This window comes from Populus alba, chromosome 7 (assembly GCF_005239225.2).
Source record: "Populus alba chromosome 7, ASM523922v2, whole genome shotgun sequence".
NCBI lineage: Eukaryota > Viridiplantae > Streptophyta > Magnoliopsida > Malpighiales > Salicaceae > Populus > Populus alba.
The window spans coordinates 9,904,861-9,974,681 of NC_133290.1; the positions used below are offsets into that span (position 1 = coordinate 9,904,861).

Consider the following 69,821-nt stretch of genomic DNA (forward strand, 5'->3'; position numbering starts at 1 on the left):
AGTGAATTGATTAATCAATGAATTGCCCAAGCCTCCGATCCTAGCTCTTGAAACACCATAAGACTCAGAGGGAACATATTCTTTTTTTCATCGTAACATTCATTATAATTCTATTCAGGTTTTTTATTAATATGTTCAAATCATTAACTTCATAAAAAGTAATCAATTTAATTACAAACAAACTCATGATTATTTCAACTCTTATCAATTTTACACAATTTCATACATTTTACAATCTCTCTAAGATTCTACGTCTAAAAATGTGGGGATTTTTAGCAGAAAGCATGCAGTGATGGGGCATGATTCAGAAACGCATGAGATGTGTTATACATTTTTGCAAGTCCTAGGAGTGGTTATGTCCAATAATTCAAAAGGATGCAAGATTAGAGCCCCAGTGAGAAAATAAAATATACATATCTTGTGAAAGTAGATTGGTGAAGGTCATCATTTCCATGGAACATAGCTTTTTTTGGCTTCCATTGTTAAAGACAACGTCAAATTATTGTTGGGAAAATGTGCCTTTAACATCAAATTGATATATTCAAATAAATTTAGTAAATTTCTTTCTAATCTAAATAATTAAAAGCTGTCCCGTGAGATCATCCAGGTGTTTCTGTTTCTTCACTCTGGATCTTCTTGCAGATTCTCTATTAGACAGCATCCTTTTACGCTTCCTTAGGTCCATGAACAGTGAGGCAAAACAGAGGGGAGATTTCTGTGAACAGTGAGGCAAAAGAGGGGGGGAGATTGACGCTGATCTTGAAGGCTGCTTATCAAGGTGCGGATGCAGAGAGGTTTGCCACTGCTGCTGGAATGGTTGAAGATGAGATAAAGGCTGACAGTGTTGCTGCTGAAGCTGCTGGTCTGGTTGATTCCCCTGCCGCTGTTCACAATGTTGTTGTTGTGACCGGAGTCTCTCGATTGGAACAAGAAAAACGAAGCTGCTGTGAACAAAGAAGGAAAGGGAGTAGACGTTGCTTGGATGTTGGACATGACTGATGCTAAAAAACCTCTGCTGCTTCTCACGGCTGGCAGAGGAGAAGCTGGCATTACTAAGAAGACTTCTACTTACGATCTAGAAGACTGGCAGTTGTGAAGGAAAGAAGGCTTCTTGTTTTTATTGGAGAAAGGAAAGTCTTGTTTCTGTGATGGGTGATTTATGAGAGAAAGGGGTAATTGGGTGTGGCTTTTTTTGGGTTGGAACCAACACTGCTACAGGCCTACTTGCTAAAATAGTTTGACTATGTTTAAAATTTGGGTTCAGACTATGTTTGTTATTTAACGAGTATATTTACTTGTTTAATTTGGTCTAGCATGTTTATGTTTGTAATTTAAACTAATATGTATGTATATGACATCGAAACTTAATATTTATGCATGATTATGTTTGATGTTAGATATTTATATTTATATCTTGATGTTTATTTGATATATATTAAAGGATATTAAAGAGATAATTGCCTTTACCCGTACAAAAAAATATTTATCCAAAAAACCAATAAAAATATTTTTGTATGTATTTATCTTTTAAAAAATTCTTCATACCAAAAAAAAAAAAACCCCAAATATATAACTCTTACCGTAAACTAATTTGGCTTTCTTATATGAAAAAAAAAAAAAAAACTTATTTTAAGCTTTTAAAATTGAAAAAAATATATTAATAGGTTTTACGTAAAAAATATTTCACAAGCTTATTTCTCTATAATATGATATGACATATATAGTTATATTTTATAAAATAAGCTATGTATGAATATAGGATATAATAAAAAAAATCATCATTATACTTTTTAGATTTCATTTTTTTTATTGTAAGTGATTAAATATTTTATATATATTAGATAAACTTGAAAAAAAAATTAATTCATTAATAAATTATTTTCCAGTTCATTTTCCATAACACAACCAAATACTGGAAAGTATTTTCCAATTCATTTTTCATAACACTACCAAACATCGAAAAATACTTTTCCGGAATTCACTTTCCAAAAAAAAAACAACTTTCCTGCAAACAAACGGAGCCCTAGCTTCCTCAAAGTATTCAATGGAAGTGATGAGAATAGTAAGAAATAAATTAAATTGAATATTTTTTTTAAAACATGTAAATTAATTTATTTATCAATTAAATTAAAATTAAATACTATAATTGAATTTAATTATAATAGAAAATTGATTTTAAACATATTGGTAATTCTTTTATAATATAAAAAACGGGCCAACTCCAAGCATTATAGCATAATGACGTGTTCTCCTGATATAAAAAGTAAAAACAAAAATGAGAGAACGTAAGCATACAATGGCCCAGTAAATATTTTATCCATAGAATGAGAAACAAATATCAAAAATATTATAATATAATATAATTATAACTAGTATATTGATCTGTACTCCAAGCTGATAATATCAAATAAAAAATATAAAAAATATTTAAAAAACCTTCAATCTAACGGCGAAACCACGTTCTTTCTCAATTGCAGAAGATCTAAATTCTTGATCCCAGCCGCTTATCAAAACGAAGCAAAAGTCTAAAAATATGGATCACCACGGATTACCATGAACCGAGTTTGCAAGAAATTCCCATAACTTCTAATGCTATTTTCATCCGAGCACAAACAAAATTAAAAACAGTATCACCACCCTTTTCTTCAAGCATAAACCACCAAAGAATCATAACGATTTTTCAAACAAGAACGCAAGCAAGCAAATGTCACATCTTGACCATCATAGACAACTCAGTTTTGGTATCACAAAGACCGACTAATGCTAAGCTAAACCCTTCACCACAGATGCAAAGACACTGCTGAAATAATCCCCTGACAATCAGACTGCTGCTACACTCCTGCCACACATCCTGGACATCAAGTGTCGCTTTGCTGCTGTTGCGGTTGAGTCTGCAGCCATGGCATGAGTGCCACTGGAGGTTGTGGCTGCTGGGCTTCATAGGCAGCTGCTTGATCAACTGGCTTTCCCATGATCATCCCTGGAGGTCCCACAGGATGCTGAGGAACATAATAGTAAGGAAGATCAGCCGGAGGGCCAACAGGAATAGTTGCCTTAGTGACCCCAAGGCCCTCCTCTTTCAACTCATCTCTTGGAATAATATCAACTAAGAAATCAAAAACATCGGTCCTGGAAATTGCAGCTGCAATATCATTCTTCTGTAGCGTCCTTCTTTTGTTCTCTTCAGTATGGATCCAAGAGCGCAAAGTGAGCTCCAAGATGAACATTTCACACGCTTTAGCAAAAATAACAGGAGCCTCTGCTGAAATCATCCGAACATCCTCATCAGCTTTCATTATCTTCTTAATCCGAGCAAGTGGAAGGCTATGGTTCTTGAAGTCAGTTGTTCGTTCAATTTCCTGCATTTGGTTGGTCCAAAACATCTGAAGCTGCTGTTGCTGCTGCTGCTGCTGTTGATGGTGGAAGTGTTGGGCCTGCTGATATGTAAGCTGGTGTGGTGAATTAGAGAAGCTGGCTGGAGACTGAGTTAGGGAGGGGATGGCTATAGAAGGAGTACCAGTCGCCACCATTGGAGCAGTTTGGTAGGGGGTAGAAACATAGGCCATCTGACCTGCACCAGCTACTACAGGTTGCTGCTGCTGCTGTGACTGTTGCTGTCGGGTTTGTTGTGATTGGTCCATGGATGCTTGTAGAGTTTCTTTGGCCCTCTTTCTAGCTATCTCTCATCAGAATACTATAAAGGTCAAACAAAAAAAAATACATTCTCAGGAGTAATCACAAACTCAGAAACATTGACGAGAAGCACAATAAAAAAGAAAAAAAAAAGAGGCTACACTTCTTAAGTGTAATTCTCACAATCAGACAGCCTGCAACAGCATCCAAAACCCATTTGAAATGTATCAAAACATCTAAATTTTTACAGAAATGGAGGAGAAACAGAAGTAAAGATTAGATTAATGATTAGACCTGAAGGGTCAATCTCATAAATTCATAAACAGTGAAATAAGTAAATCTCAAGAATGACCAATTTCCTAATCAAATTGGATATCCTCTCTAAGTTCCAACAACAATATGATACCACATTAATATTCATACAGGTTCTCTATCCTTGCAAAGAAAGAGGTGAATAACTCTTTGTGCTTCTATCCACAACAACCTGGAGACAAATGACTTGGCTTACCTATCCATCAAAAGTCTTCTGAAGGCACAAGCATCCATCCATTCTTACTATTGAAAATATCTGGTTAAGCTTTGTCACCACAGATTTGCATGCACGTGCATGTGAGCAATGAGACTATAAGCTAGTCACTAGTCCTTTGCTTGTTTCACTATTCTATATCCAGTATACTGCTAGATAGTTGACCTAGTGAATACACATGATATATAACCTTCTACCAAGAGAGTAGTTAATTACTGGATTTTAAAAATACACTTGCTTAAGAACAAAAAATCCAGTAAATCAACTTATGTAGTTTAAAAATACTGTAGTTATTCTACCATCAAAGAATCTCAACCAACACGCTTGCTTAAGATTCACTAGATAAATAACAATTTCCCTTCAATTTTCCATCACTAAATCATCATAATCGAAGAATAATCACTACTTACTTGAAACTAAAAAACCAACTCATGCATGTGATACTATTCTTTGTTTTGGCAGCTTAGAACGTGAAAGAAAATAAAAGTAGCTGTTAGAAATACAAAAATACTGGAACTCATACTAAAAATCGAAACTTTCCCTTCAAATTTCTCAACTTTTCTCACCAACCAAACAGAAACTTAGACACAACACACAAACTTCTGCTAAAAAAATCAGTAATTTCAAAAATGAAAAGAGCCCATTAAATTAAATAAAGTCTGAAAGAGAACATACCCACCAGATCTTTTCAGCTGAATCTTCTCTGAAAGCTCAAAAACCTAAGAGAGAGATAGAGATGGTTTTTTAGAGACAGAAAGTGAGAGGAATTAAAAAGGAGGGAGCTTTTGAAAGTGTAGAGAGAGACCCTTCTAGGGGCATCTATGTTGAGACACGTGTTGTACATTGAGAGTTATGACTATTAAAGAGGGCTTTTTAAGACACGTGGTTGAGAATTAGTGGGTGTTGAAAAACTAAGAGGTTCTCAGGTGAACCACTGTGACGTTTAAGGAATTACAGAACACGTTGTCACGCGGGAGGGTGTTTTGGGGAATTTCATAAATTTTTGTGAGGAAGCTCACTTGGAGAGCGCGTGCTGTGTCAGGAGTGAAAAGAAAGGCACCTGCCACTGGCCCGTGATGTCACGTGGCACGCGACATGCTTGTTTTCATTTTGTTTCCGGTTTGAAAATGTGTTAAATTTTATTTTTAAATGTTTTTAAAAATTATATTTTTATTGAAAAAATATTAATAATTTTAATTTATTTTAAAATAAAAAACATTTTATAAAACACTATTTACCATAATATTAAACATATACTAAACCTCAAATTAATTTCTTGACATTATAAACATTAGTTGATAAACTTCAAATATATTCCTTGAAGTTTATTTAATATATATATATATATGTATGTATATGTATGTATGTATATTAAGAAAAATAATGATTTAAATTACATAAAATTGCTTATATTTATTTTTACTATGAGTTTAAAATTATTAGTTTTTTATTTTACACAAATTTTTTAAAATGTTAAAAGATATATTTAGATCTGTAAAAATATTTTGGCGTTATCATTAAACTTTGTATAATAATTTAAACTTCAGAAATCTCTACCTGACTTTTTGAATGATATTTAATTAACTTACCAACTTTATAACTCGAGTTATGGACTCCACTAGGTTAAATTAATTTTTTGTTTTATTATACCATAGAAAATACCAAGATTAATTAACCATTCACCCAATATTAAATGATAAAATTCAATAAAACCCCCATGAAATTGGAAAAAAAATGTAAGAAAAAAAAAGGGTAAAAAAATCTCAATCCAACTTTTTTATTAATATTTAGTCAATCCATCAAACCTTTGACCCGAGTTATGGACTCTATTTGGTCGATTTAATTTTTTTTATTTTACTATCAATTCAACATCAAGTAATGAAATTGAATAAAAAAAAACCACTCTAATTGATGGGCTTGGAAACAAATAATTAAAAAAAAAAACAAAATAGCTAAGGAAAAAAAGCTTAGTTGCATTCGGTTGGGTCTCAAGAGTTAGGCACATGGGCCTAAGGGAGGCCCATATGCCGGCCCATCTTTATCCTCCCATGGTAGGTCCAAAAAAAAAAAAAATGATGGAATTGGCAAATAAATAAATAAATAAATAAAGTGCACAAAAATCCTAACCCGACTCTTTGATTAATATTTAGTTAACTTGTCAAACTCATGACTTAGATTATGAACTCTACTTGGTTGATTTAATTATTTTATTGAATGATAAAATCAAATAAAAGCCTCGTTTTAAATGATAGACTTGAAAAAAAAATCAAAACAAAAACTTAGCTTAGTTGTACTAGACTGGGCCTCAAGAGTTAGGCACATAGGCCTAAGGGAGGCCCTCGCACTTACCCATCTTCGCCTTACCCTTCCTTTAAAAGACACAAACAATAGGTTCAAAAAAATAAATAATGAATTGACAATAAAAAAATCAAAAGATATAAAAAAAAGTGCAAAAAAATCCCAACTTGACTTTTTGATTAATATTTAACTAACTCGTCAAACCCACAACTCATGTTATGAATTCTACTTGGTTAATTTAATTCTTTTATTTTATTATATGATAAAAAATACAAAGAAATGATTTAGTATCAACCCAACACTAAAATATGAAATTGAATAAAAGCCTAACTTTAATTGATGGGCTTGGAAAAAAGTAATTAAAAAAAAAAAAGATAGAGAAAGGCCCTCGTGTTTAATCCATCTTTGTCTGCCCCTTCCTTTTATTAAAAAAAAAAATAACAAACGCAGACGACAAGTTATCTGTGTTTGTTTTAAATCAAAATAATATAGTAACCATTGTTGTTTGAATGAAACCCTCAAATCTTGAACTCATGACCTCACATTACTTTAACACATTAATCATTGTACTAAAATAAAAGGCTTGTAACTAAATGAATAAAAACACTTATTAACCTAATTTATTATTCATATAAACAATTAAATTGACTCATAACTATTTTGGTTGTTAGTATAACTAGATTGCATGACCACACTATGCTACTACTCAAATCAAATCTTTTTTTAACATAAAAAAAATTATTCAAACTACAAGGAACTATTTGACATTGTTATTAAATATGATCTAATGAGTCAATTTTAAAATTTTCTGACCCGCTCCTTGTATAATTAAAGCTTAAAATTAAATTATATGAGAGTTAACTCAACATGATTCAGTAGACTTGGAGGTCCAAAGACAACCTAGGAAAAAAAAAATAGAGACTACACTAGGTTTTAATATTGAGACAACAACATATTGGATTGACCTGAGCTTTACGATATAGTCCATCAAATTTATGATTCAAGTGATGGACTCCATTAGATTTAAGAACTTTATTTTTTTATAACTATTTTTTTATTTAATTGTATGATAACAAAAAGAAACACTTATAAAATCAAGTACAAACCATATGTCAAAATATTTGTTTGAGTCTACGATAACCTTATAGAAAGTAAATTGAATAAATTTATGAAGACAAATTCAAAATCAAACAAATATTGAAGCATGAAATTGAGAAAAGAAAAACAAAAAAAAAGAGAGAGAAGGGAAAAAAAAGAAAGAAAGAAAGAAGAAAAAACTATCTCCTTTATTATTCGTATAAATAGTGAAATAGATGCTTTTCACCCAAAGTGTTTTAGTATAGATGGTATATATGTAATTAATGTTTGTATTCATAGTTAGAAAATTTTCGATCATAAATTGCTAACTCATAATTTAGCCTTGCATTGTGAAAATTGTTACACTCATAATTTATTTTTTATTTCTTTGTTTTAGCACAGTAAAAAAGATTTATGTGATTGAAAAAAAAAAACAATGTTTTAATTTGGAGGCAAAAAATATCTAGAATGGGAAGAAAAACAATTTAAATATACTATATATTAAATAAGTTTGTAGAGAAATTATAAAAGATTTTATTAAATAAATTGAGACCATTGAAGAAATAGATTCCTTATAAAAAGGATAAAAAAGACTAATTCTTATTTATTAAAAATTAAACATTTGTATGTTAAGAAAACCAAAAAATTTCACTAAAAAAACATGTATTTTGATCGAAAATGTACTTTTTTCTTAGAAGAGTTATAGAAGATTATATTAAATGAATTGAGATTATTAATAGAATGATATATCTTATTAAAAAAATAGATTTGAAATGAATTAATATTTGTAAAAAAAACTAAACACACATTTATTAAGAAACTCTAAAAGAGATGTTTCAAAGAAAAGTATTTTGAATGAAAAGGTACTTTTTTATATACAGAAGTTATAGAAGATTATATTTAATGAATTGAATTTTTTTAATAAAATGATGTGGCTTAATGAAAGAATAAATAAATTTGATTTATTCTAATTAAAATTTAAAAAATTATTGATGAAATCCCAAAATGAGAATTAATAAATTAATAAATAATTTGATTGAAAATGTACATTTCAAAATATTAATTAAAAACTTAAGTGGTTGAAAGAAAAAATATTTTTATTTGGAGATAGTAAACAAAAAACTTGCAATTTAAAATTATATAAATTTCCAATTATCATTTGACATTGAATATCTGAAGGTTAATTTGTAAATATAACCATATCCTATAAATATCAAACCTTTGATTTGTACGAACTTAGTTTAGTACAATTACTAGTTGTAGACTCGTGTTATATCACTTTTTTTTTTTTGTAAAAAATAATATTTAGGTATCATAAACGCATTTTAAAATATGAAGAAAAAATCTGTGACGCGAGTCATAGATGTAATTGAATCAAATATGTTGGTTTTGTATGGATCAAATTAAAAAAAAAAATCACGATAACCTGAATTCTTTCTCTCAAAAAGGGACAAACAATGTAGCTGAATTCTCAGCCCATTAGATATAAAAGGAATAAATTGGATTAAAAAAAAAAAAACCTAACTTGATTCAACCCATGCTAGCATGATAAATTTATAACCTAGGTAATGAGAGCCAAGTCATCTTATGTCAACTCATCAAACTTATGACTTAGGTCATTGGATTAGTATAACTCAATAAAAAAAATAAAAATAGAAAATCTCAAAACTTAGTTTTATATATATATATATATATATATATATATATATATATATATAAAAATCAATGTCGAATGATAAAAGTTGAAAAGAACACATTAAAAAAAATGATGTTATATTGTGTTAACTTTTTAAATTCGTGATTAGGGTTGTTAGATCGAAAACATTTTATTTGAAAAAAATCACAAAGTCCAATTCTTAATCAATCAATTATTAAAGGCTGAAATTGAAAAATAATTTCAATTATACATAAATACCTAGAACAAAAAATAACAATTAAAAAAATAGGGATCAAAATTAGACTAAAAAATACATTTTATTTTTAATTAAAGGGTGAAATTAAAAAGAAAGATGAATTTTTTAAAAAAAGATCCAAAATTTTTTTTTAAAAAAAAAACCAATCAAAAGAATGAAGATACAAATTGAAAGAAAAAATAAAAATAATTTTTTTATTGATGGGTGAAATTAAAAAGAAAAATCAATTTAACAAAAAGACTTCAAAAAATAATAATTAAAAGAATGAAAACCGAATTAAAAGAAATAACATATAACAAATTGAGATTGAAAAATGAAATTGAAAACAAATCAAAATTTTACAAAAAAAATAAAAATATTGATATAAAAAGAATAAGAACTAATTTTGATATATCAATAAATTAAAGGACAACTTTAAAATTTTGTATTGTTAGCGTATTTTTTAAGATGAGGAAGCAAAGGGGAAGGTGAAGGAAAAAAGACCACCGAGATAGCATTGATATCTCAACACCACCATATGCCACTTTAATATGAATAAGACATTGTGTCACTTCCAATGACATTGGAAAAGTTGATGTTTGACATCCAAGAGTGCTATATATGTCGCGTGATAGGTGTGGGCGTCTCCCACATATTATTGCATGTCGTTTTTTTTTTTTGTTTTTAATATTTATTTAAATACAAAATTGCCCATTGTCTAACTTGATAACAATGAAATAACAATTTGTGAGAATATGAAAAAGCCCTAATTGTTAGTTTTAAATTTTTTTGTTTCTAATGACATTTTGATTGTTTTATTGTGTTTTTAAAATGTGAAAATATTTATTTATTCTTAATCAATTTAATAATAATTAACGAGTCTCGTGAAAAGATCTCAATGCTCCCAATAGTCAGTATAAGGATTTTTAGTGAGGAAAAAAAAAATTATTACACTTTTCCAATGAATAATTTTTTCACTTACAATGAACAATGTAACATTCCAAGGACAATTAGTTTTTGTTAATTATTGTGTGTTTTTGTGCTTAACAAAAATATTTATCAAGCTAATGCATCTTTTCTTTTCTTTATGAACTATCATGGAAACTTTTAAATTTAATATTTAAAAGGCTCAAAGTTTTGTGATGGTAGTCCATTATCAACTTTATCAAATTTTCTTTTACTGCTTATTTATTTAAAGTGGTTTATGTTTCTTTAATACTCTTCCTCGCTTACACCTAATTTTTTGGTATGTCAAGTGACTTGAGCTTAGAATCTCTACTAGAATATTGAATAACTATGAAGTTCTGATGTCGTATTAGATTTGATAGTTGAGTTTGAAATTCTATATATATAAAAAGACTTAAACTTTATGATGAGTGACTCAATTCAACTTTATATATTATTCTTATTATTTATTTGTTCATTATAAAATATGTTTTCAATATAAACTATACTATATTATTATAAATTAAATATTTATATAAAGAAGTTTGGATAACTAAGATACGAGCACTTGCTACACTAATATAAGAGCTGAGTTGATTAAAATCCACTATAATGGTTGTAAGATTACAAGAAACAACTAAATTAGATCTATTCTTTCTTCTAGCAAAAAATATTGTGCACCTAAATTAGTATAATGTGGATTGACTGTTCACCCACAATGCATTTTTCCAGTAGCTTGGAATAGAAAAGTACAGTATAGTCCCTAAGTTTTTTTTATCCCATTAATTTCAAATATTAATATTTTGGTTCAAAACTTCATTTTTATTGTGATCAAATCCCCATGTGTTGGAATATGAAGAGAGTCATCAAAAAGAAAGAAAAAAAGAAAAAAGAAAAAATTTAGGTCCTTCGTTAAAAAGATGGTGATCATGTCAATGAGTTTCTCTTACAGAGAGGGGCTTCATGTGAGTGGTTTTGTGAGTGGTTTTGGCCTTGATCATGTTATAAAATTATAAATAACTAAAAGGGATCAGTATTTTACTGTGGACTGCACAGTGCAGTGCAGTTCACAGTAAAACACTATCCTTATTGCTTAACGTTTTTTTTTTTTTTTTAAGTTGTCTTTTTTTTTTAGCTGTTTTTTTATGCCTTTTGAGAATTTATTTTTTTTGCTTCTTTCTTTGTTTTTTTTTTTTTTAACAAAATTTTTTTGTTTAATTTAGTTTATTAATGTTAAATTTTTTTATTTAGTCATCAAATTTTTATGACACATTTTCCGGATTTAACGGGTTAACCTAATTTTTTTTTAATTAATTTTTTTCGTTTAGTTTAGTTTGTTAATATTAAATTTCTTTCTATTTAGTTATTAGACTTTCATGACACACGTTTTCCAGATTTAACGGGTTAACCTGATTTGACAAGTTAACCTAGAATTTATTTTTTTTTGCTTTTTATTCTTTTTAATTAATTTTTTTTCGTTTAGTTTAGTTTGTTAATGTTGAATTTCTTTCTATTTAGTTATTAGACCTTCAAGACACATATCTCGATTTTCACGGGTTAATTTGGTTTCACGGGTGAACCCAATTAATTCTCGGTTGACCCGTCAATTTTTTTATTTATTTTTATTTTCATAAATTTTTTTGTTTAATTTAGTTTGTTAATATTAAATTTTTTTGATTTAGTTATCAGACTTTCATGACACAGATCCTGGGTTTAACGGGTTAACATGATTTAACGAGTTAACCCTGATTTTTTTTATTTTTAATTAATTTTTTTCATTTAGTTCAGTTTATTAATGTTCACTTTTTTTTTTTTATTTAGTTACCAGACATTCATGACACGAATCCAGGGTTTAACTTGGTTTGACGAGTTAATCTGTAATTTTTTTTTTTTTTTTTTTTCTTTTAAATTATTTTTTTTTCGTTTAATTTAAATTGTTGATGTTAATTTTTTTTTCTATTTAGTTATCAAACTTTCATGACACAGATTCCGGGTTTGACAAGTTAACCCGGTTTAACGAGTTAGCCCAGTTAATTCTGGGTTAACCCATTAATTTGTTTTTTTCCTTTTTAATTATCAAACTTTCACGATGCAAATTCAAGGTATGACGGGTTAACCTGATTTGAAGGGTTAACCCAATTAATTCATATTTTTTTTTCTTTTTCTTCATTAGTTTTTTTCTTCATGTTGGTTTTTTTTCTTTGTTTTTTTCTTTTTAACTAATCTATTTAATTATCACACTTTAATGACACGACCTTGCAGCCAGATTCACGTCCAATGCTATTGGGTCTGGTATTGCAGTCCAGGCACTTTTATGTTAAGGGTTAACCCAAGTTTAATGTTATTATTAATATTATAAATATTATTCTTGGGTCAGGACATTGCAACCAAACCTAAGACTTTTGAGTATAACTTTGCAAAAAAACCTAACACTTTTAGATCTTGATTATTTTTTAAATGCAAAAAATAATTGACCCGCGGCATCGCACGGAGCATATAACTAGTCTATTCTATAACAAAAACACTAGGCCTCAGACGTATTGTAGTGTTGATTGACTGTTCATCCACAATGTATTTTTTCTTGTAACATGGACGCATAAAAGTACGATGTGCTCCTTGAATTTCTTGATTTTTTTTTTTATTTTGATCCCATTCAAATATTAATGTTTTAGGTCTAAAAAAATATTATCATTTTAATTTATTCCCTATGTGTTAGGGTAGAAGATAAAGTCACTAAATTATAATGGCTATAAACATCTAGTTTTTCTTATATATGTCTAATTGCAGAATTAACAAGAGAATCCATATATACAACATATACAAGCTATTCTAAGAACAAAACTCCAAAATCATTAATCCATGATCATACTTTAATTTGTGTTATTTCTAATTGCAAAATTAACAAGAAAATCCAAATATATATATAATATATAAACTATTCTAGGAGTAAAACAACTACAAAGTTATTAATTCCTGATTATACTCTAATTTATGCTATTAAACCTTCATGTTTTAGCATAAAAGTATTCAATCTTACTCTCCCAACACTTTAACACCTTCAAATCCTATAAGTGCTATATTTGTGAATTATATAAATATTATAATTTAAATTGTATTATCCATTTTATTAAAAGAGTTGTGAAAAATAAAATCATTCTTATAAACCTTTGAGAATTAGATAAAAATTCTTGGTATTGGTGATAAAATTTCTTAAAAAAAAATCTTGAAGAAGAGATTTTTTTGAAGTGGTGTGAAAAGTTTGGTGTGAATTCAAGTGGTTATTGTGCTCTTGAATTTGGACTAGTAAAAAATATACAATACTCAAGTATGGTTTGACATTTAAGGTGTGAATAAAAACTTGCTGAATCACCTTAGAAACAAGTTTGCAAATTCTTTTTAGTCTTTTTTTTATTTTAAATACTTTAATTATATTATTGGTTATTGTATTTACTCAAAGTAATTTATTAAATTTAGTGTTACACCTAATTTATTTATTCTCTGATGTGTTTAATTGCCTTAATACTATAACAAAAGTGTTTAATTGCCTTAATACTATAACAAAATTTCTTGGATGAACTATATTTTAACTCTTATAAATTCATTTACCAATAATAACCATCTTCTTTAGTTTTCAAAGAAATTACAAAAACTATCCAGTTTAAGATTTACCAATAATAACCATCTACTTTAGTTTTCAACCAACAACAAATTTCAAATAATAAATCAAATCTCAAGGCTTATACATTATGGGGCATTAGTCTTAATATCTTAAAATTTTATTCAAATGTCTTTATAATTGTTCATAACAATCCTTGAAAAAAAAAACTCGTTATTATCTCATTTCTGAAGCTTATTATTATGTCTTATTAAATAAAATTATTAAAAAATTAAAATTCAAAATTATATTTAAAAATATGATAATAATAATTTTTTAAAGTGATTTTTTATTTGAAAATATATTAAAATAATTTTTTTTATTTTTAAAAAATTATTTTTAACATTAACACATCAAAATAATCTGAAAACACAGAAAAATATTAATTTGAAGTAAAGAAAAAAATAAAAATTTTAAATTATTTTTAAAAACACTTTTAAAATACAAAAACAAAAAAACCTTTCAACATATTTCAATTTCAATTTCAATTCAACACCACTATAAATACTATAATTTGTATTGTTTCAAGAACATGTAATTTTTTAAAAAAATATATTTAAAAATATATTAAAATAATATGTTTTTTAAAATTTGAATATTAAAATAATATGAAAATATAAAAAATAATTTAAATTTAATTTTTTTATTTTTTTTTAATGTAAAAACAAACATGTATTTAGAAAACATTTTAACTGCAGAAATCGAAACGAACTATTTCTGAATCTACAGGTACCACTATATTTAACTTGGCTAATTCTTTTTTACCATATTGCAGGAGTAGATTCACCAAAAAATTGATCGATTTCTTTTTTTCTCTATTTTACGATCCGGACGAAGCAGCCTCGATCTACACCTTTGAATTCATAACATAATCGTTTCTTCTCACAAAACCTGATCTTCGTATGATCTATGGTAATCTTCACTTCTTCTATTATTTTCAATTTCCTGCTTGGTTCCCGAGAAAATATGAATCTGATATCAAAACGACTTGGTTTGCGCTCGCTCTCTCAAAACCCGAATTTTATCGAATATAGTTTAGCATTGCAATTTTGTTTTCTTGTGATTTCTGTTTGGGTTCCTAAAAAATGAACGAAAATCGTTGCATCCGAGAGAGCACTAAACTTACTCCCCTAAGCCGAATCTAGCCTTGTACTTGCGAGTAGGTGAATTTCAGTAGATTTTCTGCATTGATAGATCAACATTGGAGTTCTTATTTTCCTTTCTGATACCGAGAAAGTGAAGGAAAATCAAGCAGAATTTACTATCCATGTGTGTGAGATTTAATGTGATCTTGAATGTTCAACTAGTTTTACAGTCACAAGCTGAGTTTTAGCCTTATAGATTTGATGATGTGAATTTTAGTAGAATTTCTGCGTAGATGGATCGGCATTGCGGGTTTTATTTTCTGTTTGGATTCTGATAAAGTGAAAGAAAAGCAAGCGGGATAGAGGGGAATGATATGATCTTGTAATTATGTTTACTATGGAAAGCTTATACTGGTGGTAATAGTAGTAATATATATATTAGTAATCAATTTTCCTTTCTAGCTCTTGCTTTTTCTTGCTTTTTCCTATAATTATGTTTACTATGGAAGTTCTTGCTTTTTCTTTGGTTCCTAGGATAGTATAATAGAATTCGAACTCAAAAGAAAATTATAGGTGTCCTTGTTGTTTTGTTCTGTGCTCACTAAAAATTAAACTCATTTTTTCTTACCAGTTAAGTTTTGGTTCATGTTAGTAGAGTTGCATTTGTAAAGTAGCATTCCATACATAGTTTTTGGTTTACTTTCTTGGAAAGTGGAGGGAAATCAATAAAGAAAATTGGAATTCTCTGTGTGTGCGTGCACAAAATTTCCTAATTTTTTCAACTGAATTTAGTGAAATAACTAAGTTTAGCTCTGCAGTATATTATCCTTTTGCTATCTAGAGATTTTTTGGGTGCTCACAACTGAAATTTATGATAACTTTACCTTTTTTAGTGCAGAATAATGTTGACATTGCATTCGTATTTATTCATCTTGCGCCCACTAATCAATAACAAGAACTGAACAACAATACCTGGATGCAAATGTTGGCTTTTTTTGGGAGTGGGGGTTCTAGAAAGGTTGATAATTCTTCGGATGGTCAGAAGGATGAGCTTGCGCCAACACTAAAAGTGCAAACAGATAAAGATGTGTATAGACCTGGTGATTCCATTCTTGTTACGATTGAGATATCCAACCCCAAAGATGGTGCCAGTGAAGATGTTATGTCTTCTCTGTTAATTGAAAAGCTTGGTTTTGCAATTAGAGGTATTCAGAAGTTGGACAATCAATGGTTCGCCACTCAGAAGCCTTTGCCTGGATCCAAACAGAGGAGAGGTTTGTATTGTGTTTCTACAAGGGTTGTCTACATTTAATGGTTTAGTTAATTCACCAGTTCATTGAACTATATTCCAATCTTTTTCATTGGTGTTATTGAATCTGTATGTCTGGTGTTTCCTTTATGAGAAGACAAAATTGCCTCAGGAATAAACAAGAGTTAATACAATGTGTTTTTAAGGGAGAAGAGGGGCTTGAAACAAATGTACTTGTGATTTTTCTTATTTGTCCTTTGTTCCTCCTTTTAATCTAACAAATTATTCCATCTATCATGCTGGTTATACTTCCCTCTGAATATATGATGCCTCAAGATTGGTTACTGCCAAGTAAACTAAACGAATTTTTTTTTATAGGAATGGAAAAATCTGAAGGGGTTTGTCAAAATATTTACTTTCAGTTGCTAACTTGAATGATTTTCAATCATCCCTACCAGAATATATTTGTCTTTCCCTCCATCCCATGAAATAATACTGACACCAGTAACCACTAATTTTTGGGGATTTTTGTGTGTCCAGAGTTGTGAGATCGATAGAAGTGTTGTTAGCAGAAACAAAAATGAAAAGAGACCTCTGAAATAACTCTTTTGCTGCAGTACTTTCTCATTCTCATTTTCAGTTATTTTAGTGGTGATACTTTTTATTGACCTCTTTCAGGGGAACATGTTTTCATGGAATGCTCTACGTCAACAATAGTTTCAAATCAGATTGTGTCCTCTGGTGCGACTAAAACATGTAAGATCTGGTCTGATTTAATGTTATGTTATCTCTCGACACCCATATGTGAAAGCTTATCTAATTTTACATATGTTACACCTACATGGTTATTTATCCTTCCTGTATTTTGACATTTTCAATTGCTATTTCTTAGTTTATCTTTTGAACAGAATAAAACAGACTCATGAAGTTGATTGTATGGTTGATGGTTTTTGTGGTCTTTCAATGTTGAACTTGAACGATCAGTATTTATTTATTTATATTTTATAAATAGCATTTAAGTTGTGTTTGGTATGGGGTGGAAATTTTGGAGGGGAAATGTTAAGGGAGTAAGATTTAAGGGTGAAATGTTAATGGTGTAAAAAGTGTTAGGGATGAAATGTTAAAAGTATGTTTGGTGGGAGATGAAAAAATTATGGGTAATAGATACATACTTAATAAATTAGATTTATAAATAACATTAATGGGTCTCACACTTTAAAGTGGATGGATTAATCATTTAAAATATGATAAAAGTATTGTTAGATAGGACGTATGCATTAATAAATGATGACAATGAGTTTGAGTTTTTAGGAGGGTAAGTTTTACCCTTGATGCTTGGAGTGAAATGCTTATCCCCCACTTTTGGGGTTAAAGGTTAATCCTCCTTGACTTTTCCCCCTCGCAACAATTGTGTGCTAAACATGAGAAAAGTAATTTTTCACCCCCTTTCCCCACATACCAAACACAACTGGTATTCATTTGCCTTCTCCTGGGGACATATATGACTGAGAGCATATAAGTTGTTTTTTATAGTTATACTTGCATTAGTTTTGCTTACTCTACATAAATGACAGATGTTAGCATGAGCATACAATGAAGGATTTTGCACAACAACTACCATAATACAAGTTCAATGAATTTTGATGTATTGTGGGTATCTACATGCATAAAGTTTGTGTTTCATGCTTATTTAACTCCATGTAATTGATTCTAGTTGATTCAACGAATCACTTGGTGCAATCTACAGATGTGGTACGAACCTTGCTGCCTAGCATTATACCGCCATCATACAGGGGTGCTACTATTCGCTATATATACTATGTTGAGAGTACATTATCTGGACAACAGCTGATGCTGGACAATACTAACTCTCATAGAGAGTCATCAAAAGATCTTATTCAACTGGTTGGTCTGCTTAAATATTGTAACTGCTTTTTAAGGTTCTTGAAAAGTTTATCTTTTATTAGTTGTTTTATTAGCTTGCAGTGTTGCCTGTTTTTAAGTTATCAAAAATTCGAAATTATTTGAAGTCTTCCGAACTTCACAATGATAACTGTTGGTTAGCATATTATGAGTTCCTACATTTGCCTTTTGGAGGTGTGCATATTTCATATTTTTTTTGTTAGTGAGATTTAATTGTTGCAATACTCTGTTGTAGCTGGTGAATTAGTAGCAGCAATGAATCATTTTTTATTTTCACCGATTGATTTGATACTTCCTTGACAGTCAAAAAACTGCTGCAACCAAGGTTTAAGCACGTGTATTGCTCTCCATGTTGATAGCTAGAGGCTAAATATTGGGTATTCTACATAACATCTGTTGCATCATGCATGATGATTAACTTGCAAAAAACTTTTTCCATGTGATACATGGATCATATTTGGCATGTGTTGCATAAGTTGAAGTTTTAGTTTCAAGTGAATAGAGGATGTTGCAATTTGAGATTGGGCTTTATACATGGGATATTGCTTATCAAGTGTTTTTATCCTGCCTTTCTGATTAAAGTCTCCTGGAGTTTTCTGTCAACAATGCTGTAGTTATCATGTTAAAAGAAATCCCATCAATGAAACTGTTTTACTTTGTGACAATAGCCAATCAATGTTGAGCTCCTATGGTCCAGTCATCCACTAAAACTTTACTGCCTCCAGCATAAATAAACAATGACCATAAGCTTGTACTATACTACATCTTTTACACAATGGCGAATGCATTTTGACTGATCTTGAAGACAACTTTCTGATCTTGCCATTTCTAGTCAACAATTGTGTGTTGCTGCACCAAAGAAAAACATTAGCAATTGTGTGAATTTATGTTTGTTCCCCATTTTATGTGATAGCAGAAAACACTAAGATTGTATATTGAAGTCCTTGGCTTATTGTAATTTTTCTTCGTATGTGTTCTCATGCAATTATAATTTAAATCCTGGCAGGAAGATCGTATTCCGTTACAAATATGGGTGGCTCAGAAAGGCAATGGCCTAATAGTGGAAGAAGGTCAAAGTGATGGTGAGTAGTTTTCAGATCCCCTTACTCTGGGTTTTGAACAAATACCAACGCTTTGGTGATGTAGGATGATTGTAAAATGTGGGATAAAAAATTGCAAATCTTTAGTTCAGCACGTAGATTCCAGGGAATTAAAAGAATAAGGGAAAGAGAGGAATAATTGCTATCATTGTGCCATATGGTTTCAGGGTACTATATTTAGGAAATTAAGAATTAATCGGAAAAGAAAGTGATGTTATCCTTTCTAGGGTCTGAGACTTTCAACTGGAGAAAATGCAACCTTGGACAATATGACAGACTTGTGTTTATTGACAACACAAGCTGCCTAGCTGCTGAACCAGAATTGTACAAGGAAAAACTGACTTAATTGTCGTAAGAACACAAATTTTCCTACAAACCTTGTCAGTAGGACATAGTACCCAACACGTGCAGTTTCTCAGTCCACCGTGTGTTGGACAAATTTATTGCTTACAAAAGTTTAGGGAATCAAAATCATTATAGTGTAGCAAAAGATGGTAAGTTTTCCTTTTAAAAACCATGAGGAGGTGCAAGAGTAATATAATGGTAGAATAAGAGAGTTTTGTTGACCAAAATTTATGAAGCAATTAATGCCATGCAAAATGGTGACAAGAGAAACTGCCACAGATTAGGGAGTAGGTAATCTTACAGCCAAGGGTTGCTGGAAATTCTTGTTCTTATTATAAAAGATCAAAATTGCATGCCCAAAAACTTGAAGTCCATTCTTGTCAGAGACTTCAACTCTTAATTACTGTGAAAACGCTTTCCAGAAAACTTCTGGCAGCTCCAAGTGGATTTTGATTTGTTACACTTATACTGCTAAATGTGAAAAAGTGAAAAACTACAGTAGCCCCCAACCTTGGCTGAAATTGAAAAATAGTGCATACAAATTGCATGCTGATAAGATTTTCTGAATCTAATTTATTTAATATCTATTGAAACATTTACATGAATACATTTCTTACTTCGATGTTTCAGGGATTGTTCCTCCTACAACCATTCAATTGGATATATACTGGAAAGAGATGGATGGAGACAATGAATGGGTAGTCAGTCTGTTGTTCTGTTTATTTTCATTGCTTGTGCTATATGTAGCATTTATGTTTGTGTTTTTATGTATTCCACTGGAGCCATCTTAACATCATTCACTTTTGAAAGCTGCTGTCAAAATTTAGTCATTCCATTGATCTTCACAGGCCAGAGCAAATGATTTAGATGATGGAGTTGAGGAAGGGCATGAAAGCTTAAGGGATGAAATCTCATCTGTTTCTTCCTACAATCCCAATAGAGAAAGTATACACAAGACATTTGGAAGTTCTCTGTCCCTGCAATCTGTGGCAAGGTCTTCAAATAAGGATGCTTCATTTACTGAAGGAGGACGCAAAAGTTTATCAACTCTGGCACTTCCTCGGCTGTCCGCGGCTGAGGTTTTGTATGACTCTGGTGCAGGTGAGTCATGAGGCTACATTGATGATTATATGTGCTGCACATGATTAAATGTGCTGCACTTTACATTTCTTAGTTCAGATAAAAGTTGGTTGGATGATAATGAAACTTTCCTTTGCAATTTGTTCAGCTTGCCTGTTGAAATAACCAAGACTTCTGCTATCTGTTAGTCATAAAAAAGGCTTTCTGAACTGTAAATTATCTCTTAACAGATATGGCAGAACCTGATAAGTCATCAGCTATGGTCTTTCCAAGCCAGCAGCTTAGAGATGACATGGCAGGGGTATCTTATACACCAGGAACTGTATCTGTAAACAATGAACCTGCAGCATGTAAATTATCAAACCTTCTTCTCCTTCTAAGTATCCTAAATACTCTACAATTCATTGCTACATGTTATACCTGTAAACTTATTTGCTACAAACATTTCCTGCAGCAGAAGGCTTTATTCGTGGGAGGTCTTACAATATCAGGATGGATGACCATGTTCTGTTGAGATTTTCCCCTAGGAACTCAGACTCCACTTATTACTTCAGTGATATGGTAACGTCAGTTGCAAAGATCTATTTCCTTTCAGCTCCCCCCCCCCTCCCCTGTTTCCCCTTCGTTTTATTTACCTGTTTCAGTAACAGATAGGTGGAACTCTTACGTTTTTTCACGAAGAAGGAGCCAAGAAATGTCTTGAGGTAACTGCATATAACAAGCAATAGAATAGTCAGTTGCATGTATAGCATGTAGTGAAAGGGAAATGGTATTTCCAGAGCAAACTGATCCCTCCAGTGCACATTACTGCCAGTCAATGCATACATTACCTACCATCCACTGCTGGATGGATCAGTTATTTGGAAAAATCTCCCATTGTAAACTACCAATGATCTAATGGTTGTGAAGTTGACTTGAGGATTGGTGTCTTGCAGGTTTCAATAACATTGGAAACTTCAGAGACTGTAAGTCGACGTTATATTCATCCTTCTCGCAAGAACTCCCCGACCATTACTAAGGTAAATCATAGAATTTGATGCAATATGGCTTTGCTTGATTGAGGTTGATGTATCATAGATGTACTTATTTTGCAAAATAAAATAAATTAAGACTCATCCTTTGTCCATATATATCACTGTAAAAAATGCCCTCGAAATTTATCTATGAGTGGTCACTATTCTAACTTAACAACCTGAGTTATTGTGCTCAGCAACTTGAGACAAGCCATAGAAAGAGTCAAGTTATTCCGAATGGAATTTTGTAATAGCAAATGATGTTTTTCATATCTGTCTTCTGGTGTGCATGTACATATTTGTTGTGTATATGAAGGAAAAGCAGCATTACCAAACAGTTACTATGGAACACTAAAAGATATTTATTGAGTTCGTTTCTTTTCTGGGGAATCCAGTGTTAATCTGACTATCTTAACTGAATATGAACATTCTGAAAAAAAAATTAGCTGGCATGTTGGTTGAATGATTCTTGTAGGTTCAAAGCGATCATCATGAGGTTGTTGCAGATTTGGTGCAGACGAGCTTCCTGTTTTCAATTCCCATGGATGGGCCTATGTCCTTTTCCACACCCCATGTCTCTGTGCAATGGGTTCTACGATTTGAATTTTTTACCACCCCAAAAAATGTGGACTGGACAAGGTATTCCCATATGGTCTTTACTTATATAGCATAGATACTACACTTGGTAATGCAAATTGTTGTATGCTGGTGGCAAAGAATGAACTGTAGACTAATATTCTTTCTTCTTCTTTTTTCTCTTTTCTGGCTGCTATTTATTCTATCTTGGGTTTCATAGCTCAGTTTTGAATGACTCTTAGTTGCTAACTTGAGATGACAAGTTGACTCCAAAAAAAAAAAAAAAAAAGAGCAGAAGGGAAGGACTACAAAAATGTAGATTGGAGGAAAAAACTTCATATCAGATTTTGGCGATATCATAATCATGAAATTGTTCTTACTAAAAAGCATGAAAATTCATTGAATGGAAGTTGGAATCATCAACAATAAAATTATTTGCAATTGAAAAAGAGATAACCAATGTTTTAAAGGCAATTCTGTTGTGTCAGCTAGTTGGATTAAGGTCTTGAAGGTTGAAGGCTGGTGAATGAGCTTGCGATCACTTCTTTGAGGACACTTAGATGACTAGACATTGCATCTATAAGTGTAAAATTACTGCTCATTTGTGTTAATACGTGAAAAATCTTGCTTTTAGCTATTTTGATTGATGTGTGATTTCATATGATTATTAGCTCTTCAGTTTTGATTATATTTACTTATCTCTGTTCCTTAACTCTCTTGACCTTCCATACTCAGATATGAGCATCCTCTTCTGATAGAAGGTAGAGACAAAAGTGAGTGGGTTCTTCCTATAACAGTGCATGCACCCCCACCTAGGGCTTCAGCTGCCCATTCCCGAAATGAGAAGGGTTTTTCCTTAGAACCTTTGTGGGTTCGTACTTGAAGGTATACTGGAATTTTGGATTTAAATAATTAATTTTTACCTTGGTCATGTTATGATGAAATGAATTAATTCTTTGCAAAACTGGTTGAATTAAGTAGGCTGGTGTCAAACTGAATTTTCTTTGAAATCATCATTTATGTGAAATTGACTCTCTTTTCTACAGTTCACCAACAACTATCAGCTGTTCTTTGACATCTTTTTAGAGTCATGGACAGAAAATTCATATGCTTACTTAAGATGTCCCTCAAACAGTGCTTTAATATCAAATTTCAGTTAATGTGGGCTTCTGGATCTTTTTTCAGGATTTGATATTTGAAGTTGTTTGATTGGCTATTGACTCCGGAGCTAATTTAGAAACAAAGGTGACAAGAAGAATCGGGTTGTTCCTACTCAGTTACAACTTATGGCGAGTTCCTCACGGAACTAAAAGCTGGGCAAAGCTTTGTTGTTTGCATGCACACAAAATATCCATAAAACTCTTTCCTAGAAGATGCGTTCACATTGCCAGATTTGGGGCATCCAAACTCTCGAGGCTTCCCATTTTGAGCCCCTCGAGTCAGTAATGTGTGTGAACAATCAATGTCTAGTTTTTGTCTCCTAATATTGCTTTATTCTTTAGAACCATAATAACTTCTCAGTTCATGCTCGCATATGCATGAATCTTTTGGACCAGGGGGGCTGTATTTGTGGAGTGACAGGCCAGTGCAAATAGCAGCAAAGAATTGTGAAATCAGAAAGCAGAACTGATATGAAATGTGCTGAATGTAATGAGAGGCCTTTTAGCAATAAGAATTCAGGAAGATGAACACTACATTATTAAGGTCTCTTTTCCTTCCATGGTTTTTTTCTTTTTTTTCTTGGTGACAATGAAGAAGTCATTTATCTGAGAGTGGGAACGATTTGCTACAGACTTGTGGGATTCTTGGGTCGCTTTATTTGTTGCGTTGTTGCCTATGCCTTCTCCGGCTTTGAGTATGAAGATGGTATTTGTCTAATCTGGCTCACCAGGTAAGAATGCTTAATGGGTATTGATGTGGCTGGTGTAAGAAAAAAAGAGGAAAAATTACATTATCATCCTTTTACTTTCTTGTGATTTTTTTAGAAATTATGATTTACATTCAGAGTCAAAGTGGTTTTTTAAACTGTATGACACTTTATATCTTTACTAAAAAAATTAACAAAATAATTTAAATAATTTATAAGATTTTTATTACATTTCAAACTAAGGAGACATTTAGTGTTACATTTATAAAATTACAAACTTGTTATCTCTTCTCTGAAACCCTGATCACTCTTCTTCCTTTTTTCTTTCTCTACCACCGACCACCACTGTCTAGCCAGCAACCAAGCCACATCCACCATCTTCGGCGAAACATCTCATGCCCAATGAGACTGCAGCCAATCAAAACTAAACCCATCTCCTCCACGAAGATCAACAATCCCTACAAACCAACACAACCACTGCACATTGTCTATTCCTCCTTCGACAACTATTATCACCGATTAGTTCTTATCTCTTCCAAATCAAAACCACACCAGCAATCTCACACAAGCAACAACCACGCATCTCTACAGTCCATCCTCCTCTCTCTCATATGGTGTGTGAACTTAAAAACAAAAAGGCCTTACTCTTGTTCTCAAACTCTAGTTAAGAATATCAAATTTTTGTGGCAAGTATTTTGTAAGTACTGCTTTGGCATAGTTTTAAGCCTGGCCTGGTTCAAGGCTCGGGTTCTAGATCTTGATTGGGTCACTAAGTCGGCTGGGTTAAATTTTTTTTTAAAAAAAATCAAAACAATATTTTTTTTAGTAAAAAAAAAAAAAAAAAAGTCAACTGGTTTGTGGTTGGGTCACATCGAGTTTTTTCTTCATTTATTTTTTCTTCAACCTGACCCGGTTCCAGCCCTAGATCGACCGGGTTTTAGATTGACCCGCCAGGCAGGGCCGGATTTCAAACTATACTGCTTGGGTTTCATATGAGTGGAAAAGACAAAAGGTTCAATGGAGCAATTCTTGAAGTTTTTAAAGGGAAAAAACAGGTTTTGAAATCAATATGGATTTTTTTTTTTTAAAAAAAAAAACAAGAATACTTGATTTACAACTTGCAATCTAATCAAAATTGCATCATAAGTGAAGAGAAAACAAATCAATTAAATACATAAGATTAGATTTTGATTTTTGTGAGGTTTTGTGACAAAGAGGAGAGAAGAAATCAATTAGATTATGAAATCTATTTAGGGTTTTCTATGAAGAGCATATTTTAATTATTTATGTTATATTATATATAAGGATATATTTATTTATTTTTGTTTAAATTTAAAAATTGTGTTGACCCAATATATTAACTGTAATCTTTGAATGAAGAGATAAAATAAAAAAATAACTAAATTATAGAAAGGTCAAGATAATTTTTCTAAAAATAATTTTAAAAAATCTTGTTAGCAAACATGGGCTGGATATTAAAAAAATTATAATGATAAAAAAATTTACTTTCAATTGCGGATTTATTTATAAAAAAAATATTACCTTTAGAATGAAAATTAATCAATAGAGTTAAATAAAACATTTTTTTTCTACTCTCTTTCTAGGGTTTTGAGGGTTTTTCGAAGGATTTTATCAATAGCTGTATCATTTTTTATTCTTTTTTTTTTTCAATACTTTCCTTTCAATAATCCATATTGAGGATTTATGTCTTGGATATAATCTTTTTCATTTATAATATCTAGTTTATTAGTTTTCTTACCCTCCTAGATCTTTTCTTTTGAGTTTATGATTTTTTTTTTCTTATTTTTATAGAGTTTTGGTCTTAAAAGTATACAAATGATTGTTGATAACTTGAGATATCTTAAATATATAAGGAATTTTGTTGAAACTTCCATAGGAATTTTGGTAGAGGATCATGTGATTTTAAGAACTACTGTTGTTTTTAAAACCCAACTCAGAGATTAACTGGGGCAAGATTTAGGTTACGATTCATTAGGGTCAACACAAGTTAACTTGAGTTAACATACGAATAAAAGTTGTTATTATTATAGTTTTAAAATTTAACTTGAGAGTCAGTCTAAAGTAAAGTTTAAGAGGGTCAACCTGGCTGACCCAAAAAGTTTTTAAAAAATAATCAAAATAACCTTATCTTAACTATTTTTTTTTTAAATCAATGGATTTTCGACTTGTGTTTTATCTAAAGTTCACCTGGGTTTTTAATCGGGTCAGGTTGAGTAAACCTTTTTGTTATTTTTTCTTAAACCCGAACCAGTCTAAATCCTAAGTTAACCTGTCAAGTCAGTCTTGATTTTATAACTAGGTTTATTATAATATTATTAATTTCAACAATCAATATAAACTTAAAGTAGAAAAATATCTGATTATTTTTTTTAAAATATGTAAGTTTGATAACAATACATATTAATAGTTAAAAATATTTTTTCATGTCTTGTCCGCTATAACCAAATATGATACAAAAACAATCATTTTATCTTGTACATCATTATAAAACATATTTTATTCATGTATCCTTTTCTGTCTCCATCTTTTTTTTTTTTCCTCCAGGCAACAACCAATGCTACCTTAATATTAGGTTGATGGTAAATCACTTTTTGTATTTTTATTATATAATAAAATAAAAAATTAAATTGATTAAGTGGAGTTCTTAACTTTAATTTCAGGTTTGGTAGGTTGACTAAATATAAATCAAAGAGTTATGTTGAGATTTTTTTGTTATTTTTTATATTTTTTTGTCAATTTTATTTTTAGTGTGAGGTTTTTATTAAATTTTATTTTTTAATATTGATTGATAATAAATTAATCTTGATATTTTTTATCATATAGTAAAATAAAAAAATTAATTAAATTCAATCGAATTCATAACCCGAGTTGTAATGTTACCAAACTAATTAAATATCAATCAAAAAATTGGATAGAAATTTTTCAAGTTTAAATGTTGTATTGAATTTAATTACAATATCAATATATTTTTTTTAACAATCTAAATATTATTCTTTTATATTTTAAAGGAAATTTATCCTAACTCGACTAAAAACGTAGGCTGATAAACTAGTTTATTCCCAAAGTCCATGTATAAACAAAATTCTTTTAAGGAATTTACAAAAATTCCGAATTCGAGCCATCAAATCAAAAGTCATTAAATCCAACGGTGAAAATTAAAAAAGACCTGTCACTCCACCGAACCATAATATACACTGGCGGGCAGTCATAAACCCTAATCAAACCCCTACTCACACCTGACACGCCTATAAATACACACTCTTCATTCCCTGTAATCTTCACCACTCTCAAAACCCTACAAAATATCTGGAAAACTAGGGTTTTGTAGAGCCGTTCTTCAGATTTTTATCTCTAAAATTATTCAAGCAAAATGGGCAAGTCTAGCAAGAAATCAGCTACCAAAGTATGATTCTTTCGTTATTTCTTCTTCTATTCTTTGATGTTTTTTTTTTAAAAAGAGTCTTTTGATGTTTGTTTTGTCTAATAGGGCCCTGTGCTGTTTTTGTAGGTTGAAGCAGCTCCTGCTGTAAGTCCTGCTAAGGCTGGGAAGAAAGGTAAAAAGTTTGTACTTGAGGTTTCACTGTTCTGGTTTTGTGTGGTTATCTTCCACTTGTTTAGTGTGGTATGCGTTGTTTAGGGTTTGATTGTGGAACGCGGGTTTATATATTGGGATTTTGAAGTGATTTTTGTGTGTTTCTCTTAGTAGAAAGGATATTTTCTTTTTATACAATGATTTGGGCTCTTTTCTGTTCTCGATTTTCTGAATTTGAGAACTTTGATAATAAAACAGAAGCTCGTGATTTGTGTAATTTTTATCTGTCGTTTACCAACGAGTTTATGCATACAGGGGTTAAATTTGAGAAAATGGAATTTTTTGCTGTACTTATCTGCATGCTGTTGTGTTAAATTTGAAATTTGTTGTCTGTTTAACGTGTAATTTTGCTTTGAAACTGTGGTGTTTGCAGGTAATAACAAGAGGGAAGCAGAAGAGGCATTGCAGAAGATTGTGAGTGCCAAAAAGCAGAAGAAAAATGACGGAGTAGCTCAGGCTACCCAGAAGGCAAAGGTTGAAACTAAGACCCTGAAAAAGAAGAAACATGAGTCCAGTGATTCCGATGACTCCTCATCAGAGGAAGAAGAGGTATATACAGATTTAACTTACAATTCTCATGCAGTTTTTCATGGTCTAAATGCTTGTAATGTGTGAATTTTGAATCAAATTTTTGATGAAAATAGGGCGTTTGATTTTTTTCTTTTTGAATAAATTTTGCGTTATATATGTATTTTGGGTTCCCAATTTTGTAATTATGTATGATTTAGAACAAGCTTTACTTTACGTATGGATTTGGCTCACAATTTTTGTAATTATTAGGTGAAGGTTCTGCCAAAGAAGGCAGTGAAGCCAACTAAACCACCTGCCAAAGAATCCAGTGACTCTGAATCAGACTCCGGATCCGAGTTGGAATCTGATGAGGTAAGCATTAGAGCAAAGTTTAGTTGAGAGGCTTTTTTCCCCCTCTTTTTGTTAATTAAATTTAATTTTTATTTCAGGAGCCACCTGTGAAAGCTGCTCCTGCCAAGAAGGAGCCAATTGCTGTAAAAAATGGTTCCCATGGTGCTGCTGCTAAGAAGGGAAAGGATGACAGCAGCAGTTCCGATTCTTCAGAGGATGAATCTTCTGATGATGAGGTAAATATCAATATGTTTTGCAAAATTCTAGAGAAATTACTACAATGTATCCAGGACAAAAATCCTAAAATGACTTCACTGTAGTATATCTTGATAGCATCTGTTGCAAAAATTGGTTAATCAAATGATAGTTTTGACTCAGATACTGATTTATAGGATCTGAATGAATACAAATCTTTGGTAGTAATTCGCTGTAAAATTTATGCTGTGTTTGGAGAAAACTATAGAAGCTTAAGCCAAGGCCATTGGCATACTACTAGGATATTTTTGGTTAGTGAAATATATTATCTGATTGCCTTAGCATTGGTGTTTGTTTTCAAGCTTTCTGGTTTACTAGCCTTCCTCATCCTCCCTACCTGAACTTTGTAATTTCATCTGTAGTGAGTTACTGTTTGTTGAACATTGATTAAATAATTATGTAGGAAATTCCCGCCAAGGCTTCTGCTCCTAAGAATGTTCCTGCACAACCAGCTACCATTAAAAAAGCTGAATTAAGTGATGACTCTGAAAGCGATTCTGATGATAGTGAATCCACTGATGATGATAAGGTGCCCTTCTAACTTTTTTCTAATCTCTATGTGAATGTGTTGGATATTTAATTCTAACAGATTTGAGCAATTCTGCAGAAGAGGTAACAGCTAGCAAACCTACTGAATTGTTTTACTATTTGTTTATGTAGGGTGCATCTGCAAAGGCTTCTTCTCCTAAGAAGGTTCCTGCACCAGCTGCCCAGAAGAAAGCTGATTCAAGTGATGATGACTCTGATTCCGACGAATCCTCTTCTGAAGATGAGGTATTACCATATATGCTTCTTGAATCTTAAATATGGATTTGGCTGCTTCTTAACCACAAGTTATATTATCATTTCCGTAGGTCAGTTAAACTAATAAAACAATGTGGCTTTTATTTTCTTGTCTTTATCCATGTCATTACAGCCAGTTTTTCATGTAGGAAAGATAAATTCTCTCAGAATCATATTGAATGTTATTTTGTTGTACCATGATTGCTGTGGATCTGTTTTTGTCATGCAGTAAATCTTTCCCTTTTTCTCCTTGCAGGCTCCTGCAGCAAAGGCAGCTGTTGCTTCCAAAAAGCCATCCTCTGTAACTGAAACAAAGGAACCAAAACAGGTAATTTTGCATAAACATGTGCATGCTTAGATGTTTACAAACACGTGCATATGCTGAATTAGTTACACATGTTCAAATCTGAAGGTGTTTTGCTTGGGGAAACACAATCAGCTTTTAGGCTTGTTTGGTAATGCGTTTGCAGGTACTTTTCCTTAGTTCTTTTGGGCTGGAAATGCATCAAGTTGATGCTCTTTTGGGTGCTTTTCAGTGGTATTGATAATGGAATTTCAAAATAATTGAAAAGCTCCAAAAGAACCATTAATTCCAAAATCACTTTTGAAAAGCTCCTGGATCATTACCGTACATGATATATATTATGGTGATTCTTGTGGTTTTATTCTCTTATGATCTGTTGTTTTTCTGTAGTTTTTTTTTTTCATTGCTTTCAATTCGACAACCATAATTTTGTGTGCCACAGGTAAAAGCAACTGCTCAAAAGGAAAGTAGCAGCGAAGAGGAGAGCTCCAGTGATGGCTCAGAGAGTGAGGAAGATAGTGAAGATGAAAAGCCAGCAAAGACTCCAAAGAAAAATGTAAAGTTGCTTCCATTAGTTAATTCATGCTTTATTACTCACTTGTGAGTGTTGATGACTTGTTTTTTTTCCTGGATCAGGGCACTGATGTAGAGATGGTTGATGCTGATATAAAGTCTGATGTCAAAACTGTAATTCAACATTTTGCCTTTACTTTTGTTTTTTGCACTAAGTTTGTAGTGCATCTTTTGAATAAATTTCTTTATATGCAGCCCAAGACGCCTGTTACACCAGTTACTCAAGAGAATACTGGGTCAAAGACACTTTTTGTTGGAAACCTATCATTTCAAGTTGAACGTGCTGATGTGTATGTTCATCTTCGACCCTCTTGCAAATCTAGAATGATTTTTGCATAATTCTCACCTGTGTAAGTTTTTACTGCAGGGAAAATTTCTTTAAAGGGGCTGGGGAAGTTGCTGATGTTCGCTTCGCCTTAGATGCAGATGAGAGGTTTAGGGGCTTTGGCCATGTTGAGTTTACCACAGCTGAAGCAGCACAGAAGGTTAGGTTTTATGATTTCTTTTCATTTTCAAATTCAGTTGTCCCCTGGCACTGAGCTGTTTTCAAATGGTATAATCTTTATTTTTTTATTGTAGTACAGGCTTTATTTTTGGGAATCTAACTCTTTTTTTCTGCGTTAGTAACTGTATTGGGAAACTTGCAAAATTTTCTAATCATTGATAACTGTACTCATGTCCTTATTTTTTTCTCTGTTTTCCCTTAACAGGCTCTAAAATTGAATGGTAAACCTTTACTTGGCCGGGATGTCAGACTTGATTTGGCGCGCGAGAAGGGCTCAAATACACCATACAGCAAAGATAGCAACTCATTCCCGAAGGGAGGGAGTGGTCAATCCCAAACCATTTTTGTCAAGGGATTTGACAAGTCTGCTGGGGAGGATGAGGTAATGATTTCCCACTTTGGTAACTTTAAAGGTCATTTTTGCGGTCCTGAGATTTCTAGGGGATTTCTCATGGCGTGTTCAATCCAAATCTTTACAGATTAGAAGCTCTCTCCAGGAGCATTTTGGTTCTTGTGGGGAGATTAAAAGGATATCTATTCCAACTGATTATGATACCGGTGCCATTAAAGGGTACATTCCCCTTCTATTCCTTTTACTAGATTCATTTTTCCTAATATGCAAGATTACAGTAGATTGACTGCTGCCATGTGATTATTCTTCTGAATGATTCTTTCAGAATTATTTTGTTTATATTTTGTAATTGGGTAATGTTGAATGAATTTAATGTGGATTTCTTTGGTGAGAATCATTGCTGTCCATTCATATAATCTCAGTAGTTTTGCTGGTAAACAATTAAGCAATTCTCTTTCTTAATGTACATGTGATCTGTTTTTTTCCGTTAAAACATGGTGAGTTTACATAATCTGATTTGTCCATAGAGACTTGTGCCAAGGCTCTGCGCCTTTGCCAGCCAGTGGTGTTGGGAGGAATGGAATCATATTTTTTTTCAAAAGAAGTGTTTTGAGAAGTTCTCTACTTTTGTTATGTTGCTAGGTAAATATTCTGGTTATGATGGATGATTGAGGGTGCTTAATGTTTAAGTACTATCTAAAGGTTTTTGTTGTGTTCTAATAGTTGGCTAGGTTTCTGTCACTTATTTTAATTTTACCGAGTGGCTTGTGATTTAGTGAGTCATGCCATGTTCTAAATTGGATACCAATTTCAGGATGGCTTACTTGGAATTTAATGATGCTGGTGCTTTGAACAAAGCTTTTGAGCTTAATGGAAGTCAACTTGGAGAATACTCCTTAACTGTGGATGAAGCAAAACCAAGGAGTGATAACCGTGACAGTCGGGACAGTGGCCGAGGACGTGGCAGAGGCAGTGGTGGTAGGGGTCGCGGGGGCCGTTTTGATAGTGGACGCGGGGGTCGTTTTGATAGTGGACGTGGGGGCAGAGGTGGTCGAGGACGTGGGACACCTTTTAAACCCAGTGGGACCTCAGCTGCTTCAGGTAATTGTTCATAAATCCTTTTTGACCTGAAGGAACTGAAGTTCTGTTTCTAGGGATAGACTAGCAAATTCACTGTGGTAGCAGTGAGGATTGTGTTTGGTAACACTGTTGTCCTTAGCCGTGAATAATGTTTTCATAATGAATTGTAGCTTTGGATGTTGGCTTGACAATTATTTTATGCACCAAGCCTATTTAGGAGTGATAGATGCTGTGTTTTAAAATGTTTTTGGCTTGAAAATATATCTCACAACAATGTTTTCTTTTTTATGTTAAAAAAGTTAATTTTATCATCACAACATCAAAACATTCAAAAACACAAGAAAAGATTAATTTGAAGAAAAATAAGTTCTCAAAAAATAATGAAATGATTGTTCAACAGAAACTCTAAAGAGGCCTTAAGATTTTAAGTTATGTTGCTAAACCCCCACTTGTTTTTTTCCTATGCAGGAAAAAGGAAGACATTTAATGATGAAGACTGAGTAAAGCAGATAAAGATTTCGAAGGATCTCTGCACCTTTTCTCTCCTCCGAATATTATTATTTTTGGTAGTGCTATTGTAGAAGAGATATTTTGCGTTTGTTTTCAAGCGTTATTTAGGGGATGTTTATTTTCTTGCCAAGCTCTCGAGGGCCATTATGACTAAAGCAATTATGTTGCCTAAATTTATCATATTTTCAAGTTTTCACATAGTTTTCTTGATCTGTTCTTGTTCCCGATTTCTATCAAAATTATTTAGAATTGACTGCTATAATTCGTAACAACGGTGCTGTGCTGCCGTATGATTGTATTTGTGTGGCGGCCAAGCGTTCATTATCCAGCAAGCCAAATGAAAGAATTTGTACAGGTGAGGGATCTATGATCAGTGCAACCATGTTCCTGACCATTAGGTTTTGAAGCATTCATTGGTGTATGCTGCCTTTGGCAATTACAGTGACTACAATTACAAATAAAAACAAAGTTGTGGCATTTTCTTTGTAGAAAAAGAAAAAACACTACACGGAGCTTTTTATATATGTTGGTCCTTTAGCTTCTTTTCTGGCTTAGGTTCCTTGATTTTTCCTTTTGATTTGGATTTTCGACGTTGTTTTGAATCTCGTGGCGTTTTGGAAAAATAATCACTCGGGTTGATCATGGTTTGGTGAAATTAAATGAGATTTTATTAATTTATATCAATTTAGTTATGGAACTGGATTTGAGCAATTGAAATGCATCGGATGGGGAAGGTTCAACCTATGTCTTTTTTTTTGGTCTATTATTATTATTATTTTTTCAATTTTTTTTTATATTGAGTTTGTTTGTGATTGAATTATGTTTTTTTAATTCCTGGACATAGGGCGGTCATTGAAATTCTTAAAAAAAAAGGGTCTAGAGGAAAGATCAAAAGCTCAAGAGAGGTAAGAATTAATAAGATAGGAGTGAGGATTTGAGAAAATATTTTTAGCACGGTTTTGAAAAATAAAATTCAATTGGATTTTATAAGTTATTATTGTTTTATGATCCGAGTTAGGAGTTTGTTGAATTAAGCCAAGTTGACTCATTATTTTATATCATCTGTCAACAATAAGTTAGTTGAAAATATAGTTTTGAAACCCGACCTGGTCATTAACTTGGTCAAGTGATCGAGTCACGGGTCAGATGGGTTGACCCGGGTTAACTGGGTCAACCCAAAAAAATTATATAAAAAGAATCAATCTGATCGTGCTTGAATCCACTAGGCTCTACTAATGCTTTCATTTCAGTATCGCTCCTCAACTGTGCTTGATATTTATGATTCATTTGGAATGGCAACAAACAAGAATCTCCACGTTGCACATCATTGCTAGACTTCTCCTCTGGCCTTTCAACAGTGTGACGGGGTCGAAGCTGAATACTATGTTTTCGTTTAATTTTAGGTTGCAGAACCTGTTCATCTTCACCTTCATCGCGATCATGCATCCAACTTCCAGTAACAACATTCATCATGCAAACAACAGAGTTCTTATTTTTTTGGCAGAAGTTGAAATTGGGCTAGAAAAATTGAGTTGACTGGCAGAAGAAAAGACAGAAATCGAGCTACAGAAACATACCTGAGGTGACTGGGCTGCAAATGAATCAACGAATAATAAATCGATGGCAGCGATTGGGCTCGATGGTAGCAGATCAGTTGAGAGTTTTGAAATTGAAATTGATGCCAGAAATGAGAAAACGGCCAAGAATAAAGAAAACAAAGAGTGAAAGAAGGAGATTCAAACCTTTTTCGCGATCAATGGTCAGACGTCGACGTCCCCTGCCCCTCAGCTCCTCAGCTGGGTTTCAAAGAGGAATTAGGTTATTGATTTAATGATTTTGCCTCATTCTTCTTCAGTCTTTCTTTAGTCTTCAGCCGTTCAGCGTTTTGTCATTTTAGAAAGCTTAAAACGACGTCGTTTAATGACAGTTAAAATAAAAAAAAATTGACCGGGTCTCACCCGGGTGGACCGGGTCCCGGGTCGACTTGCCAGGTCGACCCGATTTTACCGGGCCAATTCCCGAGAGGGTTTTTGCCTTCACCCGAACCGGTCCCAGGCCCGGGTTGGACGGGTCCCGGGTCGACCTGCCGGGCCGGTCCGGGTTTTAAAACATTGGTTGAAAACTTGGTTTTATAATTTTTTTTTCAATTTATTTTTTATGAGGTAATCCAATTCTTACTTAAGTTGTAAGTTTAACGAGTTAACCTTATTTTTTTTTTTTTTTTAAATTGATTTTTTTTAATCCTTTAACAGTTGGCTTATTAGGAATTAAATTTTCTAATTTGTTTTGATATGCTTTTTATATGGTTATCATATATTCATAATTTAATTCATGAATTTTATAAATTAACCAAAATTAATCTCAGTTGATTAATTTTACCATCTCAATATTTTTTAAAACAATGTCTTATTCGATTTGTCTTTTATTTCTATATTTAAAAATGATGTTATTATGATATATATCAAATTGACAGTTAATTTTTTTATGCTAAAAAATACATTAGCAACGATTTTACATTAATTTGTTTTTTTGTGTTTAGAGAGGGCGGGCCCCAATAGGCTAGTGAATAGATATTTCGTGTAGGCCTCTGAACTCGAAGCTTCATATGCTTAGAATTAGCCAAGTGTGTTGGATGAGAAGCTTGGTATATTTGAATTCTGATTCGTCAAGATACAACAGTTATCAACATTTGTAAGATTACCGGGTGAAAATTGTGTCAAAAAGTAAAAGAAAAATGGGTTCTCCCTGTATTTTGAAATTATAAGCTTTTCGTCTGGCTTCAATATATTTGGCAATTCTTTCCTTCAAGCGTTCAGTTGTAGCTTTGAACTGTAACCTTAGCCTGAGGGCCGCCTTGGACATAAACAAAGCTGCATTCCGAGCCAGGTTGTAAGACCTTCTGCCATTGAGGAAGCTCATAGATGTTCCTCTGTTGTGTTGGATTGAGACCCCAAACAGATCCTGAAAGGCCTTCTACCACCAATTTAAGGTCTTTTATTGGCTTCTCGGACTTGTTTTTGATTATCACCCTGTGCCTGTAATATGTTGTTGGTCCAACTGTCCATGTCTTGGTTATTGAGTGAAGGAATTCCACTGGGATTTCTGCAGTGTACGGATTCAAGGAAATCAAACAAAGTTGCAAAATAGTGAGGGCATTGTCCCCTAGGAATCATGGAGAAGTATACAGTTTCTTTCAAGAATTGAATTTTATTCTTACCTTGACTTCTATAGGGTTCTTGTGTTTTTTGAGTTTCTTGATAGGAATGAGGTGTTGTTGGACGAGGAACTGGTGCTTTCTTAGGATAGTTGCCTGAAAATATTAGCCGAAGAGAGACATGGGAGTTAGTGATTACATCTTGGTAGCTCACAACGTTCTTGAAATGAAGTGACGACACATTCTCTGTGAATTTCCTACCTGCGGTTTCTGATACACTTTGCAGCTTAGAGAAGAGGCCAACAAGAGGAGCACAGCCAGACAATGTAGGCTCGGTTTGTTCGTAGTTGGAACGGTCATCAGAGAAGTTATCATTCTGATCAGGCCCTCCCACAAGAGCTCCATGTATGACATTAGGATTTCCCTCGGGACGACGATACCATGTCTCAAATCCTTGCACACACCCAACCGTTGATTGAAGAGAAAATATAGAGGCAATGGAAGAACCTCTATGGTGAACATGGATGGGATATTGCTGTCCATATCCAACCAAGTAGCTCATAGACTTGGGGTTTTTACCAAGAAAATAGTCAGCCTGAAAAATCAATATGAACGAGAAATCAGCACGGGGCATTTACCGGAAGATGTAAGTATTGATGCACAGGAAAAATGGAATTTCGTCTGTCAGCAAAGATCATCAAAATGTGAACACTATGATCGGACAAACTTGAAGTAGAGTCCCTTGAGTACCTGTGACCTAGCAAAATCGAGGAGCGCCTGAGGTGGGATCTGCCCTTCCGGACAGGTAAGCTTAGCATTTGCAGCAGAAAGAGAATCAGAGTAGACGGCGAGAAGAAATGCAGCAGCGGAGGCATATTGCAAATTGTTCCATTCCCTGACATACATTAATCCCCCTGATACAGAAACAAAACCACAACCGAGCGTACTTTACAAGGCCCCTTATATAAAAGCAATTATATGATCGAAAAGGGATCATAGAGATGTTATATTATCTACTTAAGACTAACCAGGAGTTTTTTGGATGTTGTAGCCATCGTTCTTTTGCAGACAAGCACAGGCAAAGTAATTGGCTTTGGCCTGATATTGCTTCAAGGTGGAAGTGTACGCGCCACCACGGCCTTCCAGAAGTATCTGCAGTCAGTTTTCCAAACTTCCGTTACTCGTTCCCAATTTGAATACGTAGAATCACAATGTTTTCATAGACAAACACAGCTCGATTAGCTAGAGGCTCTGGTTCTGATGATGATGAGGTTCTTTAATGAAATTACCTGGGAAAGAAGGATTTGCACACCAGCATATTTGTTGTCCCACGAGAATTCTTTGACTGCCCATCCAGTTCCACCCATGTATACAGCATTGTCTACGACGTATTTTAGGAAGTACTCATCATCAGTCGCCCGATACAGCCACGCGGCAGCCCACAATAACTCATCCTAAAATGAGAGAAAAGGTTGTTTAAGAACATATACCGCAAATGATATAATTAAAACTTAAGAACAGATTGGCTGGAGAGCAAATATAATGCATACCGAGTAACCTGACGAAGTGTAGAATTGCTTAGCATTCTGAATAGAATCATCATATAGACCTCTATATTTATCAGCAAATGTGAAAAGCTGCAAAAGATTACAAATTATCTGTTAATAATGTCCAGAACTCTCTAAAATGTTGCCCACGATCATGTAGCAATAGTTATTTTCACCTGTTTTGCATGGAGTAAGAGCAGATTAGAGTAGGAAGAATTGTAAGGCTTGAAAGCTAAAGCTGATGCAGCCAAGGCAGCAGCAGTTTCTCCAGCAAGGTCTGAACCTGGATGATTCTGATCGAGCTTGTAAGCAGTCCTAGGAGTAGTCATGTCTTCAGCTCTCTCCCAACAATAGTGATCAGAGTCACCATCCCCAACCTGGATTTTGCAGACCAAATCAGGCGATCAAAAATTTCTTTTGCAGCTTATCCTAGTGCAATCGTGTTGGTGAGATTACTAACAAGTTAGTGGAAGGAAATAGGGTTGCTGAGACCAAACTTGTCAAGTTTTAGACCACCTAAACGATCACTAATTTCCAGTTATGGATGCATAAAAAACAGGTGACCTACTATATGTATTTTTATCTCAATTTATTTTTACCTGAGCCCAGAGAACATTAGGCTGTGTGTGCGCCTTCATGAAGTATTCAGTACCCCATCTAATAGACCACAAAGCATTTCCCATCTGGTCTAACTCTGTGATTTCCTTCCTGAAATCAATAGCTCCCCAAGCTAGCATTGTCACAGTATATGCCATTGGCAGCCCAAACTTAACATGATCTCCTGCATCATAGTACCCTCCCACCATGTTTACCTGCACATACCTTGTATCTATTATCCTTCTCAATAACTAGTTATACCGACAGTGGAGATTTTCCGGCAAGTAAAATTAATCAGCTTTACTTTACAAAATGAAGTGGAAAAAGAAGAAGATACTTACCCCTTGAAGGTACCCATCCTTGAGGCCGGAGTCACCCCTCCACTTGACTCTTTGATTGGCTGGTAGCTTACCTGACCTTTGTGCCTCAAAAAACATTAAGGTCTTATCAAGGGCATCGCCATAGTTGAATCCTTCTGCAACGAGTGCCTCTAGGACAAGTACGCCTAATAAGAGACACAATCCACCAAAATTCAAGCTCTTCATGACTATGGGTTTGGCTTGCTAGAAAGGTGGACAACAACTGCCTTGCCTCTTGCCTCTTGCCTCTTGCCTAATGCGTGTGTGGCTGTGTCAACTTAAATGGTGTATATATATATGAAGAGGGAGCAGGGAGGGAAGTTGAACAGTTTGAAGAATAAGAAAATGGTTTGATTTTCTGCTCTAATGATTGGTTTACTAATACGAGAATGGTGTGGCGTGGTAGCCTTCACGTTCTAAAATGTCAAGGTGTTGAAGACACAAGGAGAGCCTCCCACGTTGTGAAGCGCATGAAATAGATGGTGGTGTTCATGTATGTATGTAATGGAATAATGGAATGCGGAGAGGCATGGCACCTGTAATTTACACATCTTAATCTTCCTTCATTTTTTTTCTTTCATTTATAATTGGTGGCCAACCTCAGACTTTTTTTTTTGTCTTTGTTTTTCCTTCTATTGTATATTTTGCATGTCAATATCAATTTAAAGAGCTGATTGTCATTCCAAAAACAGTAGTGACATTTACACGGTTTACCAGAACATTGTAATGCTTTTTTTCCCCCTATATTAAAAAAAAAAAAACTTCACATTTTTATAAGGGCATAAAAATCTTTTTACTCAGTCTAATTATTATTTTCTATATTAATTATATGGTTAAATGATCAAAATATCATTACCTGACATGAAAGGTATTTTTGTTATTATAATTTAAGCTGAGAGGTATTTTGATATTTGATTAAATATAAAAAAATAATAAATAATTAAAATGCACAGAGATCAAGTGGTGTTTTTGATTTTTTACAATGGTTTTTTGTGGAGAAATTCCATATTTGAATAAAACAAAAAACAAAAAGGTGGGCATGCGAGAGGCATTCTTGCCTTTCAGAGAGTAGCGCAACACTTCTGGCATCCAAAAATATCTTTTTGCCTTGTTGTTAGAAGTGTCATTGTGTCTTTTTTATGTTAGTGTAGTGCGTGTCACTAGTGGTGATTTGGTTTGTTGATGATGAGCCTTTTGTTTTCTCTTTTTTTTTCATTTTCCTTCCCTAAAAGGTACAACTTGACTCTCTTTGTTATTAGTATTTTAATTTTAGTTCTTTTTTATTTTTAATTTTTTGTCGTAACCTTTCTATAGAAGTTTTATTTGTTTTCAATTTCATCATTCAATTCAAATTGATGATATTATATTTTTCAATTTGGTTCTCATTATTTTGATGTCTAATTTTTCTCTTGGCTCTTTTATAAAATTTATTATTCTTTTCAATTTCACATTTCAATTAGAACATTATTTTTATTTTTTATGTCAATTTTGACCCTCATTTTTTTAATTAATATTTTTTTCAAATCATTTTGTATAATTTAGATTTTGTTTTCGATTTTATCCTTTAATATTTAATTGATTGAGAGTTGAATTTCATGGTTTTTTCATATTATATGCTTCTATTCTAATGACTCGGGTCACATGTTTGAAAAGTTAACATAAGTTTTTTTTTTTTTTTAAAAGCTTTAGAATCCTCTTTATTTTTTTAAATGGTTATTCAAATATCATGATCTGAGCTGCAGATGTGACAAAATATCCAAAATTAGCTCAGTCCTAGTTACTAAATTACAAGTTTGTAATAACCGGTTTTTATGTTATTTTTTGATCCCATTTCAACACCTAAATATTAATTTTTATAATAAAATAATTCAATCTGGTAGTAGTGAAGCACAAGACTAGTCCTTAACTAACCATCCATACTTGCACACAACAAATTCATTCACCATTTAAAACGGAACTTCGAAGAGTTTTCGAGGCTGGAGACAGGTGGGCCAAACTGCAAGGAAGTTTGACTGGTTTGGATTTTTAGTCTATGATAGCCTCTTCAATTAATATACTAGTTGTAGAGGATGTTTGGAAGCATAATTGAATTTCATATATATATATATATATATATATGAATTATTTTTATATAATAATGTTAAAATAAAATTTTAAATTAAAAAAATACTATTTTAATATATTTTTAAACAAAAAATACTTTAAAATATAACATTTACTATACACTCAATCAGATACAAAATAGTAAATTTTACACTAACTGCAAAATGAAAATTCTCCCACAGGAAGGTGAAAAAAAAACATCCGAGACCATCCCCTCTATGATAAGAACATTGCAACTAAACTGTCATGCAAAGACCAAGGGAACACCAAAATTATTTCATCCCACAAAGCAAAAACAAAAAGTTTTTATTTGAAAAAAAATAAACCAATCATACCTCAAAAGACAGTAAACTGAGAAGAATTTAAAAATAAAAAAACTACTAAGCTAAAAAGAATCCAAAAAAAATCATGCTGTATAAAAACAAAAAAAATCTATTCATACCAACCCCAAGAGAAAGCAAAAAACAATTAAGCAAAATTGAAACAAAACAAACATGCAAACAAAATATTTTGAAAGCCATTTAGCAAGTTAAACTTATCGCATGAAACTAAACACATATTAAACAATGAAATATGAAAGCTGCTGGATTTGATTGTTTTTTGAACAAATTCCAATAACAATAAATCAGAACAATAATGAAATCACTAACAATAAACAACTTAGCAAGCAAATAACTTATATAGCAAAATTATTCTTAGAAAATATTGTCAATTATCCTTAACACAACACTTAAATAAAAAATAAACAAATATGTCAAGAATCCAACATCGGCAACTAACTAATACTTCAATAATAATTCAAAACCCAATTAAATATGCAACAAAAAATGATGGCCAAGCCAGGAAAAGAAAGGAATTGAAGAATTCCATTGATGCTCAAACACTTAAGCAAGCAAGGCAGTATAGGAAATTAATCCATGATAATAATGATTTTGCATGATTTACCTGTTAATTCATCCATTCAAATTCATTAATAATAATATTTATGTTTTTTAAAATGCTAATAAAGTGAGTTAGGCTTTTAATTATTTCTTACTATTTTTTTAAATTCATTAATAATAATATTTATGTTTTTTAAAATGCTAATAAAGTGAGTTAGGCTTTCAATTATATTTCTTAATATTTTTTTAAAGTAAGCTTACTTGACATATTTTTTAAGAAAAATATAACAAAAGATAGATCTGTTGGTATATATACAATTTACACGCAGCTAAAATTGCATGGTCTTCCCAAGTAATTAATCCATTTCAAGCTTCATGAGCATGAGTGACAAGTCGTTTTTGAAAGAAATAATTGTAGAATGTTTTTTCAAAACTATTTCTCTTTCAAGAAAGGAATATCCACTTGGCATGGGAATTTGACGCCCGAAAACGCCCGCGTAGCCGTTGATATAACCACCATTTGGATAAGAGAGAGAGAAAGAGACAGAGAAAGTACTACTGAGCTCTGCGTCTTTAGAGAGAGAGGGAAAGTGGAAACCATGGCCTCCCTAACTTCTCCAACATTCACAACCAACACACGTTGTCTTCAGAGACCACAGAATTCTCACTCTCCTTCTCAACAACCTCGTTTATCACAAAGACCAGAACTGAACCGCAGGCATTTCATATCTCAAACAGCTTCACTTTCATCACTCCCTTTACTTTCTCCTCTCATTCTTAACCCCCAACAAGCCAATGCTGCAGCTGAAGATTCTCTTTCCGAATGGGAAAGAGTTTACCTTCCCATTGATCCTGGTGTTGTGCTCCTTGACATTGCCTTTGTTCCTGATGACACGAACCATGGTAAGAAAGTTCGTCAACAGGAATTTTTCACTACTCTTGCTGTATACACAATGTCTCTGACATTGCATAACATCCCTCCTTTTCACTTCCCACCTATTATAATTATTACCTTTTTGTGGATATTGGCGAGAGGGAGGGGTGCTGTGTGTGTAGATATATAGATTGGATGAATGCTTTGAAGACTTTTGTCTGAACTTTATTTGGTATTAGTTGGGTTAATTAAGCTTATGTAGAATCATTTTGGTTGAATTAACTTATTTTTGTTGGTACTTGAGAACTTGAAGACTTGTTCTTTGGTTTTGTAGGTTTCTTGTTGGGGACAAGGCAGACAATCATGGAAACTAAAGATGGTGGAAATACTTGGGTCCAGCGATCAATACCTTCGGCAGAAGATGAGGATTTTAACTATAGGTTTAATTCGATTAGTTTTAAGGGGAAGGAAGGATGGATTGTTGGAAAGCCTGCAATTCTGCTGTACACTGCAGATTCCGGAGAAACATGGGAGAGAATACCATTAAGTGCTCAACTCCCTGGTGATATGGTAAGCTTGTACTTGTAGTAGGGAGTATCAATTAGTGGTGTTTTAGTGGCTGGGATTTGTAGTACTTCTGTTAATTCTCAAGTGATATGAAAGACAAGAGAATCGTCTCATGAAGGAATTTGAATTTTGCAGACATTTTACCCTCTTTTTAGTTGTTCCGTGTGGGTATGGAAAGGGAAAAGTAGTTGATTCCCTTCCAAAATTTTGCAGGTCTATATAAAGGCAACTGAAGAAAAGAGTGCGGAGATGGTAACAGACGAAGGTGCAATATATGTCACATCAAATAGGGGTTATAACTGGAGGGCTGCAGTTCAGGAGTCTGTTTCGGCAACTCTTAACAGGTTGGTTTGCTTGAGATAAAAAGTTAATCTAAATAGTGCTATATAGTGTCTGAGGAGTTGATCTTTTGCTTAGCCGTAGGAAACAGTTGGATTTGTAGATAAAGCAGTTCAATTCTGAAAATGTGATCTACCAAAGGATATCTTTTCAAGTTTATCTTATGGGCCACCTTCCTTTTGTTTGAGATGGTTACATAACCACTTTGCATCCTCTCTAAAACGCTAAGAGCTCACTACGGAGTGAAGATCCTGGAAGTTCTTTTAAATCACAAGTTTTTAATTTCAAGCGGGCAAGATATTCACATAGCTTCTTGCTTTTGCAGAACAGTTTCTAGTGGTATTAGTGGTGCAAGTTACTATACAGGGACTTTTAATACTGTGAATCGCTCTCCAAATGGAAACTATGTTGCCGTCTCAAGCCGTGGTAACTTCTATCTGACGTGGGAGCCTGGTCAGGTCATGCTCATTCTTGTTGCTGTCTAGATTTTTGCATGTGTACATCTGTAACTTATTAATTGGCTTCATGAGGCATGCCCGCTCTTAAACCTTTTAAGTGTTTGCGTGTGTCGACACATGCACAAGTGCTAACAGGCATGTGCACTTTATTAACTGCAATTCATTACTTTCCATATGTCAGGCATTCTGGCAGCCGCATAACAGAGCAATTGCAAGAAGAATTCAAAACATGGGATGGAGGGCGGATGGTGGGCTCTGGCTTCTTGTTCGTGGAGGGGGGCTTTATCTTAGCAAAGGCATTGGGGTAAGTTGATAAGAAGAATGTGAAGAAACTATTATTCTGTGCATGTGATGATCCTGAATCAGGGAATTGGTTACATAATGATAGGATGGTAAGTTTTTAACAGCATTAGTTGTTGCACCCTTCCAAACTAGTATATCAACATTGACTTGACATCCCACTAGATGAAGTCCTTACTTGTCGAGAAACACCCAATTATTCATTCCTTTGCGAATGTGAACTAAGCAAGACTTGATGCTTTCAATGGATTTGCTTGATATCGTTTGACTTTTAAATACACATAAAATTCTAGACAAACAAAGCATCATCTGGACATGTATATGATTATCATAGGGATTATAACACGTGAATGTCTCATAATCACTGGTCTTTTTATTTTCACCTATTTTTATTGCATTGCAGTCTACTTTACTTATTGTTTATTATATGTCCTTATAGTGTTTCCAGCTGTATAATCCGTGTTTTCTCTTTTCATGTCATATCTTTTTCGATGTAGATTACTGTCAGTTTACAAGAATTGGTTAATTGGTTATAGAATAGGACCAGATTTTTTTTCTGTATTGGTGTTGAAGCTCAGCTACCTTTTGATGTCAGATATCAGAGGAGTTTGAAGAAATTCCAGTGCAAAGTAGGGGGTTTGGCATTCTTGATGTAGGGTACCGTTCAAAGGTAACAGTTTTCTGATTAATGCAAGGGTATAACCGCAACAGAATTAGTTCCATTACGGTGATGTGTTGATAAATGACTTCACTTCAAGAAGTTCTTGATTGTAACATGTGTCGCTCAACAAAACCATGCTTGTCCTATGTGTCACGAATATGCATCCATCTGCATTTACTGACAAGTGATTTGTGTCTTGCATTTGCAACTTTGTTCCACTGTCAAGTTTTTCTATGGGTCTCTCAACTTTCCAAGTTTCTACATTCACACTGTAAATGGTTTCCTTGTGCAGGAAGAGGCTTGGGCAGCAGGGGGCAGTGGGATTCTGTTGAGAACTACCAATGGTGGCAAGACATGGACCCGTGACAAAGCAGCTGATAATATCGCTGCAAATCTTTACTCGGTGAAGTGAGTCTCATTATATTAACAGCTAGCATATATAATCTCATTATATTAACAGCTAACATTGATTAGCAGGTTTCCAAATGCAATGTATATGTCTTCTTGTGGTCTTGGATTGCACCCCAACACCTTTCATATTTCATTTTTCACTCTGATTTGAACTGCACCTTTTTGTTGAGGAAGAAAATGAACATATGCTTTTACCTGTTTAACTTTGCACTCAGAGGCAGTCAAATCATAAGGTATTCATACCTATGATCTTTTTTTCTGCAGGTTTATCGATGACAAGAAGGGATTTGTTCTGGGAAATGATGGAGTCCTGCTTCGGTATCTTGGATGACATTGCTGTCTCATGGTAACTGAATGAATTCTCCCATTTCATTTACTTTAATAGTTTTATTGAGGGCTTGTAAAATGAACATGTAAATTTGTGTAGGCTTCCACTTAGTTGATGGAAATTTTTGGCCATGCAAAGATCTAGGAGAAATGCTTTCTGAATGGCTGGATCAAATTCCTGAATTCCTCTGTGTGCAGGTTTCTCAATGATGCTGCGATTTTGTATGCATAAAGCACTCCATGCTGTGAAGAGAGGAACAAAGTTTCATATTGCGTGTATTTTTTCATGCAACTATAATATATGAATGGCTGCTACATTTCATTACAAGTGGTGGTGTTCTTTAAAGTAAAGTTTGCGCAAAGACAATAGGATATCGATGGACAAATTTAGATTTGATTCGGAGAAGGATTCAGATTTGTTCAGTTTATGTGGAGGTTCTGAAATATCTCTAACTCGCTGCATCACATAATGTTTAGGAAACGCTAAGCATGTGGTAAAGTTACCTAAGCAAGCCTAATGGCTATGGATAATTGAGATGTTCTTATTCTCATTCCTTGCAAAACTAGGGTTTGAGTTTCTTTGAAAATTAGAGAAAGTTGTCATATCTTAAGGAGACAATACTAGGGGTATTCACGGTCCGGTTTTAACCAAAAAATTCAACTTCTAGTTGGTTTTTTAGCGTAAAAACCAGAAAAACCGGACCGTGGTAATTAGATAAGCTAATCTTTATTACTGAGCTAAATCAAAGAAAAATTTGACGTTAAATATCAATCTGAGCTATTAATCATAGTAACCACTTAAAAATTCAAGAAAATCAACTAAAAAAAGTAACAAGCAATCAAAGTCTTACACATGGGAAGGGGGAAAGGTGAAGGGAAAGCTGTAAAGGGAGAGGGGGCTGAAAAAGGAGAAAGTAATTTAGGATTAAGGATGATTTTTTTTATAGCTTTTTTTTAACTGGTTTGGTTTTGTTCGGTTCAATCTGTTTAGACTTTTTTAAAATAGAACCGGATTGGACTGGGTGGTTTTTTTAATTTTTAATCAATTTATTTGGTTTTTTTTATTGGTTCGGTTTTCAATTAATTTTTTCTTAATTTTTTTTCGGTTTAATCGATTGGTCGGTTTTTTTAAACACCTCTAGAAAATGCCAAGATACACTGGATGTATAAAACTTCAATGATAAAATTCAATTATAAGCAACATCATTTATACTGAAAAAGAAAGGGGGAGACAGAGACGAAAAAGAAAGGGGAGACAGAGACAAGGAAAAAGAAAAAGTGTTATTAAATTAAATTTTCTTAGAAAAATATTAAATTAATGTTTTTAAAGATTTTTTTAAAAATTTTAATGTGTTAATATAAAAAATATATATTTTTAATTAAAATATATTTTTAAAAATACTCTACATTACATTAATAATATTATTTTAATATATTTTTAATTAAAAATCACTTTTAGAAAACCTACCATCGTATAGATGTGACCCGTTAGAGATTGCTCTCACTTGAGTTGCCTTCTACTACATATCTGAGTTAGCCCATCACCATTCAACCTTCTAGTCTGCTCTGGCCTTTAGCCCAACTTGTACTTGCAAAAATTTCTGGCCTTCCCCTATTTCACTGTACAGCAGCAAGCTTTCTCCCCTCTCAAGTCTCCAATAAAAACCAGCAATCTTGACGAAGAGAAAAAAAACAAATGAGCCTGAGAAATCTAAATGAATGGACCATTATTGCAAAAGAAGCGTTCAACGGATCCTTCTTAGTAGCCAAAGCTCTTTGCTTTCTCCATGTCACCAAAACCTATGTCTTCACTGTTGCTTCTGTAAGTATAAATAAGCATAAAGTAATGCTTTTTATCTGTTTCTTAAAAGTATTTAAGCATTGACGGGGGGTGTTGCAGCTCTATGGACCAAGTATGCTCCCTACCTTTAACATTAGTGGTGATTTGGCATTGGCTGAGAAGATTTCACACAAGCTTGGCAAAGTGGGTGCTGGAGATATTGTTCTTGTTACATCACCCGTGGAGCCAAGAAAAATTGTGACTAAAAGAGTAATAGGTGTTGAGGGTGATTCTGTTACTTATGTTGTTGATCCCCAAAACAGTGATAGAACTGAGACTATTGTGGTATGTGTTTCTTTTTTTTTTTGGTTGGGTTTTGAAGATTTTGCCTTTAGTGTTGTTAAAGCTAAGCGTGATGTATTTTTGTTGATGGTTTTTTAGTGATTCTGCTTTGTTTGGTTGATTTTGATGCTTTTCTTAATGGGTTTTGGTGGGTGTGGTTTGGTTAGGTAATTGTTGATTTTTTGCTTGCTGGATTTGTGGATTATTGCTATTATGCTTTAAAGATTGTTGATTGTTAGCTTATGAAATGAAAAGGTTTGCTCTTTTTGTTTAGGTTCCCAAGGGCCATATTTGGGTAGAGGGAGATAACATATATAAAAGCAAGGATTCGAGAAACTTCGGGGCAGTTTCGTATGGCCTTCTTCAAGGGAAAATGTTTTGGAAGGTAAGCCTATTTTCTTCCTTGGCGTACTTTTGTTGGGTTTTGAGAGTTTTTTTTTTTTACCTTTCATAGAGCACATTGTTCTGGTTTTTCTATGAAGAATATGTGGGCTATCAACAGTAATGTTCGCATCATGTTAAAAATAATTATTTTGACGTAGCTGGCATCAGTCGAGGGCAACTGAGATTTTTTGTTCAACACTATTCGAGGAATTTTGAGCTGTAGGATTAAAACTATGTGCAAAATGAAACTTTAGTAATGGTTGAGTGGAGTATGTTTTATAAGAGGTTAAGACCTAGGAGGTGACCATTTATCTCTTGTTTTCCAAGGCATTGGGATAGACTGAAAATGATCTTGTATGTTGCGCTAATGCACAAAATGTCCATGAGTTTGCAGGCTGGTTAACTAGACCTGGCAGGTATAGGAAAAATTCTATCAAGTAATATGAACCAATATTATTGTAAAGAATGTTGGTAGTAAACCAAAAGTCTGTCTTACCAATCCATAAGGAAGAGTGATGGGGAATAAGGGAGGCCATCTAAGACAAGGCAGCATTTACTCCCAAGAGTGATTTACATGGCAGCCCAAGCAGTAGGTACGAGCTTAGTGAGTGTTTGTTTTTGCAACCTACTTTTCAAATTGTTTTTGAACTGAAAACGTATGACTTTTAGGTTTTTTTGGATGATTTTGCAGTGCTGATATAAAAAAAAATCTGAAAAAACATTATTTTAATATTAATTAAAAAACTTTTAAAAAGCATCTATGCTACAATATCAAACACAAACTTAGTTTAATTTTGCTAAGACTGATGTGATATTGATTTCAACCAATATGCTATATGACAATAAGTCATTCCTGGACTGTCATAGACTCTTAGTAATCATCATGTTGAAATGTAGGTTTTATTAGAACTTAAATGGTGTTGGACTGTACATCTGGGGTGCCTTTGAAGGCACTGTTCACCGCATTGTGAATAGTGCTTCTTTTTTTATTACTTCGATCAACAAACTTCTTTAATCGCAATTTTATTCTTCCAAGTTACATTAGCATTGTTTTATATGTTAATATTCTTGCATTCTTTTGCATATAAAAAGTGTCGAGGAATATTTTGATGATAAATTAAAGATTGATTTTGTGAAATTAAACTTTATTTGTAGTTTCAAAAAGGAACTAAAAGAAGAACCAAATTTAACAATAAAAAAAAGAAGACCCCATTTAGATGTTGATGAGAAAAACTTAAATTTTCTCTCTGAAATTTCAATTCAACTATTGTTTGGTCATTGTTGTTTTAGTAGTTTATATTTTGATTTCAAACTTTATTTTTTTTTATATTTCAGTCTCTAGATGATAGAAGAGAATAGAGAAAGTCACCATAAAATATTGAAGAGAGAGAAAGTGATTAAATATCGATATTAAGACCTCCAAAAATGGTTGATCTTAGTGTCAATGAGTTTGTCTCTTCAAGAAAAAATTAATGGAAGTGGTATTGTTCTTTAACTGTGCTAGGAAAAGTATGTTGGGGTCCTTAAAGTTTTTTAGGATTCATTTAATTTTTATTTTTAGAGAGATTAGAGGCTGTTATGGTGTTAAAAACGGGTATGTTAAGGTTTCTATGGTGTTTTTTTTTATATGTTTTCCAATGAAAACAAGTTGAAATTGGGTTTTTCGGGTCCTAAAACTCGAACCTTGAAAATTTTTTGGATCCCATGTGCATAGCCTCCCTCTTATTTATTTATTTTTTTACTTTGCATTAGTTTTTTTTATTTAAATTTTAATTAATACACTTATTTTTTGAATTGTTTATTTCATATTTTTTTTCAATAATAGTTATTTTTTTTAATTTTATAATACTTCAAAGAGATTATTGTAATTTATCTTTAATTTTTTTTCTTTTATATTTTATATAAATAAATTGTACTTGCATAATGTAATTTATAAAAATAAATATCTTTGGTTCTTGGCAATGAAAAATAACCTTTAAGATAAAATAAATAAAAACATATAAAATAAAAAAAGAATGTTGAGGTTAAATATTTCCATGTCATCTATCTTTTGTTTTTACTAGAAAGATTAGCTTTCTAATTTAGTATTTAATAAGTATTAATAATTCTTTTTCAATTTATTGGTTTAAATATTTTTGAACTTATTCTATTTTATTAAGTATAAACAACATATTTTTGTTTCTCAATTTAAAAATAATGATACCCAAAAACACATCCATAACATTAGTAGCTTCTTTTCTTGCATTAGAAATTAACTCAGAATCCTATCAATGGTGTTGGGCTGTGGAGAAAAATGTATTATCAAACCATGGTTGCCCATGAAAGCTTGACCATCTCAAGCAGTCTGCCCTAGGCAATAGGCACTGTGATGTAATTAGTATGCGGTTGGGGACATCTAGTACAATCATTAGCGTGATCTTTGCGAATCAAGATTCATGAAATTGTTGAAGAAATGTAAACAAACACAGCCTTAACTAGTTGCAGTGACCAAGTGGTGTGAATGGAATGATTATATCAAAGCTCAGGTTAACCTCATGAGCAGCTGGGCCACTGATTTGCATTCGACCACTATTTTACATATTATGATCCACTGATTGTGATAGGAAATGGACCATTTATACTCTTATTCTGAGCTGACAGCAATGAATTTTTGCTCCTTTCACAACTGCTGGACAATTATTTTTCAGAAAAGCTCATCTTTCTTACTCTAAATTTGTTGTTTTTTTGTCTGTGCTCATTTTGTTTCTAGATATGGCCACCCAAAGATTTTGGACCACTTGGGAAAAAAGAGCAAAACAGCTGAATGCATGCTGTTAGGTACGTGTTCTTAGACAGCATAGCATGCAACTACTGTCTTCCCTCAACAAAAGTTTTTCCCCCCTCTTCTATATTGTAATGTCTTCGGTCTTTCATTTTGTAGCTCTCCCAAAGTCTGAGCTGACTGCTTTGTTGAGATCAAGTATGAACATGAATAGTTCATTTCTAATTAGTTCTCGATACAAGCAGGTGCCCTACTGCATTTTGGGGGGCTTACAAGTAGCTGGGGCAGTCCTTGCTCTGGATGATCACCATGCCTCAAGTTACATTATATTACCTTAGTGAAGACTTGCAAGCATCTAGAACCTACATTGCAATTCCTTTTTTGTTTCATGATGGATTCTTTTCATCCAAAACAATCCGAAGCCTCCTCTGCATTTCTATTGTCGTGAATACAGCCATTACTGATTGATAGAACTCGTTAGTGCAACTAAACTGACAAATTTATTACCAGTCATACTTTATTCTGATTTGGTTAGACACTACGGCTTTAAATGCTCAGGTTTGGGCCACCTTTGCAAGCATATGTACCTTTTCTAACAAATGGGAAGAATTATTGTGCAGCCATACAATGTTTGATCATTAATTTGGGATTCACTATAGACAATAATTTTGTGGATAGTGTAATAAATTTTTTTCACTCAAGTATTTTCGCTTTAATTTTATCCTTTTAAATTGAATTGATTTATGATCGGACTTTATGGTTTGCATTAATTGGCTTCATGCAGGGTTGTCGTGGTGCCGAGAAAAAAAAATTAGCGCTCAATCGAATACAAAATAAAATTTGATTTCATTAATTTAGAATAACTGAAGCTTGAGGTGTTAAACTTATTGAGATCAAACATAAAAAAGGAGGCTAGAATTCTGAATAATCTGTATATTATGAATGCATAGTTTTAATCTAAATACAAATAAAGTATATATAGGTTAAACTGAAAGTACTATTCTATCCTTAATAAATAAGACTACATAAATATTATTTAACATGAGGTACTAAATGTGAACTTGAAATGAGTGTTAAGGAACTAAATTAAATGGAAGGGAAAAAGGTAACTTGCTTGTGTAACATATGCTCTAGCGTGTGGGAATGGTTGTTATACTTTGGTGGCGCGTGTGATAGCCACTAACCTATAAACATGGCCTTCATTGGTGCCATGTAGATCTTTCTATACTGAAGAATTTTATACTACCCGCAGCATGGTGCAGTTTACAGATGTAGTTCTTTCTATACAGATAATTAGTGAGAGGAGAATTTTGTGTTTTGCAATGCTTTGAATTGCATATATGGCCGTCCATTTAGAAATGAAATGCCATTAAGAACCAGAAGGCTCTTGTTGTGTTGTTTGCGAAGAGACAGTCTCCCCTCTCTCAATTCAGGGCCAATATATTTTGGGTTTAACATATTATTTTGTTTCTTTGGGCCTCTGTCCCCATTTTGAAAATCTAAAGAAAAGCACCAGATTGGGGCTATACTTGTGATTTTTACATGAAAGAATTAGGTTTTTCCTAGGGAAATTTCATCTCACTGAACAAAATGATAGTCTCTGTCAGAGTGCCCTGTTTCTCATGAAGGTCTTCCTCCACATTTCCACTCGAAAAGGACTGTCATGTGTGGATTTCCTGAGTTCCTTCCCTACCATTATCCATCACCATCCTAAGCAGTATCCTTCCCTAGGCAAAGTGATACAAGAAGCATGCATTATCCTAAGCTCTGTGGATTCAAATTGTTGAAGAAAATAGCCTTCTAGCTGACCACTAACCAAGTCGAGCGTTTACTCGGGAATTGACTTCATGAGCAGCTGGACCACTAATTCACATGCTTTACCGATATGATTATGATCCATTAATTGTGACCTAACATCTATGAAAGATTCTCCCCAAGTTTTTTCATATATATATATGGAAGAATTTCAACCTTTCAGTTTAGCATTAATGGCATCCACGCTTTGAGTGCTTGAGGTTTTTCGTACATGATTCTCAAGAAAATCATTGAACAAAATTGGCATGAATGGGATAATTAACTATTGCACCACTAGATTTGCTTCCAGTCTTTTACCACGTGAATTTAGGGTTTTGCGTTGCTCGGAGCAACATGCATGCATGCATGGTCAGAGCCACATGCTATTAGAAATGAAACACTGTCGATTTCTTGTCGACGTGGATCTACATAACCCAGGTTTACAGAGAGGTGCTGCAGCGCTATTTATTACAAGATGAGCTCCGAAACTCAAGGAAACCTCACATGTTGCACATGATATGGAAGAGTTAAGTGCACAATATTTGGCAAGAAAAAGACTTAATTAATGCTACGTGCAAAGACACTCGCCGTCCCATGCCTGTTGCCTTGTCTTCTGCAAAGAAACATGGAGGAACAAAGGCTTGTTAACTATGGCAAGAACCGCGACCCCTCTATTCAGTTCATGTTTTGAGATACCATACCACTAGACCAGCCACCGCATCCTTGATTTAGTTTAATTATATATATATATATGCGGATGCTTGGGTGGGCTATAGTCTATGTCAAGATTTTATTAATAGTTTTTTGACTAGTTTTTCGTAATTCTTGATTGAGTTATCAAAAAAATTTAAAAAATTGTGTGAAGTCTTCTAATATAATGTTTTAGTTTGGGTTAAAATTTTAGAATTTTTAGAGAAATTTAAAAATTTGATGAAAAATTACAATTTGACTAGGTTTATGTTATTTGGCATAATTTTCAATCCGACCATTAGATTGAGCTGAAATTTTACGAGGAATCTTAAAATATATCGAATAAAATCTAGTTAAAATTTTAGAATGAATAAATTTTGGTAGTACTAACAAAAAAAAATTGTCAAATAAAAGCAAAATGACATATTAAAGGTAAAATAGTTATTTACTGTTAAAAAATAAAACAAATTAGCTCTTCCTTTCTTTTATATGTGGCCGACTGGGCAGAAAAAAAATAGAAAAGGAAAGAAAAGAAGAGGCGAGAGAGAAAAAGAGAAAAGTAAGGGAAAAACAAAAAAAAAAATCAAAGAAAAAAGAAGTGAGAAAATAACCTTATAAACTTATAAAGTTTAACTTATAAAACACGAATCTAAGGAAAAATCAAGTGAAAGAAGGAGGAAAATTTAATTACTTTGTTTTCTAGTTGACATGAAATTGTTAAAAGGTTGTTATAATATCGATTCAGATATGATTATAAATGAATTATATTCTACAAAACATCAAAGGATGTAAATTTAATAGTGGATTTATTTTTACTTTTAATTCAATTTTATATACTTTCAAATTTATTTTTAAATATTTTAGATAGTGTATTTAAATTAAAAATTTATTATTAACTTCAAAAATTCATATAGATGAATTAATAATTGATCTTAAAATTTTTTTATATATTTATTTAATAGCCTAGGACAAGAAAACTTCCTGGCTCTGCCCTTGTGTGTGTGTGTGTATAAACCTTATGTGTTCTTATTCTTATTTCATACTTCCAAAAGGTACACCTTCCTTCTTCCCTTTCATATATACTTCTTGGTATCTTGGCGGAAGAGAAGTAAAAGAAAAGGTTAGCTATGCTGATTACGGGTTTTTAGCAAAAATATATGTATAAGAAAAGGAGTAAAGGGGGGATCAAATTAAAAAAGATTTTTAAAAAAATACCCCAATTATTTTCTTTTCTCAAGTACGCTATCACAACCAACTTGATTCTATGATCGGGCCATCATTTATGATTCTTCATTCTAGTGGTAAAGATCATAGGGGATTGAGGAGCTAACTTACCAACTTGAAAGATGGTTAGAAAATAAGATCTCTCAACTTTTATCAGTATTTAAACTAATATTTTAAAAGCACTCATCAGTAAATTTTGATTTATCAGTAACTTTATTGGTAAAATGGATCAAAATACTAATGTTTGTGTAGATTTATAAACTTTGTTTCAAATCCTACAGAAACGGTGGTATCAGGGGCGGAGTTTGCTGTAGTTAATAGGGAAGGCTAAAATTAATATAATAAGTTACATTATTAAAAATTCTATTTATTTAAAATAAAAAATATTTTATATTCTATATTTAAATATTAAATAATAAAAAATTTAAAATATTTTAGAAGGGCTCCAGCCTGCTTACCTCCCCCAGTTTCGCCCCTGGGCGGCATGTTAATGGATCGTGGGGATAGAATTAGAGAGTTCTCAGGTCCTATTCAGCAATACTTTTGCATAATATTTGAAGGCATGCAAAAGTCAACCTTTTACACGTGTCGGTCGAAGCTAAGTCAAAGTATACCGTATAGAAACCACTTACATGCCAGTTGTCATTTATAGATTGGACTAAGAGATTAGTAATTATTTAACCATACCATAATGAAGGCTTAACTTAGTGAGTGTGCATACTCACTTCCCTTCAGACAGTTTCGAATCTTGGGAAAAGTCACATGCATTGGTCTGTCTGCAGGGCTTTTTCCCGACTATAAAAATATCTTTAAACTATTTTACAAGTCAATTTAATTATATTAAATAATTCACGAACGATTTCAAGAGCATGCCATCCATATTAAAAAAAATAATAATGAATTCTCATGAATATTGTCCTCGAGAATTTGAGTTTGAGATTTTTAAAATGAACGGACAACAATTTCTTTGAATTTCTTTTTTTAAAAAAAAAATATTTGGGAACACCGGTGCAAACCATGTTCCATAAAAATTCATTTTTTATATATAAAAAAATTAATTATTTTTTTGTGTTTTGGATTGTTTTGATACGCTGATCTCAAAAATATTTTTTAACAAATAAAAAAAAATCATTTTGATGCATTTTGGCATGAAAAACACTTTAAAAAATAACCGCAACCATACTCTCAAATAGATCAATAATTGCAAAGAGATTGTCTAACTTTTTTATATATTTGTTTATCTTAAAATAATTATTTAATCAAAACATATTAGACCTATAACTAAAACAGAATGGTTAATCACTTTATCACTTTGGCATGGAAACTTCATCTTAGTCCTTGAGATTGTAGTTTTTCTATCATTTGGTGTCTTTTATTTTTGTAATTCATGTTTCAATACTAAACTTTATTTTCTAACCTTTAAGTTCATAAATGTTGGAGAGGAGAGGGAGAAAGTTTTTGGATAGCCACATTTTGACTATAAATTTGTCTTCTCAAAAAGAGTTTAATATATATGGTGTTTTCCTGTAACCATATTAAAAAAAAAAAATTGGGTCCATAAAGTTTTTTAAATTCATTTTAATCTTTTAGAGTTGTTTTAGGGTGTTTTGAAGTTGGAAATGAGTTTATTGAGGTTTCAATAATGTTTTTTAGGTGTTTTTAGATGAAAACAAGTAAAATAAAAATAGCCTTTGAGGATCTAAAAACTTGAACCCCAGCTTTCAAATCAATAGTGGTTACTAAAAAATAATTCAGCAAACATTAGGTTATTCACCATAGAAGATGACTTGTCACCCAATTATAAAAATAAATTGAAATGAACGACACACGTCTACTTTTTTACAAAAAAAATCTCTAGCAAGTGCACATACCTAGGCTTCCATGCCTAAGTGAGCCTAGGCTTTTTTATTGTTGGCTAGGCACTTGGAACTAGCCTTAGTTTTTTTTATTTTCATAATTTTTTTTTCTATTTAGATAGTACTTAATATCCTTTCTCTTATTTTTTAAACTATTTAGTTAGACTTTTTTTTCTACAATAGTGATTTATTTTTTTTAATGTATTTTTAATTTAATAATGCTTTGAATAGATTATTATAATTTGTCAGTAATTTTTTTCCTTTTATATTTTATATAAATGAGTTGTATTTGTATGACACATTTATAAAAGCAAAAACCGTTTCTTATTAGGAACGAAAATTAATCTCTAGTATAAAATGACTGAAAACTTGTAGAATCAAATGGATAATTGGTGTCAAACATTCGTATTTGTGTTTATGATGCAAGCCACAACGAAATAGATGACAAACCTGGAAAGTCAAAAATCAAGTTTGTGATATATAAAAACCTTCACTCAAATATAACCATGTACATATAAGAACCAAAGGTGTTTGAAATTAAATCTGGACTCATTGATTATAAAGAATCAAGAAACTAAAGTGTGAATATAAAGATCCAAAAACTCATAATAAGGTAGATGACAAACTCGGAAAGCTAAAAATCAAGTTTATAATAGATAAATCTTAACTTGGAGATAGCCATGTATCTAAGAACCAAAGGCATTAGAAATTAGATTTGGACCATTGAATATAGATAATCAAGAACCCAAAGTATGCAAAGACCTCACAAAGTCAATTATATCTTGACAAGTCAAATTTATTTTTTGTAAAAATAAAGTGTTGCATCAAGCAAGACATAAATTTATTCAAAATATCATGAGTTTTTGAATTTTACAGCAAAAAAAAAAAAACAATATATAGTCCTTCTAAATAACCCTAATGGACTCTTATTGGATTGTAAACCAATGGGTCTAAGCTAATAATTAGCTAACACAAACCTAATACCTAAAACCCTTGATAAACCTTAAACAATGACTAATAGGCTATCATGAACCCAAATTAAAGTGAAAGTTCAAACTGAAGCTAAATAAGTCAAAAATAATAAAAATAACACAAAACTCAAATAATAAATATAGTTCTTCATGAAACAAGCTTAAATAGCCTAAAACAAACAAAGTAATATGTCATTAAATATCATCAACCTTTGTTTTGAGTATATATATAGTTTGGGGAAAGGTGGGTTCAATTGAAGATATATATATATTTTCCAAATTATTTTTGCAAATTTTAATTTGTGTTCTATTTTTTTTTTTTACTGATTTTAGTGTTTCACCGATAATTTCTGAATTGTTTGGCTTTTGTTGGGTTACTCAAGGTTCACCTCCTCATCTGTTACTCATCAAAACAAGATTGGATTAGTCTCTATTTCTTTGTTCTTTTTTGTACTTCTTTTTCCTGTTTTGCATTTTTGTTGAGTGGTTGTGTTAGTGATTGGTTCAAAGGTTGTATTGGTAATGGCCTTGCTATAATGGAGTTTCGCATTAGAATTACGGTGTCTAGTTATTGTTTTTTAAGAGAGAGGTCAGAGTTGCCAGGAAGATAGGTTGCATTCACTAGCCAACAGTGATTTATAGGTTTTAATTGATAGCTATTATTGCTTGATTACTTTTGGTTAAAATTAAATGATATTCAACCAATCAATATAGTACCCAACTTTATTTCCGGGTTTTCTCTTTATACAAGTGTGATTAAACTTGTCTATAATTGTTGGTTAATTATTAGTTTCTCCTCAATAAAGCTATTATTTGGATTTATGCTAGGCAATTGATTTTTTTTAGAAAAAAAGGTCAGGACTACAAAGGAAAATGGTTTGTAATAACTAAGTAGTCATTATCTATAGATTTTGGCTTTGTTGAATACAAAAGCACTAATATTTTGTTATAAAGAAAAAAAAAGCAATAATACGGTAGAGGAAAGGAGACGAATGGAGATTAAAATTTGATGCAAAGGAAAATTCTCATCCATTAATGTTATTTTCTTTGATTTTCTTAAATGGATTTTTGCCTCATATGTTTTCATTGATTTCCTTTGTTATTTATCTCCTAATATTGTCATTCTCGAAACCTAACCTATAATTTGTTTTATGATTTCTTTTATTAAGTAACATTTTCTATTATGATTAATGGTTAGGATATTTGCAAGAATTCATTGATTTGTGTAATTTTTCTATATGATTAGGTCAATAACTGAAGGAATAACTAGTATCTTTTCAATGTAAGCTCAATAATTAGTTCTCTGCATTTATGAATAGTTTTTATTGGATTTTTTAATTTATATTAGAGAATATTCTATGTATATATGTCAGTACTATTAGCTTATTTGTTGCCTAGATTAGTGACGGTAAGGATAATTTTGTGCAGATGTACGTTCGGGGATTGATAATTGACCAGGCATATATTTAGCCTAATATCATGGAAAGAGTTAGCATCAATATCACCACCTCTCTGCCATATATACTTGTATCATTCATGAGATTAGATATAAAAAATAATATTATTAATCTTTAATTTTTTTTTTCATGGTATCAAAGTAGTGATTCTCTTTTCTCTGTTTGTGTTTGTTGTGTTATGAAAGACAACAAGAAAGATGTTTTAGATAGAGGCTCAAAGTGGTTTCTCTTCTAACAAATATTTCTAATGGTGATGGCAATATGTCTCAAAGGTTGAGTTCAGTATTACTAAATGAATTCAATTACCTCTCTTGATCGAGGGCTGTCATTATTGCTATTAGTGGGAGATCAAAACTAGGATACATTAATGTCTCCATAAAATCTCTAAATATGGATTCACCCGAATATAAGGCTTGGTTGTCCAAAGATTACTTGGTTATGTCTTGGATTCTCAACTTGATGAAGCGTAATCTTAATGAGATTCTTAGTTATTTAGAATCCTCTTTAGATTTTTGAAATGTTGTTTGTGACATATATGGTAACCAAAACAATTTTGCCTAGATTTTTCAGATTCATCTGGACATCGCTAATCTATATCAAGATGGAAAGTTATTTGTTTAGTTATTAGGTAGTTTGAAAAGTTTGTGGAATGAACTGGAGATGCATCATCCCTATACTATTGATGTTGTTGTTTTGCAGAAAAGAACATAATATGATCGTATTTTTTAGCTTTTGGCTAGTCTTAGTCCAGATTTTAAAGATTTATGGGGCCATATCTTGATGAACCTTTACTTTTCATCCTTAAAAGTTATCTATGCAACCATTCAACATGAAGAAATTCGCATGAAAATTATGACTCGTGATGTTAAACCTAACCCTTAGATGTTCATGCTTATCTTATCTGTCCATTCTCATAAGCAAAACCTTATAAAGGCAGGTAACCATATTTGAAGTGCCAATATTGTCATAATATTAGACATCTAATTGATTGTTGTTAGCTTTTTCACCCAGAAATAAAGCCCAAGTTTGTAAAGGATATAAAAAACAAGTAAACGATCATGAAGCTCATTTGGCCACTCATTCCATTAAAAGCTTTACTTTTAATCTTGTTGCACTACTAAATGACTTTGAAAACTATTTACATGATAGGCATGGCCAGGGAAAAAAAATACAAGATGGAGTTGTCAATCAAGGACATGATTAGCCTGCAGCTCTTCTTAGTCACTTTGTTGGTTTTTTAATTGATGCAGATCCTAAAACTAGCTAAGGTATTCAGATTTTATTTATGATTGCATTAGAACTTGGTATTTTGCATGATCTTTGAGTTATTGATTCCGGCGCCACATATCATATCTCAAATAAAGTAATCAATATTTATGATTTTGAACAATTTTTCACTCCTACTTTTATCTATATAACAAATTAAAGGGTAAAGAGCTTTTGTAAAAGGTTAGGGAAAAATTTAAATTGTTTCAAATAAAGTAGACTCAGATGTCTATATGTTCCTTCTTTTCTATTTCGGTTCTTTCTATCCATAAGCTGGCATCTTCTCTAAATTGTGAAGTTATATTTACTTCAACAAAGTTATACTTTAGGACCTTGTCACAAAGGATGATTGGTGAAGGATTTTATTTACATAGTCTCTATTATTATTTCTCTCTTGATTCTCGGGTTTTCAAGGGATTTCAAGCTACTTTTACTCCATTATACAAGCACCTCTTATGGCAACGTCATTTAGCATATCCTTCAAAGTCCTTTCTTAGCAAAATAAATATGATTCTGATTAAGAAACCTCTTAATTGTGAGATTTGTAATTTTTTCAAGTCATCTAAACTTCCTTTTAATTCAGTGTTGTCTTAAACTACTCATGCATTTAAACTTAAATATTTAGATGCCTAAGGATCTTTTTCTACTTCTCTTGATGGTTTCAAGTATTTTGTAACCATTATTGATGGTTTCTCTAGGGTTACTTGGGTGTATGTATTGAAAACTAAGAGTGAAGTATTTGGTTGTTTCAAAGATTTTCACATGTTGATTACTAATCAATTTTCAGCTCATATATATATAATTGATCTAATAATTTGAGTTCTAATTGGATGTTGCATCAGACTAGTTATGTTGGTACACCCCTAACAAAATGGGATAGCAAAATGTAAAAATTATGATTCACTTGAAAAAACTCGGGCCATAATGTTTTAAATGAATGTTCCAAAATAATGTTTCAAATGCAGAGTTCTTATTACTACATATCTTATAAATTAATTACCTAGTTGAGTGCTGGACTTTAAATCTCCTCTTGAAGTTTTACAGGACAAGAAAATGGACTTGTCCCACCTTAAGGTATTTGGTTGTACATGTTTTGTTTATTTATTGGTTGCTCATCTTATGACAAGATGGATTCTCGAGCAATTAAATGCATTTCCTTAGGTTATTCTAAAAAAAAAAAAAGGTTATAAGTGATATGATTTTGTTTCTAAAAAATTATATGTCTTCAAATTAAGATGTCTAATATGTTAAAGCTACCATTTATTTTAGGGCATCAAATCAGGGAGAGATACTACCTGAGTTTTTTTTTAATTAAAATGTAAGTATATTAATATATCAAAATTTCACAGTGTTGGAGAACCAGCAAGTTTGTATACAGTGATTTACAAAAATAGAGAATAGACTCCCTAGAAAAAACTTTACATCAAAACCATTGTTAACAAGCTAAAATTAACAAACAATGGTTATATGAGAAACCATAAAACCAACTGAAACAAGAAACATAAAGAAGACGCCTTAGGCACCAAGGCACCAACTGAAACAGGAAACATAAAGAAAATGATTTGGGCACCATAAATTACAAGGAGTGACAAATAGAAGCATCATGCAGCACAACAAAAATTTAAGAGAAGCAGCAACAACCAATACGATCAGCTGAGAAGTAGTGACTATATAGACCACACACCAAAGAGAAGACAACATGCCACAAGAAAGAACATCCACCAATACGGTTAGCTCACAAAAATTTGAGTATGATTACGCTCATGAAAGTGCAATATCATGTAGAATAAAACTTGGAATCTCTGAAAAACATATTCAACCAGTGTACAAGAGTTTTCAAAAACTCTTCGATTCCTTTCTTTCTATATCAAGTAGACAACAATACTGAGGGACACCTTTTTCATCTTAGCAACCGTGTTTTTTCCATGATATTAAGGCCCCGAACAACACTACTAATGGTGGTCATACCCCTGTAGAGCCAAAGCCATTATTTCACCTTTGACCACAAGAGGGATGTCCAACTGTAAGTAAAGAAGAGGTGACTATGGCTTTCCTTATGATCCGGACAGAAGATACGGCTAGCATCAGTATCAACAAAGTACAGTTTGTCTCTTGTCTCAACCTCTCAAGCAAAGCAAACCAAAGGATGAAACTATGCCTTGGTAAACACCAAGGTTCCAAAACAACCTTAACCCATGACACTGGAGTTCCTTTGAAACTCCAAAACTCATAAGCATGACTTGAGAAGGGCTCAGAAATATTGTCCCAACTTTGCATCATAGAGAACACTTCTGATTGACCCTCACAATATGCAAAAAGTTAATCTTGAAAAGTAAAAATGGACTTCCACAGGGGAGAGGAGGTTCATTTTAAATGAACCAACAAGATAGAACTATCCTGCAAGTAAAAATGGTGTACCCATCTAATCCAAATCGAACCAGTCTTTAAATGGATATTCCATAGCTGTTTTGCAATGAAACAACAGTTCCTTGCCTTGATGGTATAGAGCCCCATGCCTCTTTCATCCTTTGGCAAACAAATGTGTTTCTAGGCTACTAAGGCAGACTTACTACATAAGTTATTTACTCTACCAAGTGTTGATTCTTCGAATCTTCTTACTAGCCTTATTCTTAGACTCCTTTAAAAGTCGACTCACTATATAGGCTCCTTCTAATAATTTTCCTCACACTGACGAAATTACATTCCAAGACCTTTCAAATGAATTCAACATGCAGTTGTCTTCTAGTTCACACAACAAATTGTCACCTTATAGACTAACTTCCCAACAAACTCTTCAACCTCTAACAGAATTGCAAGATTATTTCACTTACATTATTAAGTATCCAGTTTGTAATTTCTTGTCTTATCACCAACTATCTCTTGTGCATACAAATTTCCTTTCAACCTTATCAAATGTTCATGGGCCTAGGAATTTCCAAGAATCTCAATCCCAAGTTATATGACGGTAGTTTACGGATGGAAAGTTAACAACTCTTGCCAAAAATAACACATGGAGTATAGTTCCTCTCCCTACATGCAAACATATAAGTGGTAGTCATTGGGCATTTAAAACAAAGTTCAACTTTGATGGATCAATTAATTAACATAAAGCCTATCTTATAGCTCAAGGCTTTACTTAGAAATTTAGTGTCGATTATAAAAAGACATTCGCTCTGGTTGCCAAGATAACTATTGTAAGAGTTTTATTTTTTGTTGCTATCAATCATGGATGGTTATTGTCTCAAATGAATGTAAAAAAATAAGTTATTACATGGATATTTCAAATAAAAAAGTGTTTATAAAGCTTCCCCCTAGACACCCTTAAAATGAGAATTCTAATTTGGTTTGTTAGCTACATAAATCTATTTATGGGTTAAAGTTAAAGTCCACATGCATGACATGAAAAATTAAGCATTGCTCTTAAAGTTCTTAGCTTCGCTAGAAGTTTAATTGATTCTTTATTGTTTGTCCAACTATATACAATGTAATAACTAATTGTGCTTATTTATATAGATGATCTGATTATCACTAGAAATAACATTTACTTTATTGCTTGGCTAAAAATGTTTCTCTAATAAAAAATTTCAATTAAAGATCGTGGTTCCTTAAAGTACTTTCTATAAATTGAAATGCAAACCTTTAACAAAAGGTTATTTCTCAATCAACATAAGTATTTTATTGATTTATTATAAGATGTTGACATGTTATTTACTAAACTCGTTGCTACTCCTCTAGACAACAAATTGAAGCTTGATTCTTCAAGTGAATGTCTTGACTCTTTCAGTTATTATCAGAAGCTTGTTGGTAAGCTTATTTACCTAACTATCACATAACCTGATATTACATTTGTAGTTAGTCTAGTTAGCCAATATATGTATGCTCTAACTATTCAACATCTTAGTATGGTAAAACATATCTTATGATTCTCAAAAGCATGCTTAGTCGTGGAATTATTATGACTCGTAACGGTCACACTAATATTATAGGCTACACCGATTTGGATTGAACACATAATGAATTTGATCACCGATCTATTACCAGATATCGCATGTTTATTGGTGTTAATTTAGTTTCATGGAAAAGTAAAAAACAATATGTGATAGCTCAGTCTAGTGCTGAAATGGAATACCATGTTGTGGCTTCTGCAACATGTGAATTAACTTGGCTTAAGAATCTTCTTGTCGATTTAGGTTTTACAAGTGTTACTTCAATGACACTTTTTATGATAATCAAGTGGCCATGCATATTGTCTTTAACTTGGTGTTATATGAACAAACAAAACATATTGAAATTGATTGTCACTGCATTCGTCAATAAGTCCATTTTAAGCTTATTCACACTTAGTATATAAGTACTCATAATTAGCTAGCTAATGTGACCAAAGTTATATTATCTATATAATTTCATTGTTTATTAAACAAGTTATATTCCATCAATCCTTTTAATCCAGCTTGATTGGGAGTATTGGATAGTATTATGTGTATGTATGTCATTATTATTAGCTTATTTGTTTCCTAAACTAGTGATGGTAAGGATAATTTTGTTCAAACATATGTTCAAGGATTTATAATTAACTGGGCATTTATTAGGCTAATATCATGGAAAGAGATAGCATAAATATTGCCACCTCTCTTCCATATATACCAATATCATTCACAAGATTAGATATAAAAAACTAATATTGTTAATCTTAAATTTATTTCATTGCCTTTTCTAAATAATCTCAAGTGTAAGTTTAGGAATCATAGCTGAACTAGATGCAAAATGTAGCATGCAATGTTAGAGCTAAGCTGATTAACCATGCTTTTGAATTGAAAACATTGCTTTCATCATTATTGCCTTTTCTTTTATTTATGCATATTTTTATGCGTTTATTATGTTGGGAACTTGGAACTTTAGTGCTCTCTTCAAGTCATGTAACATATGAGGAGATCTGGATATTTTTGTTTGCGATGAATATTTTACCTTTCAATTATGACCTATCTATGAAATCTGTTGGGTTTGATGTGTTTGTAGCTTTCTTTTGACTTTCATGATTTATAACAAATCCCTTACATTGTTTTGAGGTTGGGATTGATGGGTTTAGTGGGTTGGGCAAACAATTCCAATGTTCTTTTCGGCTTTTTTGTTGTTGTTTTGTGTGTTGAGATGACTCTTCTTTCGTTTCTTGGTCGTTATTAGGTGTGTTAGGCTAAATCACTTATTCTGGTTTTGTTCATAGTTGCAAGACAAAAGAATAAAAAGAGAAAGATGTGTGGAAGAAGAATTACATAATTGTATTTCCTTGCTTGATAAATACTATTACATCATGGTCCTATATATATTACAATTCTTGATTCAAAAATACTATAATTAAGAATGCAATGAATGATAAGATATACACTTAATTCCTAGAATATATATTGCAGATATGATCACAATCATCTTCAGTATTATTAATCTCTTGTGTAGATATGATTAGAGATCACAATTATCTTTAATATCAATGATCCCTGATTATGATAGTAATCATTGATCATGATTATATTCAGTGTCAATATTATCTTAAGTAGATATGATAGTATCTTCAATATCAATAATAACTTATCATAATTATCCTTAATATCAATAATAATTTCTAGTGAAAATATAATCAGAGATTACGATTATTTCCAGTATCAGTGATCTTTAATTATGATAATAATCTCTGATAATGTTTATCTTTAATATTAATATTATCTTTAGTAGATTTGATAACATTTTCAACAATAATTTACAAGCCTTTATTTTATTAGGCAGCTAATTTGATCTAGTCTGTCTTGCATGAGTTTACTTTTCTATTTTGCTTGGCATTCAAAAATAACTTGCGTTGCGTCACTCTTTTTTTTTTTATTTGAAGGGTTTGAGTTCACCTAGAGAAGTCAATGTTGTTGTTCTCAAGATTCTCGGGAAGAAGTGTTCGCGGGAAGAAGTGTTCACACATATACAAACTTCTTTTTTCTCTTTTTAATAGTCCAGCTCCAGTCTAGGAAAATAATGTCCCGCTGTCCCTGAAAAACCTCGAGGGAGAAAAAAAATAAAAACACCACATCACATCATACCTACCCTACCTCTCTTTCTCACGCGCATTCCCTTCGCTACATCTCTCTCTGTGTTAAAAAAATCCCATTTTATTTTCTTCTTAATTTTCTCTCATCTGATTTCAAATGGAATTCAATTTAATCATCTCCGAATCAATGAATTAATCAAAAAATCTGATCCGAAGTTTTTACGGTCATGGTTCTTTTTGGGCAATGTGATGAAGATTCAGATGGAAAGTAACGGCGGTCAGCATCACCATCTGAATCAGGATCAGAATTCCGAGTACAGTCAGTTTTCAAACGGCGGCGTTTATGTTTATCATGATAATCACAACGATGAGATAGATCAAGTTTTGCAATTCTATAGTAATTATAACAAGAGCGAAATTAAGGGGAAGGGTCGAAATACACTGCCGTCGCCACCATCAACTACCACAGCAACGTCGTCTGCTTCTACCTCTTCAAATGGTGGCAGCGGATTTATTGAACACCCGGTTTCCAAGCTGGATACTCTTGCCGGTGTCGCTATAAAATACGGGGTGGAGGTAAAAAAAAAATTCTTATTAATCCATTGATTTTGCTTTCTCATATTAATGGGTTCTTTTTATCTTGAATTGGGTAATGTTAAAAGTGTGATATTTTTTAGTTATGGTTTTATACATTTAATTAGAAAGGGAGGGAAAGGAAAGGTAGTTGTGGGTCTGTGGAAAGGTAGTTGTGGGTCTGTATCATTTTAATATTTATATCATGTGATTTTTGTTTGGTTAGAGTTGCAGAATAATCATTTTCATTAGTGTAAAACTGTACCCTTTCTGTCCAGAACAGCCATCTTTTTGGAACTTGGTTTTTTTTATGTTGCGATATCCGGGGTTTTTTTTTTTTTTTTTTTTTTTTTTTTGTAATGAATGGTATTGAATTTATTGATACATTGAGTTTCTGGGTGTCAAAATGTTGCTCACAATTGCACAGCAGTTTATGGTGACATTTTTATTTTTTTTGCTTTTCGACAACTTCTATTAACTAGATGGTAAGGCAGTTGATATTCTTCTCTCTTGTTTTTGACTATTTTTTTAGGTGGCTGACATAAAAAAGATGAATGGCTTGGTTACAGATCTTCAAATGTTTGCTCTCAAGTCACTCCAGATCCCATTACCTGGAAGACATCCACCCTCATTGTTCTTATCAAATGGTTTTGATACTCCACGGTATTCATGCGTACCTTTTAAACTCATGCCTGTTCTGAATTTTCATTTCTGCTTCATTTAAATATACCCATCATGTTATTGTGCTGAAAAATGTGGCCTTCTATGTGTCAAACTTACCTTGATTTATTATTATTATTATTATTATTATACAGCTTCATTCGAGCTTCTTATGATCTGTTCATAGAATTTTAGTGCTATATAGTTTGCAACGCACAAATGAAAATATTAGGATGGTCCAATTCGAGTAGGGTAACCTCATTCAAAAATGGTTTTTTCAGATTACCCTCCAAGGACCTTGCTTGGACAAAACCATGACTAGGCAGAAATCCTTTATATATATATATATTGGCTCTGATTTATGTGGACTTTCAAAGCACACATGTTCAAGAGGATATCACGTGAGAACCTAGAAGTTTATATCAGCAAATGTGGTGTATGCGAAAAGCTAGAATTGGATATAAAGGTGATGCCATGATGTGGTAATGCTGATAACGATGCAATAATGTACATTTTGGGTGGTAGGAGAGAGGAGAGTTTTATTCTTGTGGTAGTGGTGGTTGTGACGTTTAAAGGAAGTCGTGTTAAAAGACGAGGCTCTACTAATCAGGTTTGTTGCAATAAGTGGCACTGGGAGGAGCCTGAAGTGCCTGACTAGGATCTAGGTGTGTGCTGTGCTGGAGTGACCGGTGGGAGAAAGAGGGGGAGAAGGGGGTGGGAGGGGGCCTGGGGAGCATGGACTATTGATTGGGATGTAATTCTCAAGCATTTCCGGACCCTTTCATCCTCCCTGCTGTATGTTTGAATTTAATCCAATCCATGTAAGACAATGAAATAGTTGAATATCAGATGTCAATTTGTGTTCTAATTGAATTGAATTCAAATAAGATCGGTGAAAGCAAAGGATTAGATATGGAGAAATGATAGACCAATGTCAGATATAGTGGAGCGAGGGAATGCATGTGAGAATCTCATGAGAAATGAGAGGGAGGGTGTTATGTAGCCTGGTGGTGTCTCGTTCTCTCTCGTTTTTCACGTAAAACTGAATAAGATTTCTGTGGTCTCTTTTGTTGTGCATGGTAATTCTATTTTTACGGATAAAAGGATATGCCATATCCATGACTATTATTCATTTGATAAATTACAGATATTTAGTTTTGGCTAGTATAGTAAATATAATTAGCACAAGTCAAAATAATTGAATGGAGGATGTAATTTAATATCCGAAGCTCCTAGCCTGCTCCAGATTAGTTTGATTAAGTCAACTGGTGTAGTTGGTCTTTCTAGATGGTTTTAAGATTTGAGAGGAAAATGCACATAAAGCTAAAACCTTACAGCATTCAGTGTTCCTTTTGATTAGCTGACAATATTTTTCAACATGAGAATCTTCTGGGGTGGAGATCAGCCCCAAATTTAGCCTGAAATCTACCGATTATGACACTGAACTTTTTTCTGCAGACAGAGCAGTTATGAACAGACCCCACCACGAGGTTTGCAGTCTGATCTCTTTGATTCATTCCAGTATTTGAATCCCAAATCTTCGCAGCTTAAGGTTTCTCCAGCTATGAGCTCTTTACAAGGTTACTACCGGCTTAGGCCGAAAGATCAAAAGAACACATCTGAAGGTTTTGAGATGGCAGTCAACAGGAATGAATATTCTCATCATCTGGAAGGTGGTCTGTATCTTAAACCATCACCAGCTTCCCACCCGCCTTTGTGCCTCCATCGGAAAACTAGAAGCTTGGTTAATGAGTTACTTGACGAGAACAATGAACTGGTTAACAAATTATTCCTTGATGAAGCAAAGGAAATTGAGTCTGAGAAATTGGCGAGGCGTCGTCAGAAATCAGAAACTGATTTCACTTCCATCTATTCTGACTTGCTGATTAGAGAGGAAAACAGCGGGGCTGCTTTCTCGACAATCACTGGAAAATGCTTAGCCCTCAGACCCAAAGCAGGAAACCGGGCCACAAAAAATGTCGAGGCAGCTGGTTTGATCTCTGCACAATCAGGTCCCAGAGATGTGGCTGATGGATTCCCCATGGTAAGGAAGTCGTCAAGCACGCCTAGTTTGAATGATCAAGACAGCATTAGTTCTTCCATCTGGCCAACATCGAAGTGGAGTTTGAAGCCAGATTTGCAAGCCTTGTCTGCTTCAACCATAACGAGACCAATCTTTGATGGATTGCCAAAACCAACAACTGGTCGGAAAAACAAAACAGCGCTCGATTAGTTCAGTATAAGAGATCACATTCAATTTACTCGATTTTTGGAGCCAACATTTTGTCTGCTGTTGAGTAGCTAGCTAGCTCTTGAAGGTAAATAGAAAGAGACTGGAGACTGGGGGGCATCAAATA

General features: G+C 32.7%; 8 protein-coding genes across 17 annotated transcripts in view; 5 read left to right on the forward strand and 3 right to left on the reverse strand.

Moving 5' to 3' along the window:
- Positions 1-2,618: 2,618 nt before the first annotated feature.
- Positions 2,619-4,986, reverse strand: LOC118049703 (nuclear transcription factor Y subunit C-2). Of its 2 annotated transcripts, none has more exons than XM_035059768.2 (2): positions 4,839-4,986; positions 2,619-3,694 (listed from the first exon to the last, which is right to left on the reverse strand). In XM_035059768.2, the coding sequence occupies exon 2, from the start codon at positions 3,639-3,641 to the stop codon at positions 2,859-2,861; it is 783 nt and encodes a 260-aa protein (XP_034915659.1). In that variant the 5' UTR covers positions 3,642-3,694; positions 4,839-4,986; the 3' UTR covers positions 2,619-2,858. The 2 variants fall into 2 exon arrangements, with proteins under 2 accessions (XP_034915659.1, XP_034915658.1); XM_035059767.2 differs by having other exon boundaries at positions 4,835-4,986.
- Positions 4,987-14,741: 9,755 nt separating this feature from the next.
- Positions 14,742-24,275, forward strand: LOC118049704 (uncharacterized). Of its 3 annotated transcripts, XR_012170373.1 has the most exons (15): positions 14,742-14,938; positions 16,005-16,385; positions 17,039-17,116; positions 18,108-18,265; positions 19,290-19,365; positions 20,359-20,426; positions 20,577-20,829; positions 21,039-21,158; positions 21,263-21,369; positions 21,459-21,512; positions 21,744-21,827; positions 22,297-22,460; positions 23,133-23,282; positions 23,583-24,101; positions 24,190-24,275. XR_012170373.1 is itself a non-coding variant. In XM_035059770.2 (14 exons), the coding sequence occupies exons 2-13, from the start codon at positions 16,088-16,090 to the stop codon at positions 23,278-23,280; spliced, it is 1,608 nt and encodes a 535-aa protein (XP_034915661.1). In that variant the 5' UTR covers positions 14,742-14,938; positions 16,005-16,087; the 3' UTR covers positions 23,281-23,282; positions 23,583-24,188. The 3 variants fall into 3 exon arrangements, 2 of the variants coding, with proteins under 2 accessions (XP_034915661.1, XP_034915662.1); XM_035059770.2 differs by lacking the exon at positions 24,190-24,275 and having other exon boundaries at positions 23,583-24,188; XM_035059771.2 differs by lacking the exon at positions 24,190-24,275 and having other exon boundaries at positions 16,010-16,385; positions 23,583-24,188.
- A 3,254-nt stretch (positions 24,276-27,529) lies between these two features.
- LOC118049705 (uncharacterized) lies at positions 27,530-33,296 on the forward strand. The gene is made up of 16 exons (XM_035059774.2): positions 27,530-27,688; positions 27,794-27,839; positions 28,251-28,426; positions 28,658-28,759; positions 28,837-28,974; positions 29,397-29,522; positions 29,654-29,767; positions 30,033-30,104; positions 30,523-30,636; positions 30,717-30,767; positions 30,849-30,943; positions 31,021-31,138; positions 31,364-31,540; positions 31,638-31,729; positions 32,325-32,611; positions 33,059-33,296. The coding sequence occupies exons 1-16, from the start codon at positions 27,656-27,658 to the stop codon at positions 33,088-33,090; spliced, it is 1,773 nt and encodes a 590-aa protein (XP_034915665.1). The 5' UTR covers positions 27,530-27,655; the 3' UTR covers positions 33,091-33,296.
- A 2,354-nt stretch (positions 33,297-35,650) lies between these two features.
- On the reverse strand, positions 35,651-39,201 carry LOC118049706 (endoglucanase 5). The gene is made up of 10 exons (XM_035059775.1): positions 38,740-39,201; positions 38,401-38,613; positions 37,978-38,178; positions 37,805-37,891; positions 37,544-37,708; positions 37,283-37,406; positions 37,005-37,168; positions 36,516-36,849; positions 36,318-36,410; positions 35,651-36,202 (listed from the first exon to the last, which is right to left on the reverse strand). Exons 1-10 carry the CDS (start codon positions 38,941-38,943, stop codon positions 35,913-35,915), a joined length of 1,875 nt encoding a protein of 624 aa, XP_034915666.1. The 5' UTR covers positions 38,944-39,201; the 3' UTR covers positions 35,651-35,912.
- Positions 39,202-42,267: 3,066 nt separating this feature from the next.
- Positions 42,268-46,106, forward strand: LOC118049707 (photosystem II stability/assembly factor HCF136, chloroplastic). Of its 2 annotated transcripts, none has more exons than XM_035059777.2 (9): positions 42,268-42,644; positions 42,950-43,185; positions 43,396-43,526; positions 43,847-43,979; positions 44,161-44,283; positions 44,875-44,949; positions 45,233-45,348; positions 45,616-45,697; positions 45,779-46,106. In XM_035059777.2, exons 1-8 carry the CDS (start codon positions 42,341-42,343, stop codon positions 45,680-45,682), a joined length of 1,185 nt encoding a protein of 394 aa, XP_034915668.1. In that variant the 5' UTR covers positions 42,268-42,340; the 3' UTR covers positions 45,683-45,697; positions 45,779-46,106. The 2 variants fall into 2 exon arrangements, with proteins under 2 accessions (XP_034915668.1, XP_034915667.1); XM_035059776.2 differs by having other exon boundaries at positions 45,877-46,106.
- A 1,097-nt stretch (positions 46,107-47,203) lies between these two features.
- Positions 47,204-53,400, forward strand: LOC118049708 (mitochondrial ATP-independent inner membrane protease subunit 1a). 4 transcript variants are annotated; one of them, XM_035059780.2, is made up of 5 exons: positions 47,204-47,500; positions 47,579-47,803; positions 48,075-48,185; positions 50,934-51,001; positions 51,730-53,400. In XM_035059780.2, the coding sequence occupies exons 1-4, from the start codon at positions 47,375-47,377 to the stop codon at positions 50,985-50,987; spliced, it is 516 nt and encodes a 171-aa protein (XP_034915671.1). In that variant the 5' UTR covers positions 47,204-47,374; the 3' UTR covers positions 50,988-51,001; positions 51,730-53,400. The 4 variants fall into 4 exon arrangements, with proteins under 4 accessions (XP_034915671.1, XP_034915670.1, XP_034915669.1 ...); XM_035059779.2 differs by lacking the exon at positions 51,730-53,400 and adding an exon at positions 51,191-51,666; XM_035059778.2 differs by lacking the exon at positions 51,730-53,400 and adding an exon at positions 51,105-51,666 and having other exon boundaries at positions 47,205-47,500.
- A 12,773-nt stretch (positions 53,401-66,173) lies between these two features.
- LOC118049711 (uncharacterized) overlaps positions 66,174-69,821 on the forward strand; it is a 3,806-nt gene continuing 158 nt past the window's right edge. The window contains exons 1-3 of one of the 2 annotated variants that reach the window (XM_035059790.2): positions 66,174-66,807; positions 67,337-67,467; positions 68,923-69,821. The exon at positions 68,923-69,821 is cut by the window's right edge and continues 158 nt beyond it. In XM_035059790.2, the coding sequence (XP_034915681.1) occupies positions 66,481-66,807; positions 67,337-67,467; positions 68,923-69,697 (1,233 nt within the window). In that variant the 5' untranslated portion in view covers positions 66,174-66,480 and the 3' untranslated portion in view covers positions 69,698-69,821. Of the gene's footprint in view, positions 66,808-66,881; positions 67,241-67,336; positions 67,468-68,922 lie in introns of those variants that run through there. The other variant, XM_073410414.1, reaches the window with a different exon arrangement.
- Positions 68,777-69,821, reverse strand: part of LOC118049709 (ENHANCER OF AG-4 protein 2) — a 19,159-nt gene continuing 18,114 nt past the window's right edge. The window contains exon 14 of one of the 2 annotated variants that reach the window (XR_012170311.1): positions 68,777-69,665. The gene's annotated coding sequence lies outside the window, so the exon portion shown is untranslated. The other variant, XR_012170312.1, reaches the window with a different exon arrangement.

Coding starts and splice junctions, on each gene's coding strand:
- LOC118049703 (XM_035059768.2), bottom strand. CDS start 3,641: ATGGACCAATCACAACAAACCCGACAGCAACAGTCACAGCAGCAGCAG.
- LOC118049704 (XM_035059770.2), top strand. CDS start 16,088: ATGCAAATGTTGGCTTTTTTTGGGAGTGGGGGTTCTAGAAAGGTTGAT. Junction 16,386..17,038: donor TGGATCCAAACAGAGGAGAG/GTTTGTATTGTG, acceptor GACCTCTTTCAG/GGGAACATGTTTTCATGGAA. Junction 21,159..21,262: donor AAACAATGAACCTGCAGCAT/GTAAATTATCAA, acceptor CATTTCCTGCAG/CAGAAGGCTTTATTCGTGGG.
- LOC118049705 (XM_035059774.2), top strand. CDS start 27,656: ATGGGCAAGTCTAGCAAGAAATCAGCTACCAAA. Junction 28,760..28,836: donor CCGAGTTGGAATCTGATGAG/GTAAGCATTAGA, acceptor TTTTTATTTCAG/GAGCCACCTGTGAAAGCTGC. Junction 32,612..33,058: donor TGGGACCTCAGCTGCTTCAG/GTAATTGTTCAT, acceptor TTTCCTATGCAG/GAAAAAGGAAGACATTTAAT.
- LOC118049706 (XM_035059775.1), bottom strand. CDS start 38,943: ATGAAGAGCTTGAATTTTGGTGGATTGTGTCTCTTATTAGGCGTACTT. Junction 37,407..37,543: donor TGCAAATCCTTCTTTCCCAG/GTAATTTCATTA, acceptor AACTGACTGCAG/ATACTTCTGGAAGGCCGTGG. Junction 36,850..37,004: donor TCGATTTTGCTAGGTCACAG/GTACTCAAGGGA, acceptor TTGATTTTTCAG/GCTGACTATTTTCTTGGTAA.
- LOC118049707 (XM_035059777.2), top strand. CDS start 42,341: ATGGCCTCCCTAACTTCTCCAACATTCACAACCAACACACGTTGTCTT. Junction 44,284..44,874: donor ATCTTAGCAAAGGCATTGGG/GTAAGTTGATAA, acceptor TTTTGATGTCAG/ATATCAGAGGAGTTTGAAGA. Junction 44,950..45,232: donor ATGTAGGGTACCGTTCAAAG/GTAACAGTTTTC, acceptor TTCCTTGTGCAG/GAAGAGGCTTGGGCAGCAGG.
- LOC118049708 (XM_035059780.2), top strand. CDS start 47,375: ATGAGCCTGAGAAATCTAAATGAATGGACCATTATTGCAAAAGAAGCG. Junction 47,804..48,074: donor ATAGAACTGAGACTATTGTG/GTATGTGTTTCT, acceptor CTTTTTGTTTAG/GTTCCCAAGGGCCATATTTG. Junction 48,186..50,933: donor AAGGGAAAATGTTTTGGAAG/GTAAGCCTATTT, acceptor TTTTGTTTCTAG/ATATGGCCACCCAAAGATTT.